The sequence below is a fragment of the Diadema antillarum genome, unplaced genomic scaffold (assembly GCF_040938485.1).
Source record: "Diadema antillarum isolate AM-2024a unplaced genomic scaffold, OU_Dant_1.0 scf00000010, whole genome shotgun sequence".
NCBI lineage: Eukaryota > Metazoa > Echinodermata > Echinoidea > Diadematoida > Diadematidae > Diadema > Diadema antillarum.
In genome coordinates this window covers 1,124,216-1,196,304 of record NW_027270899.1, presented here as the reverse complement: position 1 = coordinate 1,196,304, position 72,089 = coordinate 1,124,216, and the positions used below count along the sequence as shown (strand labels likewise).

The following is a 72,089-nucleotide window of genomic DNA, read 5'->3' as shown; positions in this document are numbered from 1 at the left end:
TCACTACTATATCTTTCTATCCTCTCATCTAGTTTTTCCTTACAAGAGAGCCGCCATGTGTTTGTTAATGTGCGTCCGTATGTGTGCATGTATGTGTGTATTACTCTGTCTGTCTTTTTTTTCCTACCGCTTAGGGAAATTTGTTGTTGTTGTTGTTTTTTGCAATTATATATTTTTCTCAATGAGGGGACTGCATTCTAATACTACAAGCTCTGCTTTTTAGCAGTCCCCTCCATTTCCAGCAATATTTTGTATGCATTTACCACAGTGACGTAACTGTTATTTGTATCTCTGTTGATAATTTGCCTGTATCTCTTTTACAATGTTATTCTGTTCATCGCATTGTGGTACTGATTTCATGACGTCTGTGTATATGAGCTTTTCTTTGTATTTTTTATTATTTGTTTGTTGGAAGTGAAATAAATCAACTTGAACTTGAACTTGAAGAGCCTCCTCAACTCACGGTTCTTTTGCAGCAATGCATTGTATAAACAAAGACGTGCTAATTTTTCAAAGGATTTTTCTTGATGTCCTTGCTTTTATAGTCCGTCTTCCTCCAGTTGTAGATGATTTCATATTCTTCAAAATTCTGCTATGTCCTCTTCCTCCTCTTTCAGCATCACGTGCAGTCTCTTTTTCTTCGCCTTTTGGGCAGCTGCTTCCTGCTTTCTTCTCTTCTTTTTCTTCATCTCTTCTTCTTCTTCGAAAATGACAGCTAAAATTACTTTCCGTTCGTGTGCCGATGTTACTACGCTCAGAAAGACCTTGTTACGCTCATCCCGCTGCGTTTACGCCGTCATTACGCTCTCCCCGCTGCGTTTACGCTGTCACTACGCTCTCCCCGCTTGCCGTACGATTAAAAATATGTCAATTTTGATCGGGGAGATCGGGAAGAAATTTTGAACCGGTTCAAAATTTCTTCCCGATCTGAAAAACTGCCCGCTCCAACCCCGACCTCCACACGCTGCTGCTACGATGCTTCCGATCCCCGTACGCTTTTGCCGCTCTCTCCCGATCTGCTAGATCGGGACAGATCGGGGTCCAAATCGTGATAGTGGAACGGGGGCTTTAAGGCCGTGTCACACCATTCCGGGCAAGCTACGCGGGCTTGTGGCAAGGAGGTAGTTTCCAGCACGTAGAAGATTTTCAGCGGACGAACAAGAATGTTGCAATTTTCATTCATGCCTTGTCATACCGTACGGGGGAACTTCTGCGGCTTGACTTGCGGGGAAACAAATTTACTCCCCGGAGCTCTCCGCAGTTGGTCCGCACCTGACAGTATCTAGCGCGTAGTTGCCCGGAGGTGCTCACGTAAGTCCGATTTAACCGCAGCCAAGTTTTGAGCATGACCAAAACTTTTTCCGGGTGAGTCGCGGGAATGCCCGTAGAGGTCCACGCAGAACGCCAGTAGGAGACCCTTAGCGGCAGTACTTCCCAGGCAATTCCCACACAGGTACTTTGCAGTCCCGTATGCAGCCAAGATAATGAAATTCTGTGAGATTTCAGCCATTCCATCAGAGGAATTCCTTCACTGTGTTGTCAGCCCCCACGCGACTGGTACAAAGGTAACACAGTATACTAACGCGTCCAGCAAGTAAGACACATGCGCTGACTCGCACAAATCCTTTTCCGCCCTCAGGAATGTCCGGTATGCTAGAAAATCCTTACACGTAACAAGCCCGAATAGCTTGCCCGGAAAGGTGTGACATGCTAGGTACTGTCATGTGCGGATCATCTACGGGGACCTCCTGGTAGTCAAAATTGTTCTTTGCAAGTCGCACGCAAGGCTGGTGTGACACGGCCTTAAGGCCGTGTCACACCATAACGCGGGCTTGTGGCGAGGAGGTAGTTTCCAGCACGTAGAAGATTTTCAGCGGGCGAACAAGAATGTTTGCAATTTTCATTCATGCCTTGTCATACCGTACGGGTGAACTTCTGCGGCTTGACTTGCGGGGAAACAAATTTACTCCAAGGGGCTCTCCGCAGTTGGTCCGCACCTGGCAGTATCTAGCGCGTAGTTGCCCGGAGGTGCTCACGCAAGTCCAATTTAATCGCAGCCAAGTTTTGAGCATGACCAAAACTTTTTCCGGGTGAGTCGCGGGAATGCCCGTAGAGGTCCACGCAGAACGCCAGTAGGAGACTCTTAGCGGCAGTACTTCCCAGGCAATTCCCACGCAGGTACTTCGCAGTCCCGTATGCAGCCAAGATAATGAAATTCTGTGAGATTTCAGCCATTCCATTAGAGGAATTCCTTCACTAAGTTGTCAGCCCCCACGCGACTGGTACAAAGGTCACACAGTATACTCGCAAGTATAACGCGTCCAGCAAGTAAGAAACATGCGCTGACTCGCACAAATCCTTTCCCGCCCTCAGGAATGTCCGGTATGCTAGAAAATCCCTACACGTAACAAGCCCGAGTAGCTTGCCCGGAAAGGTGTGACAGGGCCTAAACACGGTTGCGGGTAAAAAAATATGCGTGCGCACCTCCGGGCGACTACTTTTGAGATACATGCTAGGTACTGTCATGTGCGGATATCTACGGGGACCTCCGGGTAGTCAAAATTGTTCTTTGCAAGTCGCACGCAAGGCTGGTGTGACACGGCCTTTAACTTCAATTTCGTCAATTGTCATTGTAATTCGTTTTTCGGCAAACATTTTCGAAGACATCAGCATTCAGAATCGTCAATTGCCATTCAAATTCGTCTCTCCCGCTGACGGATCGCAGAATGTGAAGATCAAATTCGTTTTTGTTCGCACAATTTCATGAATTTTTCATTCAAATTAGTCAGATGTTGTCGATTCTTTATTTTGATGGTGAACCAACTTTAAGCTGACATATTTTGACTTTCTCTCGTAAATTGCATCGTTACACATTATTCCCTAACCATTTGCTTACACAATACACACAAAAAACATGACTGCCAACCAAACTTGATTGAAGGATAAACGACAGTCAAAAGTCATAACCAAGGACAGTAGGCTATGTCAGTGTCACATTTTGAACTTTACCTCGTAATTTACGGGTTTTCGCATCATAATGCATGAAGCAAACTTTAAATTTTGTACTACCCTGGAAAGCAGCAAACATAATTACATGTATGTTATCCATTCTTTGACATTAAACAGGTGTCAATTCTACACTTAAATTTTGTCTTTAACCAGGTTTGCCTAGAAATCGTTTGTCAGTGTTTTCGTTTGCGAGACGGTACGTCTGTTTTATATCAGTGTGTACTCGGATTGCTTGTGTGTGTGTGTCTGTATATGTGGTTCTGTGTGTGTGTGTGTGTGTGAGGGGGGGGGGGGGGGCGCAATATTGTGTATATGTTAACCCTAACTAGGCCGGGCTATTTAGGTAGATCATAGAGCCGGGGGGGAGGGGGGGGGGGGGGGGCTCCCAGGCCCCCTCTCCAGATCTCGGCCGTCGACCGTGCGATCGCGCCGAAAATTCGCACACACATTGCCTATGACGTAATCTAAAGTACCATGAAGTTAAATTTTAAAAAAATTATCATCAATGCTTGATTATGCTAATTTATGCATAATGATGCATGAAATCAGACAATTTGGTATAAATCACTAAATAAAGCTCAAAATGGGCACGTTTTTTTTTTTTGTAAATATTCTTTCTAGTGTCCTGAGCAAATATAAGAGAAAAAATTGTGCCATCTGAAAAAATTTCTAAAGTATTTTATTGTTTTTTGAATTTCTTATGTATTTCCTTGTTTTTCCGACTTTGTTTTTCATTGTTTTTTCGATGAAACTTGTCCGCGACATTGTTCCGAACAAGAAAATATGTTATTATTGATTTTAATCAATAAAACCCCAAAATAATCATGCTTTTATGAAATTTGCCTGTAAGCACAGTTTGCATTGAAATTGTACAACAGTGTACACGAATTCACGTTTTTGAGCAATTTTTGGTCTGACATGCACGTACATATTTATGCGCAACTTCGGAACCGTGCGCCCGGGCATCGCAAATTTGGTGTCAAAAGATGCGGGAGGCTCGAAAGAAAAAAGTCATGAAACGTCGCGGCGTTAGCTTTTCGCGTGATACATCACGCGAAACGTCGAGGGGGGGGGGGGGGGGGGGGCCCCAGCCTCGTTAGGGTTAACTCCTGAATGTAAAATGTGAACGGTTACAGAAAAAAAAATACATGAATGACTGGAAAATCACACCGGATAGAGATATGAGACGAATATGAATATTTAACGAAAATGATTGACAAAAGACGAAATCGATCCAGCTGTTTTGAGTGCTGCGAGTGAGACTGACGAATTTGAACTGTAAATGACGAAAATGTACGCCAAATGACTAAATTGAATGAACTTTATATTTGAAAATGAACGACGAAAGACGAATTTGAAAGCAAGATTGGCCTAGTATTCCCGACATTCTGCGACGAAACTGAAGTAAAAATTTGTGAAATTGAATGAAAAAAGTTTGAAAATGAATGGGAAAACCTATATATGCGTATGAAAGTTGTTGCTTCAGATGACGATCCGTCGAGGAATGAAAAAGTTCAGTGTTAGTCAAAGGTCCCATTTCAAAGTGCTTACAAGTTTGCATTATTTGTTCAAGTAGATGAGCTTCTTCAAAGAACATCAGTAACGAAAACACTGCCTAAATGCTGTATATGTTTGCCTTTGCGCGAATTCGAATTTCGTTCATCACGACGGTGCTGATGAGAATTTGAATGCGTTTCTCGTGCATGCACCCTTAATTTGAACACGCTTTTAACACATTCGTGTGAGAAAATCATGAAAAGAAGGATGATGAAATCAGATTGAATGCAGGTACAAGTTATAGTCTTTTGAATGTTGATCTCGATGATCATTCAACTTCACTCAAACTTGAATTATCGCATCATTAAATCGAATGCAAATCTGAAGAAATTGGGCGGGAAAACCTATGGTACACAAAGTTAAACTGCTGGTTTTTCTCTGAAAATGTTTATGGACAACGTCTACAGAGTGCACGTGAATTTTGGTTCACGCACTTTAACCCTGTTTCATACCATGTACTGTATACACACAGACAATGAAGACACAACACGGAGGTTCAGCAGTTTAATCTTCAGTCACGTTTTATTTCGTATAAATGTCAAGTCATTGATGATTTTGTAAAAGTGAATAGGATTATTTCAGAGGCATAACATGAACTTGATTGGGCACTATCACTGCGTAAGACAATACCCTGTTAAGATATTCCACACTCTAAAAAAAAATCCGGGTGAGAACTGACCCGGAACCGGGTCCGTTGGGGTCACACCCCGTTCCGGATCAAAAATGACTTGGAATTGGTCATTAAGACCCGGAATGGGGTCACCCTGACCCAATTCATGACTCTGAATGGGGTCATAACTGACCCCATTCCATGTCATTTCTGACCCGGAACGCGGTGTGAACCCAACGGACCCTTTCGGAGTCAGTTCTGACCCGGATGTTTTAAGAGTGCATGAAATCGATTGCCCGATAAAAACAGTCATGTATTATCGTCCGCACGTATACATACATGTATATTAACAAATGTCGCAGGGAAAAAAAAAAAACCGTTTGATGTATCAAGACAGTTTTTGAGCTCTGAAACGGCGGCTTATTCACACGTAAATACTTCACAGGGCGCAAGTTGCAACATCCACGGTCGTATACCCAAGCATAAATTGGCGAGAGCGAAAGACTCGATACTCACAGAAAGTGGCATGTAGATGAGAAAGTCCTCACTATTATTCATGAAATATTTTGTTTTACATTATTGCTATTATACTCCCCAAAAGATCAACTTACCAAGATCCTACAGTGTTTGGATGAATATGTTATAAAAGTTAAATTAACGAGTTGCTCTGTTAAAGGACATTGCCCCGTACCGTACATGTAACTTTCAGAACACTTTCACTCATGTACAGTTCTGTGACTGCTGTAATAAGGATTAAAGAAATGTTTAGAAGTCAAGGAAACAAACAAACAAACAAACAACACAAACTTACACAACTGCCCCGGGGGGCCTGCCGCTCAACCGAACCCCGAAATTCATGAACTTGATAAAGCACTCCCTGTGGTTCTCCTCGACGGTTTGTCATGGGACTGCAATGTTATTGTTCTACCATTTCAATGGACCTTTAAAAAATCATAGGCGGGGGGGGGGGGGGGGGAACTTGCTTCCCAGTGATTTCTTCTTGGGGACCGCCCCCCCCCCTTTTTTAATATTCTTATTTTACTATGTATTTTGTTAGCATTATGTAGATTTTGTTGCCCGTTTTAATTGAAAATTTTCCAAATTGTCCACCAAGTGTGTAGATCGTTAAATTTCGGTTCTACAAATGCATGTTCCGCCGTTTTTGTGTGTGTGTGTGTGTGTGTGTGTGTGTGTGCGAGCGCGTGTGTAAGTGTATGTGTCCCCCAAAACATCCTACCCATTCGGTTCACCTTTATAGGTGATAATCTCTCATTGAAGATCTTTATATACAATATATATATATACATATACTTGAACGTACCTCTGTAAGTACACTGTATGTACAGGGGAAACTCGATATAACGAGACGGTTGGGACCAAGTCGATTTCCTCGTTATAGCCGATAGCTCGTTGTATCAGTAGGCATGAAAAAAATCATAATAGGCCTATAACGACATTAATTAGCGCATGTGCATGGGACTACATTTCACGTTTCAATCAATGCTGATAACCTAGCAATGTGTGTGAAGAAATTACTCACCTTTATGTGTAAGAAGATGTCAGGGTTTTTTTTTTCGCAAGTGAAATGCAATACAAATTGTATACATGTATCAAGAATGTGTTTCTTAATGGATGTTCGAATTTGTAAATGTTTTGCGTGTAGTCGTGTCACGATCGTCTGTTGATTGGTACATATATGTGATTATGGCAAGCGTGTGTTGTGTGTGGAAAGCTCGAACACGTTCTGCATAATGCTGTGTGTGTATGTGACACATTCTGTATTCATGTACGTTATGCCTGCGTGAGTAGAGATGGGGGAATTCCCTAGTAGAAAGCCAATCACAGCATCAGATTGCCTCACACCTGCTACACGCCATGATGCATATTATGGGCCGTACGTACTCCTCGCACACTCTCTGCATGTACACTTTAATGTGATAATGTGCACACACAAACACACACACACACACACACACACACACACACACACACACACACACACATCGTACAACATGCTGTGCTAGGTGGAGTGCTCCAAAGAAAATACATGTGTTAAAGACAGTTTTCGCCCCGTCGCATCGAGCTTTACAACCTTCGAACATGATCGCACAGGCGAAGTAAAGCTTTACCAGAACAGATTTCGCATAGCATTGTTCGTTATATCGAGTTACCCCTAAATAATATATCTATATATGTATATATACATACAATGTATACTTCTTCTTCTTTCTTTCTTTTTTTTGAAGGGAGGGTGGTGATTCCTCGGCCCTCATGTCCACTTGAACCATTTGAAAAAAGTTGTATCCCGTGCCCTTGAGAATGACTCCCGCCAAGGTTGCAGAAAATCTGAACATGTCTTCTGCAATGGGAGGAATATTTTGTTCTGACAATAAGGCCACCTTCCGGTTGCCCCCTTAGATCTCAAATCGATCAACAACTGCCACAATCACAACCCATGACCCCTTTTTTCCACCATACAATGTACAAAGAAATATTTAAGGTGTCACCACTTTGGGCCTCCCCCACTTTCTTTACCCGGAAGTGCGTAAGTGGCACTACAATGAAATACATGTAGATAGAGACCTTTGAAGTATGAGAGCGGTAGAGCGTTGAAGACTTTTTTTTTCTTTTTTTTTCTTTTTTGCTTGTCAGCTGAAGAAACCCGGTAGTGGCACCAGAAGTTGCGCTGAAGACCTTTTTTTTTTTTTTCTTTTAGCTTGTTAGCTCATGAAACCCGGAAGTGCCCCCTCCCCCCACTTTTGAAAACGCTCCGCCGGCCCTGCAACCAACTTATTCTTTGCGTCTTAAAGTATTCAAAGACAATAACACTTCATCCATATCTCAACCTTAATAGATTAGGTACAATGCATTTCTTCTTTGGATCAATTTTTTTTTTTTTGTGCTTGAAGATCTTTAACATTAATACAGATTTGTGCGGGGTCCACCTGAACCATTTACGTAATTTTTAATCCCGTGCCCTTAAGAAATTCCTCGCGTCGAGGCTAGTGTAATCCTGATCATGTCTTTTGCGGGAGAGGATACATGTATAGGCCTACATGAATTTTGACGATACAGGAACCACCCCATCTTGCCCACCCCCTTTGTTCTCACCACTACCACTCTCATGACCAACTTACTCTTTGTATCTATAAGAGTCCACATTGTACAAGTTGTATAAGATTCATGTTGTTTCTGGATCTGAACAAGTTTGTGTCCCTGTCCCAATGAATGATTCTTGCTCAGTTATAGCTTGACCACGGGTTTAAAATAAGAAGGCGAAATGTGCCAAGATAACATGCAAAACTCACTTGAGCCTTGGGCTCGGGTGAGCTAAAACGAAGAGTACACATTGAAACCTGGCAGCTTGACATATACCTACGTGAAGTATGTCTCTACAGAAAACAGACCTCAAGAAAATATACATGCTCCAGCCTTCGAACTTACATCAACGCATGATGGTGAACGATCAGTTCACATTGTAAATACGCAAATAAATTAGGCGTATCTCAAGAGATAAGACAATTTAGTAACAGAAATGCTCTTCAGTTAAACCATCATCTGGTTGTCGTTTGTATCACCCTGTTGTTACAATAAGTGCATATTGACAAGTTGGTTATTGAAGTGGAAGACAAGATCGTGGGAAAGTTCTAATCATTTTAGGCATATCCGTCTTAATAGACTGCCTTTCTAACTCGATACTGTATGACTGGGGCTATAAAATGTAAAGAAATAAACCAAATTGTTTATTGAAAGTTGTAGTAAAGTAGTAGAAATATGCTTTGACAAAATGCTTGCTCACAATTAATGTTACTAAACTACTAATTTCTACACTGGTTCAGGGATTCAATGAAAAAGAAAAAAATCTGAATGAAAATGGTAAAATGCATTGTGACACAGCAGCAATATGGCAACTTCTGAGATGTTAATTCACAGGTCATCCTTGGATAGTCTACTTAACTTTGGCATTCCATGGGGACCTAAAATTTGCTATAGGCCTACTGGTCTTGGTCATACAAGCATATCATATTTCCGCAGACCTCGGGTAAAAACAAAGACAAAAGAAAAAGAAAGACTATGACAGGACTGTATTTAAAAAAAAAATAATTGTCAGGAATTTACTAATTTTTAGCTGGGAAGACACGAAAACACATGAAATTCCAACGGAGGTACATCAGAACCAAAGGAATTACAGTATCACATAAAGCAGCAACACAATCCTTGAAACAGGATTACAAAAATGTTATCCATGATTACCCCTAAATCCGATAGTGTTTATTCCACTGCATTAACATACAATAAAAGCTCTTAGGGCACAGTCTCCGTTTAAGAGCACTGAATTTAATACTTAACCAAGGGAACGAGAGACGAAATGCATGACATACCACAAGAAATGTCTATGGCTGACATAAAGATAATATGCACAGTTGAAGGGCTGCAATTGACTGGCAAGACTGAATTTATTAGCCCTGCACCCATGGACAATACTAAAATTTAAACAAAGGTATGGGAAAGAAACAATCATGTGCATTTAGTAGAGGAATTAGCTATTCCTGACTTCATGTGCCCCTACAATTGGAAAGCTTCTGTTTGAACATTCCTGACCAATTTCCCCAAAATCAATGAAAGAAAAAACAACACATACTAAAAAGAATGGCTGATTAGACTACAATATTCTTCACATTGTGAACGAACGACAGCATTGAGCACTGTCACGATGCACCTTCAGAAAGCACACATTTACTGTTATAAAACACCTACAAAAATTCTTGCTACATGTATTTCATTTCGTCAATTGATCATGTGACATGCGGTAAAAAGTACACAGAACAGGTCGAGAGATCTGTGAGTTGTTTTAAAATTGAGATCACTGATGATAGTCACTATAAATATTGAAATGATGCATATACACATACAGGGCTCGACCCTACCTTTACTCTTTGGTGGCTCTAAACAAAATCAAACGTAACGATCCATGCTGAATCTTTGTTGCCCGATCGGGCCACCCAACGGATAACCCTTTTGAATGTCGAGCCCTGATTTTTAATTGAATAGCTATAGCCATGCATCCAGAACATGCTTGTTCCAAATGTCATGCGTTGTCATGCGTAGTATCTTACTGTACGCACGATTGAACAAGAATTGTCGCTATAGCGACTGGTATGCCTCCGCCATATCGCATGGTTCTCCCAATAGGTCTACAGTACGTCTTGACAATGTGAGATGACCGTTTCACATAATTGCACAGAAATTGAAATGACATGTTTGTTACAAATGCGCCTAAAATTGGGTGTCTGTCCTTGAGCTGGGTTTCATTTGGATGGATGGCTAAATATTGTTTAAGAGAGCAAGTGTTCTGGAATTTGAGCATTTTCACTTGACCTTTGACCCTTGCTCAGACCCCATGGCCCCAAATTCTTCAAATATTCAGTAAGTGGTAACATCCACTTTCATGACAATACTTTGAGCTATCTTAAAAATGTGGGAGAATGTACTGCGATTTTAACATCTTTATTCGACCTTTGACACCACTATGGCCCAAATCTCTCCCTACAAAATCAGTGGTGTAATGCATGCATACATCTCCCGGTAATTTGATCAAGTTCATGCACTGAGTAATCTCCGAAGGAGAACAAGTGTAACTTCAGCATTAAATAGTAGAATTTTAGCACATGATTTTAACCTGACCGTTCACCCCCCAAAATTCCCAAGATAATCACTGTCAGGCAATATGCTTATGTACAATGTACCAAGTTTCATGAAGATACCTTCAACCATTTCCAAGATAAGGAGAAACAAAAAGAGAGTGAAATTTCAGCCTTTTCATTTGACCTTTGACCGTCATGGCCCAAATCCTTCCCGACAGAATCTTTATCTGGGAATACATGCATACACTAACAGGGTGTTCAGACGGGGGGGGGGGGGGGGGGGGGGGGTGGGGGAATATATATATGTATATATATATATATATATATATATATATATATATATACATATATATATATATATATATATATATATATATACGAGGGGCGACTGAAAAGTTTTGAGCCTAACATAGAAAAGATTAAGATATGAAGGCCAAATTTGGTCCATGAAATCTTCATTATATCTCAATCCTACCAACTAAATTTCTTGGTCATAACAATTTTTATCCTTATTTTACAGGTTCTTGAACTTTCTGTATCAGGTGATTCATAAAAAATGGACAAAATTGAGTAATGATCACAAAAGGTGTCTTGTTTCACCAGGACAATGCTCCAGCGCATTCATCAGCGGTTGCAATGGCAACCATTCATGACTGTGGGTTCCAACTAGTTCCCGTATTCACCAGATCTAGCCCATCGGACTTCCACCTCTTTCCGAACCTCAAGAAAGATTTGACTGGACAACGCTTCACCACTGATGAGGAGGTCATTGATGCTGTTGACTCCTACCTGGAGGACCAACCAAAGAACTTCTACTGCAGCGGCATAGAGGCACTACGTCACCGCTGGAGGAAGTGTGTGGACTCACAAGGGGACTATGTAGAAAAATAGAGCAATAAAGTACTTCTGCCTCTTACATGCATCTCTTGAAGGCTCAAAAACTTTTCAGTCGCCCCTCGTATATATACTAGAACGGTATAGCTATACGATGAAAATACGTCTGAACGCTAACTACCGAAACGACGTAGACCTATATGCAGTTAGAGTATCGTTTCGAACTAGAACTCGACAACGTAATCAGCATTCCATCATGTCCATTATGCGTTTGAACGTATGGCGACCATCACTATAGAACGGTATACTAGTAACTGGGCGGGGTTTAATGGGAGCGCGCACGAAAGGCGACTCCATAGCTGTCACTCATGACCGTAACAGCATGCACAGTGGGAAACTGCACATATACGACGTTTTCCAGAATGGTCGAGATTAGCGTCTGAACGGTCTGTATAGGTTATATACGGAAGCGTAAAAGTGCCAACCAGATGACGAGATAAGAAGACGAGAAGACAAGTTAAATACCGAGAAGCCGAGTTTCTGGAACTCGGCAAGTCGACTTGTTCGGGACAAGAAGTCAAAATGACAAGTTCTTGAAACTCGGCACAATGACTTGTTCAGAACAAGAAAACAAGATGTCGAGTTGTGAAACTCGGCAAGTCAACTTATCTTGGACAAGAAGACAAGATGTTGAGTTTTTGGAACTTGGAAAGTTGACTTGTTTGGGACAAGAAGACATGATGATGAGTTTTTGAAACTCGGAAAGTCGACTTGTTTGGGACAAGAAGTCAAGATGACAAGTTGTTAAAACTCGGCAAGTCGCTTTGTTTAGACCAAGAAAACAAGATGCCGAGTTGTTGAAACTCGGCAAGTCAACTTATTTCGGACAAGAAGGCAAGATGTTGTGTTTTTGAACTTGAAAAGCTGACTTTTTTGGCACAAGAAGACATGATAATGAGTTTTTGAAACTCGGAAAGTCGACTTGTTTGGGACAAGAAGTCAAGATGACAAGTTGTTTAAACTCGGACAGTCGCTTTGTATAGACCAAAAAAAAAAAAAAAACCCAAGATGCACTTACCGATATTCAACAACTGGCTATCATGTCTTTTTGTCCCAAACAAGTCGACTTGCCGAGTTTCATCAACTTGTCATCTTGACTTCTTGTCCCAAGCAAGTCGACATTCCGAGTTTCAACAACTCGTTATCATGTCTTCTTGTCCCAAACAAGTCGACTTCCCGAGTTTCAACAACTCGTTATCATGTCTTCTTGTCCCCAACAAGTCGACTTCCCGAGTTTCAACAACTCGTTATCATGTCTTATCGTCCCAAACAAGTCGACTTGCCGAGTTTCAACAACTCGTTATCATGTCTTTTTGTCCGAAACAAGTCGACTTCCCGAGTTTCAATAACTTGTCATCTTGACTTCTTGTCCCAAGCAAGTCGATATTTCGAGTTTCAACAACGCGTTATCATGTCTTCTTGTCCCAAACAAGTCGACTTTCCGAGCTCCAAGAACTCGTCATCTTGTATTTTTGTCCAAAGCAAGTCGACTTGCCGAGTTTCGGCAGCTCATTCTCTCGTCTTCTCGTCCAATACAAATCGACTCAACAACTCGGCTTCTTGTCTTCTTGACCTAAACAAGTCGACTTGCCGAGTTTCAACAACTCGTTATCATGTCTTTTTGTCCGAAACAAGTCGACTTCCCGAGTTTCAATAACTTGTCATCTTGACTTCTTGTCCCAAGCAAGTCGATATTTCGAGTTTCAACAACGCGTTATCATGTCTTCTTGTCCCAAACAAGTCGACTTTCCGAGCTCCAAGAACTCGTCATCTTGTATTTTTGTCCAAAGCAAGTCGACTTGCCGAGTTTCGGCAGCTCATCCTCTCGTCTTCTCGTCCAATACAAATCGACTCAACAACTCGGCTTCTTGTCTTCTTGACCTAAACAAGTCGACTTGCCGAGTTCCAATAACTCGGCTTCTCGGTATTTAGCCTGTCTTCTCGTCTTCTTATCTCGTCATGTGGTTGGCACTCTTAAGCTTCCGTAGTTATACGATGATTCTCTATACGTCGTCTCTTTATCAGGTTTTAGTATGAGCTGGCTTGCGTCTGAACAGGGGTCAGTTTCAAGAAAATACCTTCGGGCATTGCAGAGAAAGGAAAAATAGCGAAATTGTAAGAAATTGACCTTGATCAAGGGCACCCAAAAGTTGATAGGCACAATTTCGTCCACTCACACATACTATGCCAAGTTTCATTAGGATGCCTCAAATACAGTAAGTTACGCTGTCCACAAATGATTAGGGCTGACGTCCACTAGAGCCCCGACAAGAGGGTTGCAGAAGCAAATTCTGTCATTTCAGCATTCTTCCCGCTTCAAAGGCGGAAAAAAAAGTGTGCGAATCGGCCTGTCCTGGGACATTCCTCAGGAACCTCTGCGGGCTGACTGTAGACATTCCTATAGGGGTGTCCTAGGAATCACTCGGGAAGGGTGCGAAATGCCTCGGAATATGCCGATCGTTGCCGAACAGCACGGACACATCTACGATCACACCAGGAGTGGTAAAATCATGAACTAGGACAATCAAGATGACTTTCCGACAACATAATTTAGTTATGCGGACAAAAAATTATGAGAAAAAATTCAAGGCTATAAATTCGGCGCCGACTTTCGATTTTCCCCATGACAGCTGGCCGTCATGGAGGACACACCATCCGAAATTCACCTTGTCTTATTGCTTCAAATACAGCTAGCACTGGTCCTGGCTTTCAATGGACCAAACATCTTGGGTGATGACTCAAATTTTCTAAGTTTGTCGTATCTGGGAGACTAATCTTTTCTCTACCTATAAATGTTAAAATCGAAACAAAACTGTATAAGTGGAATTTCTGGACAATTTATATGCATGTTTACAATGTATACATTGTATATACATATACATATATACATTGCATATATCTTTTTTTGAAAGCAAGAGATTATTAAGCAGAGCAGTAAAGGTTATGAAGAGAGTTTCTTCAATTTGTCTCCCTCTATAAATACAATTTTTTAAGATCGCAACTGCTGATCTATAATTAAATATGTGTATCAGCAGTTGTAATCTTACAAATTTCATTTGCAGAGGGAGACAAATGGAAGAACTCACACCAAAATACTTTTTTGATATGCGCTTCTTTCACCGTGAAATACATGTTTTCTTCAATGCTTCTGCAACATTCCGGGTGTCTTCCGCTTTCATTCGCGAAGCTGGCCGCATCGCATGCTAGGATTCTTTCAGGATCGTTTGCGGGGGGGGGGGGGGGGGGGGGGGAGGGGGGAGTGTTACGGAGTGGCGGGATATCCTGACGATATCCTCACGACAAGTTGCCGAAGGTGTCAGAAAGTTCATTTCGCATCCAAATTTAAATCGAGACCAAAATTTGGACGCGGATTTTTTTTCTCTCTCCCGAAGGTGCAGATATGCCCGAACATGAACGGAGAGTGAATGGAAAATTCAAGAACATTCGGAGAGGTTGCCGAAAGAACGCAAAATTCGCTTTCCGCTTCTTGTCCGCGCCCTAGTAGAAGCCAGGTCTTAAGGCCGTGTCACACCTTTCTGGGCAAGCCTTGCGAGCGACTTGCGAAGAACAATTTTTACTACCCAGAGGTTAACGCAGATGACCCGCAGATGACAGTATCTAGCACGTATTTCACCCGTAGTCGCCCGAGGTGCGCACGCAAATCTTTTTACCCGCAACCATGTTTGGGCCGTGTCACACCTTCCCGGGTAAGCTACGCGGGCTTGTTGCGCGTGGGGATTTTCCAGCATACTGGACAATTTCTGAGGGCGTACAAGGATTTGTGCGAGTCAGTGCAAGTGTCTTACTAGCTGGAAGCGTTCTACTTAAGTTCTACTTGCGGGCATACTGTGTGACCTGTGTGCCAGGCGCGTGGGGCAACTCAGTGAAGGAATTCCTCTGAAGGAACGGCAAAAGTCCCACATAATGTCATTATCTTGGCCGCATACGGGGACTGCGAAGTACCTGCGTGGAAGTTGCCTGCGAGGTGCTGCCGCTAAGGGCCTCCTACTGGCGTTCTGCGTGGACCTCTGCGGGCAATCCCCGCGACTCACCTGGAAAAAGTTTTGGTCATCGGACTGGCGTGCGCACCTCCGGGCAACTACGGGCGAGATACACGCTAGGTACTGTCAGGTGCGGACCAACTGCGGAGAGCTCCGGGTAGCAAATTTGTTTCCCCGCAAGTCAACCCGCAAAACTTCCTCAGATACGGTCCAAGGCCTTGAGCATGCTAAAAACTTGTTCCGAACGAGTCGTGGGGGTTCGCTCGCAGAGGTACACGCAGAACACCAGTAGGAGACCATTACCGGCAGGCATCTCGCATGCCACTCCAACCCAGGTGCTTCGCAGTACCCGTAGGTTGCTCGTAACAGAAAACGGATCGGTTTCAAAGCTCTCACGCAAGTCACACGGAATACACGCAAGTAGAAGGTAAGTAGCACGCATCTACTAGCAGGTAAGACACAAGTGCGAAACTCGCAAACATTCTTGTCCGCCCGCGGAAAATTCTCCTGCGTGCTGGAAAATCCTTACTCGCAACAAGCCCGCGTAGCTTGCCCGGAAAGGTGTGACACGGCCTTTACGGATGGATGGACGGACGGACGGCCCGAAAACATAAAGAAAAAAAAATGCGGTAACTATGGAAACTACTCAAACATATTACAGTTATCTTATGCACACAGTTCCTACCGACACATTCTGTCCTGTGCCTCATTTGCATATCATGGTACGCTGTCACTGTTGAGTGTGCAATTTTGGGTGAGTAGTTTTGGATTAAGCACTCTGATGTCATCCGTAATTTAAAGTTACTTCTACGACAGACTTTTTAAATCAACTCAAGGTTTTGCATTGCATTCAAGCCCATACACTAAATACTATATCCTACTTATACTGTATAAGACACACACAGCTGTGTTTCCATGTGGCTGTGTTGCCACGCAGAAATATGCCATGACTGACATTCAGGCTGCCTTAGTCCTCCTGATATTTAGAATCGCGCGCTCAACCTTATTCTTAGGAGGATATCGAAAGATATCATTTAAGATCGGGTTTTCCACATTAAGGCAATATGACAAACACAGTTCATGATTTGTATTACTGTGGATTTACATGATATCTACAACACAAGATGAAGACATTAATATAGTGGGAGTGGAATTTGGCTGCTGCGGGAACATGACTTGAAGTTAGCCTAATCTTGATTTGGCTTTGAGTGGTAATACCATGAAAGTCTTCTCAACCTTCTGCAGCTTCAGTGTGAACTCTGACCAAGCCTGACCTAGACAGATGCACACTTTTACACCCCTAAGCCTGGCCATACCAAGACTGATAAGGTTGAGGGACGGCAAGACAGTGTGGCAATATCTTTTGTAAGGTGCTGGCAACACTTTACCAGTGGAGATCGGGGGCTTAAAGAGTAAAGCCTAGATTAGGGGGAATCCCTAGATACACTAGATATGGCACATGAAGAATGCAACATAGGAAAGAGCAAACACACTCTCTATATACATTTGACAGTAATATCACAACAGATGCACTGGAAAATTTATAGAATGCGTTAACTGATAAAAGCAGTCTAGTCATTTGATATGATCTAGAATAATAATTTTCAATAACTCATAGACAAAACATATGTGGCCCTGCATAACAAAAACAATCAAAAATAAACAATTTTAAAAGAAAAGACAGACATGGATTTTTAGTTTGATTTACATGTAGATTCCGAAAGAGCAGACTCTAGATTTAAAGTCATGTATGACTCAATACAAACGGACTTTACTGACCTATCTAACTAATGGACAGAAAGAACATACTCTGGAAAAGTGTTTACTGAGGAAAAAAGGTTTAGAGTTTAGGGTGTATTCAAGTGCTTAACCTCACCAAGCTGTGCTCTGTGTAATAAATGGGACTCAAAAATAAAAGGAAAGATGCAAAACTCCACAACCACAATAAAGGGATTACACGACATATCAGGTTCGGCTGAAATTTTGCATATTCTCTAAACACATTTCATTCATGACTAATACTAAATTTCAAAGCAGAAACATCATCTTTTCAAAAGTTCTGAGACTTGCAAGTGAAGAGTGTAAAATGTTTTCAAGAATTAAGGGGTCCCTAAAACAAACACACACTATTCTACCCCCACACCCCCCCCCCCCCCTCAAAAAAATGTTCCAGAAAAATTACAACACCCCCCTCCCCACAAAAACACAATTAGCCATTAGTTTTTATAATCCAAAATGTTAGAATTTAGTAGAATAATTGCTCTTTCAGAAAATACAGAAAACTATAGGTTGACACAATTCATCCGTTTTTAGTTTTCACACGAAATCGGGGCATGCAACTTTCTGGTTCAAATGCAATACAATGCAATTTGGTTTCGTGATGCACAGTCACATACACTGTTGTGTTTCTGTGATTACCCTGCTATGACCTAATATCACATATAAATTGTCTCCAAAGTAACAATGATACTTTGTGAGACCTGGATAAATAATTTTCATGCATGCCTAGGGGCACAGAATGTGAGTAATTTCTGCATAGGCATATGTAAACACAGCATAAAAAATCCCCTGCAAGAATATTCCATAATATTAAAGTGAGACTCAATACAAATATAAGCTGATTCCCTGAAGTTGCAAGACTGAAGTAACTTCAACTGCAGGGCACATATCTTGCTCAGGTATATCATGTGTGTCAAAATCTGGGCTGGGAGCTGTAAGCCAATAGCCAAAAGACTGCCGTGCTCTAAGACTGAGTGGAAAACAACAAATGTTGGCATAACACTGATTGAAGCATGCAGGTGAAAACATGTTCATATGATATTCAATGGGATTAGTGAAAACTGATTTCTGGCTACGCCAGATAGGTAGCAGATGCTACAGTCATATTTTCAATGTTTATCTTATCATTAGTAGCTATATAAAACATGCATGTATTACAGCAGACTGATGAAATATTTTAGCCTCTGTTTCATACTGGATTTACATTTTTTTTTTTCAATGTTTATTTAATTTTCTATGCACATCAGGCTAAAAGCTCTTTGTTTTGCAATGTACAATTGCATGACAGTTGATTTTTTTTTTCCTCAGGATCACCCAGGTGCAATACAGTTTGTAGCAGTATCACAGCAGAGGAGAAAGGATGTATTTTTTGCACCTACAAAACTTAGTCACTAAAATCCTTCCTCATTTACAAACCACACCACAAAGACATAAAAACAACAGAACAAAACAAAAATAAAACAGAAAAAGCAACAACTCAAAGGTAAACGATGGGCAGGTCATAACTGAACATTACCTGAACTGAACTTGAAAGGGGTGGCAATACAATGGTAATAATAATAGTAATAATAATACTAATGATAATAATAATAATAATAATAATAATGATAACAATAATGATAATAATAAAGTTCTACCTAGACTAGACCAACACTGACGCAGTATATTGCAGTGCTTCTAAAACAAATGTGGGAAGATTAAGCAGCAGAGGTAAGTGTCAGCAACTGGTTTTGTGTATCATCTCCTCCATTTCCATTGTAAGCTGAGTACATGTAGGAACACTGCAGGCACTTTATGAATCTCTGAAGGGAGATGTGATATAAAAATACAACCTTACTCTTATTATCTTCAGCTTGTTCATAAATTCTCACTTGTACATTATAAAACTATAATGCTGATATGGTACAATATGAGATTGAATTCTTAAATTACTACCGTAAAACGGGGTGAAAAGGGACGGCGAGGTGAATAGGGACAAAACCGAGAAAAGTTTTTTGAATGTGCATGTTTCAAATTTGCTTGAACTTTTTTTCTCATTTTTATCACAGGATGGAAGGACCATCCAACAGTGTCCAGAAAGTGGTCCTCCTGATGTGAAAAATTTTTTAAAGGGTAATGGAGGGCCAAATAAAAAGTTTTAAAAAAATCACAAAAAAATCAGGGCAGTCAAAACTTTTCTGCTCCTGTGGCCATTGATTAATGAAATTCGCTAAAAAGGTTCATGAATCTAGCCTATTAGGTCCTACAACACACCTTTAAATTTGAAATAATTATTTCAACAGGAATTTGTGACAGTACACTTTTTCTTCTCTTGGGCAAAAAATCAGTTAGACTGGGGTGAATAGGGACACCATGGTGTTGTTTGACTGGCCCTTTAAATTTTCTGTATGATTAACTATTATATTGTCATAAATTGCTCTGAAATGTTTGTTATGTCCAACTATTTCCAAAAGTGTGAATTTTTATTCTAAATCTCTTGACAAGAGAGCAATAAGATCTTTGGATATGTGGCTTCACTTTTGTATACATAGATGAGAGTGAACTTTGCTGTCTTAACCCTAACTTGGGGAGGAAGGGTCGGGGAACCCCGGCCCCACCCACCCTCTTGGGAATTTTTTTCACTGCCTAAGACAGGCTAGGACTTTTCCACTTGTATTTCATGACCCTTTTCTCTCTCTTCTGCATGTTTTAATGCCAATAACACATCTTTTTGGGTCAGACCCATACTATAGGTGCCAGCTAATAATTGCTGTAAGAACTCCCAAAATATCCCCGACATCATAAGAGTCAAGTTACACTGAATTTAAAGTGTATGAATAAGATTGTACATCATGATTTGCCACTTGAAGAAGTAGTGGGTTAATATTTGAGTGCAATTCAATGGATTAGTAAAGTTTTGACTCACTTTTCAATCTTAACATTTGACCTGATGGGTCACATTTTTTTATATCAGCTCATTTTGGGGGGCTTTTGAAATTTTTGTTAAAGATTGATTTAACAATGGAATAGATTGCTCTTAAATGTGTGTATATTATTTTTAAACTCTGTAGTTGTTCCTTTAATCCAATTCATTGGATGGATTTTAAAAAAATGCCTCCAAACAGCTTTTTTTGGATCAAAATTAGTGTTGTCCCTGTTGACCCCAAATTTGGGGTCAACAGGGACAGCATCATTTTATCAAAAAACATACTTTTCCCCCAAATATTCATTTTCTTTCACAATACCAAATTAAAGGTATTTTAGGTGGACATAAAATCCCCACATAAGATTGAGTCTCTGGGCTGCATGAAAAAAAATACAATCATTAGAACTTTAAATTTGTCCCTATTCACCCCGTTTTACGGTACATATACCATATCATTCAGTCTTACAAAAACTTTTCACAATGTGGAACTACTGAGCTAAGCATCAGTTTGCTTTACTTCCTTTCACACATTCTAAGGGACACCCACAGATCAATGAGACAGATGGCAATATTCTCCACTAGTAAAAAGAAAAAAAGAGCAAAACCTCCCATCCCCTCCCCCCCCCTCCAAAAAAAACCCCACAACAAACAAACACCTTCCTTCAAAACAGCATGATTAATGACATTCAATAGATATATCCCCACTTCTAAAAACTACAAGCTACAGGCTATACAATGAAATACAATGTACTAGTATTCACTAGAAAGCATAAGCCTCAACTGCATTTACACTCACTGGCATCAGATTATCAAATTTCTTGGAAGGTACAAGCCCTAATTGGCGAAGCACTGCAGGGGCTCTGAACAGAAAATGTTACAGCTGAAGCTTGCAATTGAGGCTACTTTCCCAGTCCCAATTTTCACTGAAGTAGTGTATAATCTACACCAGAAATGAAGTCTACATCTGGCTGGAACAAGAAATGGAAAATTTTGTTTTTCTCTCATTAAAAGAAAGGACAGTTTGAGAAAGTAGGCCGATACCCTGACTGACATACATTAAGCAAATCAAGAGTGAGACTTGGTGCAGAATACACAGGAATCCTGTTGTGACATAGAATATAGTCAGGTCCTCCCTTTTAAAGTGTAATGAATGGATCCTCATGGTATCCACATCCTCTGTAACTACTGTGTCAATAAAACAGTGAAGGTAAGTCATGAATACACCATCAGTATAGGGGTGTCATATTACTACTATACACTGTGGTTTAGGAAAACATGGAGCATGCACTCAGGTCTCTGATGGTAAAAACAATTTAAAGGGACTGTACAGTTCTGGTTGAGGTGAGGATTTAGCTTTTAATGTTTTGCGAGATATTCAGAAACCACTCTATGAGATGTCAAAGAGCATGCAATTCTAAAGGGTATCAAAAGTTTATTTGATGAAAATCAGTTTTGAAATGGCTGAGATATCCAAAAACAAGGTGAAACAAAGAGATCCTAATAAAAGGTGTGGCCTGTGGCCATTTATTATTATCACTTTTTTGGATATCTCAGCCATTTGAAAACCAATTTTCCTCAAATAAACAATGAATCCTTCTTAAAATTACATGCTCTTTCATATTTCATAAGGAGGTTTCTCATTATCTCACTTAGGAATGTTATAAACCTGAATCCCCACCTCAACCAGTACTGTACAGTTGCTTTAACTTGTGTACATGGAAAAGCATACTTCCTTCAAAATTGCCAATGCACAAGATTGCAAGAGACATACCAAGAAGGTAGACAGAAAAATTTTGACATGGATTAATTGTTACTGAACTCAGCTCTATTACACGTAATAATCCATGCAACATCATTAAATGAAACCAAAGTCACCCATGTCTTCAATGTGCATTGCTAGAGGAAACCATTTACACAAGCATAAATGAGACATGAATGAACATATACATGTTCATGTACACAAGCACATATACATGTACACCACTACAAGCCTTAACACATGCTAAGTACATGTTTATTAAATGCTCGTAACCCTAATAGGTAGGTGACCTGCAGCTTTGCTTTGACCTTTGACATGACCTGTGAGTTTTCCATTACGTTTCACTGAGTTACAAAGCTGCACTGTAACATGAAAACTAAAGTTTTCATCTCTTTAGGGGAGGGGACTGAAAAAATCATGTAATGCCACAGGTAAAGGGAAAGTCTCACCTGAAAAATTATTTGTGCGAGTTGAAGCAGGAAAAGTTAAAATGAGAGGTACAGGACAGTGCACTTTAAAGGACAAGTTCACCTTCATAAACATAAGGATTGAGAAAATGCAACAATATTAGTAGAACACATCAGTGAAAGTTCGAGGAAAATTGCACAATCGATGCAAAAGTTATGAATTTTTAAATGTTTGTGTTGGAACCGCTGGATGAGGAGACTACTACAGCTTGTGAGTCATATGCGTACAACAGTATAAAGAAAATGTAAAAGAAAATTCAACATATTTTCACTTTTTTGGCATAATAAAAGTGCACTTGACTTGCCTCTTTCTAAAGGCAGGGGGAATAATATTACCCATAACATTTGTCGGTAACGAGTCAGGGGAATGTGTACTTTTTTCAAAAGATGGAATTTTGTGAAATTCTCTTTATATTTTCCTTATATTGTTGTACGCATGTGACATCTAAGTTATTCATACACTGCAGTAGTCTTCTCATCCAGCGGGTACTGCACAAAAACTTCAAAAATTCATAACTTTTGAACGGATTGTCTGATTTTCCTCAAACTTTCAATGATGTGTTCTACTAATATTGCTACATTCTTTCAATCCTTATGTTTATGAAGGTGAACTTGTCCTTTAAGCAAACTATGATCAAAGCTAAGAAAGTTACTTAAAATATGACGTAATATCTGAGCTGACCTTTCATTTGTCCTCTACATGAAATTCCATGAAATCTCTCTTTTGTTCATTAATGATGACTGAACATACATTTTTCATGCAAAGGTAGTAAAGAAAAATATTTACAATGATGGCATGACAATGCATGTATGAGTGGATATTTACTTGATAGGAAAATGAAAATGTCTTCTTTTATAGTACATAGCAACTGAGGTGTAAGAATGAAGGTGACATCACAGATTTGCCAAATTATGTTTGATTGATCAGAACTTCAAAAAATCATAACTTTTTCAGTTTTCATCAGAATTTGATCAAACTTTCAATATTCTGTTCCTCTTACTTTCCTGCTATTCACTCAAAATGATTTTCAGGGTATTTTTCCCCTTTAACACATGAAAAATATCAGTACCCACATATTCTCATCTGTAATTCTCAGTATCACCAATACCTAGGTGGCATGCACAGATCAGTGTTTTAGATATATTATGGGATAGCCCAGGAGACAAACTTGCCCTGGGTTTGGCTGCATATGCACTCAGGTCATGTTCCATCTTTATCCAAGGGTATTTTTTGTTAAAGATTTCGTTGCTTTCCATCATGTGACCAGCACTCTGAAGCCTTGCAGTAGTGAACCATGACTCTAGTGACTGCAAATCAGTAAAATTTTGAAATTTTAAACTATTTTTTAGTTAAATCCTACAGTTGTAAGTGAAGAAAAAAGCAGCAACGAAAGTAAAGCAAACGAAAATTGTATTGAATTGCGTGGGAACTCAGACACACGCAAGACAACCAGAAGCGACAATGACAACGAGGAATCCCACAGTGCATCTGCGACAGGGCATTTTAGCATGCATAGAAGTTTTCTGCGCATTGGCGATACCGACAATTAATGCTGTGTTTACATTATGTTCCTGGCAGCCATGGCAGTCATGTTTCAGGCCACCATGGACAAACAGGATGGACTTGAGACAACACAGGGGGATGGGATGGGCAAACGTGACAGGCTGTGATTGCCGTGGATGCCGCGTTAGATTTTAAACTGTCAAAAAATTTTCCACGGTAATCCTGGTGCTAATGAGAAACCTTGTAAGCCGTAATAAAATGGGGTAAATGCAACAAAACATGGCAGCACCTAAGCTGCAACAAATCTTGGAGGCAGTCCATACTGGGATGCGACAGGAAATATCATGTAGTCTAGCCTAACCACATACCATAAGAATGACATCTGATAGCTACATGTTCATCGAAGCGAGGACTGGAACGAACAAGACTACAATACAGAGGGGAAAAATAGAAGAATATCTTGTCAATCCACAGTGCATCACGTTTTGGGCAAACAGGGCTGCCGTAGCTGCCGGGAACATGTGTAAACATAGCATAAGAGAGGACTTCTGATCATAATCATTTGATCCAATAATAAAATTACATTCCCCTGTATTCAGGAACTCTGTACATAGACGGTATACTATAGTAATACATTGTCTTGATGAAACATTTGCACTCATAACTACAAAATTAAATTCTGAGAATATAGTGCAAATTGTATGACAATCCATCACCATCTGTCATGTATAGTTATCCTAAACATGACACGCATCTCACTATCAAGTCATTGTAAAGGTGTATTTGGATTTTATGTATCTTCAACATTGAGCATACTGTACAATAGCACTGCTGTCTGTTGCCACAAGGTTTTGATGGCATTAAATGGGTGCATTTGGGTATATCATCTTGTTAAGTTTCCTGTACTTTAGCTTGCAATAAGCTTGTACTGGAAGTTCATTTTCAGTAAGCATGGCATCATACTCAAGGACTGGTCAAAATTATTGTCATCTCACATTAACACTATATACTATGCCATTGCTAATTGATCAAACTTTCCTTATTGTCATTAATCATTTCTTGTCAAAGTGATAAGATGTTTTAAAAAAAATGATATACATTGTTTAAGTAAACAAAATATAATCACTATGATGGCAGAAATTTACAGGGCAAAACATTAAAGAAATACGCATTAAATGTAAATGCTGTGTACAGTAGCAAGTACTCACAGTGTACCATGTCATTCAGTGAGAATCTACACATACAGTTTCAAGTGATACTGATAATCAAGTTCCTGTGTGATTGTCCATTAAACATTAGGCCATCTCTGGAAATTCAAGGTCCTTATGTTTCTTTTGCTTAACATTTCCTGTCAAGTGATGGAATGCAGAAATTGAATTTAAAAAAATGAATATATCATCTTCTAAGCATGCACATACTTGAGCAAGTGTATGTCAGATTGACACATTTCACAAATTTGGATATACAGTAACGTGGCATTCATGGAGATTGGATAACATTAACAAGCAAGACAAAATCCAGAAAAAAATGCCACAAGATCTATGTAGTTCAAGGCACATAACAAAGAACCTGGGGCACTTTACAATTGTAGGAGATATTGACAGGAATGTTTACATGTACTTTCGAGACTTGTTATCAAAGTGATATCAAAATCAAAAGCAAAAAACAAACAAAACAAAACTAACACAAAAACAAACAAAAACCACATTCAGCAAGTCTTTGAAAATTGCATTAGTACGCTGTATAAGAATTGTGCAAGCCATCCACTCCTAAGACTTCATATTCTTTTTTGTGTGCTCACTGATGGCCATGAAAACTTTCTGCCATTCAAATGGTCACAACTGTAAGCATATTTGCTCAAATCTCTAAACTTTCATTTCAGGGCAGTATTGAAACCTCTCTTTCAGGTGCACATTTCTCTAATGCTTTCTGTTTTTCTATTGTTTTCTTCAGAAGGGAAGTCTACCATGCACTGGGGCAATCAAATTTGACTATTAAATGCAGAGAGGAATCACTGCCCAAACTTCTGGGCTTCTTATCCAATTACTCCATGACATAATATCCTTTGCAGAACATTCCTTTTTTAAGAGGTTGATACCTAAAACATTAGTAATTCTTCCGCATAGATGGTCTTACTAATCCTGTCATTGTACAGCTTTGGAATGCAAAATAACCAATGAACTCAACACTGACATATATACACTATGAAAACAAAGGCGCCAAACACTGGAAGTTTCTTTCTCTACTATACAGCTGTGGTCAAATTGCGGGGGTCCTTGATATGGCCTTTTAAATACTTCATCATGCTGAATGTTCGGATCCGCCTGCGCCCTACCAGCATAGAAGGGGAAAAAGACAAGTCAGATTCACTTTTCCAAGAACAACAAGAATTGAAGTAGAAATGGAAAATGATAGCTTTAACACAACTGCATTAACTTCAACTCAGCTACAGGTGGCTACAGGTATACATGTACTGGGATTTTGCATAGCAAAGATCTGCTAGAGGCCTGCTCTTACAAGGGTGGGGGCATGTCATTCTGGATATCATAATCCGATCTGAATTAAAAGGATGACAAATAATTTTGCTCAATAATTACTCTCCATGTGTTCCTTTCTCAACACGTCACACATGATTAATCTAGGGGGAGCTAAATTTAATCATTTAAAGGTACAACTTAACTAATGACAATTTGGACATTTGGAAGTGAGGTTATGTGACAGGCACCAGGCATCTCTTCACACATGTGTAGTTGTTTTCATGAGAAGGTTACAAAGACTTCTGCTTAACATTCCCCTACATGAATGTTATGTATTCTCAAAGAGGCTCACGTTGATCATAAATCTACTGACAAGTCTCAACAAATGTTATGCTATTAAACAACCTCCACAAGAGAAACTGTTAATTCCTCACTCAAAAGTCCTCTTTTTGATTATTATTACCATTATTTGTGTGTGTGTGCGTGTATGTGTGTGTGTGTGTGTGTGTGTACAAAGCAAGAGATGACTTTTAGGTTAGAGAACTGTCAGTCACATGACCCCAGATAGTTTCTTGATGGCTTACAGAAACTCATGGAGTATAATCGTTAGACATATCTAAATAAAAATCTACATACTTCAAAATATATATATATTTTTTTTATTTCCATGCTTGGAAACAAATTTTGAAATTGTTTGTGACTAAATGTAAGGCAATGTATCATATTTTTGCACTTACCAAATACTCTGAAGAGCTCATCATCGCATATATGAAACTGCTTATTTCTTGGATCCTGCAATGCAACAATGAAAATGATACTTCAAGGCAATCTTTTTCAATTGATGTCGAAAATAATTTCTTTTGCCGAAACATTAGCATGTACACTTCTCTCAATATGACACACTGTCATCTCTTAATTTCCATGAATTGATTGTACTGTTAGATGGTGGTGACATGTTTATTTTTGAGTAGTCCAGTTTATTCTGCAGCAAAAGGTTGTAAACTGTTACATTTAGTCTTATTTTTCATTTTCTCATTCTCATGAATAGTTCTGTTCTGTTTGACGTATGACCTAGTGAGTTATCTTAATGTTATTTGTTGTGATTGTTACTTTGCATGTATGTGTTTACAGGGCCCCCTGGAAAACAGTATTTGATTACTGACGGGGCCACCCTATATAAATAAAACAAAATGATAATAATAATAAAGGTATAATGACCCTCAAGCATTCTCAATGTCTGATAAGTGGTAGACAAGTGTGCACATTATGTTGGATTTTGTTTTCTTTTTGGGTTTTTTTTTTTTTAAAGTGAATGAGGTATTGTAAAGTACTATGGCATTCAAATCTTGATGACTGCTCTTTCAGAGCATGTAAAAATGGAACTTCAGTGTACATGTGCTCCCCCAACTTAATGTAGTACATTGATGTTTAACGACATACAACATATTGTAATCACGATATCAAAGTACCATTCTGTGGCTGGTTGAAAACTGGTGAGGGAAAATAAAAAAAATAACGCTTCGAAATCCAGTTCCCTGTTGACTATTCTAACTCGAACTAGAACTATCACTCAATGTCATTAAAACCCCCACCTAAAACTGAGGGAGTTCAAGCAGCAATAATTTTGTATGCTTTTCATTGAAAAAAAAAAATGTTGTTACCATGGCAATGCATTGTTCAACATGAATAAAGACGTGTTTTGCTCATTTAAAAATTAGTCACATGTGTAATATCTCAAGTGCTAAAAATCTGAGTGAGTTAGATAAATAAACTGGTAATTTCTATGATTTTCATTTAAAATGTTACCATGGCAACACAATGTTCGACATTAACAAAAGATGAATTTTGCACAACCCCATTTCCTAGCGGTCACACGTGCCAAATTTCAATCCAAATGCTTAAAAGTTGAGGGAGTTAACTGAAAGCACAATATTTTCTTATGATTTTCATCTAAAATATGCTGTTACCATGGCAACACATTGTTTGACAAAGACCAAAGATAAAATTTGAACATCTGCATACCATAGAGGTAACATGTGCAAAATTTCAAGCTTAATGCTAAAAAGACTGAAAGAGTTAAGCTGAATCCACAGTATTTTTGTATGATATTCATTGAAAATACGCTGTTACCATGACAACACATGCTTCGACAATAATGAAAGACAAAATTTGCACATTTGCATACTATAGTAGTCACATGTGCCCCATTTCAAGCCAAATAATAAAAAACTGAGGGAGTTAGCTGAATCCACAATGTTTGTTTGATTTTCAATCAAAGTTTGTATGTGGAAACACAATGTTCAAGAATGACAAAAGCTGAAGTTTGCACATCTACATGCTAAAGCAGTCACAAATGTTCAAAGACTGAGGGAGTTAGCTGACTCCACAGTATTTCTATATGATTTTCATTCAAAATATGCTGTTACTGTGGCAACACATTGTTCAACAATGAGGAAAGAAAAAGTTTGCACATCTACATACTGTGGCAATCACATGTGCCAAATTTCAAGCCAAATGCTCAAAGACTGACAGAGTTAGCTGAATCCACAATCATCTGGTAAGCTTTTAATTGAAAAAATGCTGTTACCATGGCAACGCATTGTTCAACATCAACAAAAATTGTGTTATGCACATCTACATACTGTGGCAGTCACATGTGCCAAAATTCAAGTCAAATACTCACAAACTAAGGGAGTAGGGTCAATCCATATTGTTTTTATGATTTCTTAACACTCGGGGAAAAAGGTGTCTTGCACAACTATACAGTGTACATTGACTGCATGTATCAAATTTCGGCCAAATTGCCCTAAAACTGAGTAGTTCAATCCACAACATGTAATTTAAAAAAAAATTTGCCGTTGCCATGGCAATGCATTACGGATACTGACGAAAAAGGTGTCTTGCACATCTACCTACGATTGCAGTCACATATATATGCCAAATTTTAAACCAATTGTCCAAAAAGTGATCTTCGAGAGTAGTTCAAGCCTCGAGATTTTGCATGATTGTTATCAAAATTTGTTGTTACCATGGTAACATATTACTCCATACAGACAAAAAAAGGTGTTGTTGCGAACAAGGATTGTCGCCCCCGGCTCGGGGCGACAATCTTTGACGGAGTTGGCGTCAAAGATTGTCGCCCGTCAAAGATTGTCGTCTGGCGATAATCTGTGACGCTTGTGCAGTTCCCAATTTTTGACCTCGATGGCGACAATCTATGATGGCAAAAAAATTGTTGCGACAAAGATTGTCGCCCCGTCAAAGATTGTCGCCCCCGGCTCGGGGTGGTTGCTCCGGTGTTATGCTTTGGTGGGATGGGTATGACTGGTAAGTTATGCGTATGTGTGGCTGTGTGTGTGTGTGTGTGTGTTGGGGGCTGAATGGTATGTGCAGTGTATGATTTGTAGGTGTGTACAAAAGTGACTTGTGTATGCGTTTGCGTATAGCTGTGCGCGCGCGCGCGTGTGTGTGTGTGTGTGTGTGTGTGTGTGTTTGGAGTATAATGATACAATAATGTAGAAACTGTGCATGTGTGGTGGTTGTATAGTGGTAGTGGTTTGTTTGTCTGTGTGTATACGTGTGCCTGTATGCATATGTGTGTCTGTTTGTGTTTGTGTTTTGATGTTTGTGCAAACGAACTTTTTTGAGCAGCAGGTACTACTGTGGCAATGAAAATGCCTTCAACGTGTATGAGCACGTACTTATAGAGTTCACAGAAGCGTTGATTTCAAAATAGTATGGGTGTGTCAATTTCAGCGGTGAGGCGGGCTAGGAGAGAGAGACCGAGAGGAAAGGCATACGAGGGAGGTACCCTCCCTAAATGTTATCTGTCTTTGTTCATTTTTTCACTGTAGTCATATTCTTTCATCAGTCTTAACTACAACTTCCATATCACTATTCTTTGTCATAATTATGCACACCGCCAATACATACATATTGTAAACAAACACAAACAAACACTCAAGAAATCCTCATAATGCAAATAAACCACCTCAACACTTTTTTTTTTCATTGATAGTAATTGATTTCATTCAAATCATTCATAAATCAACCCATTCTGGGTGTAACATGAACAAAAACGTTACAAATGCAATTCAAAACACAAACAAATCCGTATGTCAATTTATACTACAAATAATCTCACTTCAACATAGATAACTCGATTACAAATCAACCCGACTAACAATTTCTTCACGAGAAAGTTTTGACATCTTCCATCATATACACTAACACATACACACACGCACACACACACACACACACGCACACACACGCACACACACACACGCGCGCACAAATGGACACTAAATTATCATGTGCGCGCGCACATACACACTTCCTTGAAACCTCACCATGACTTTTTACATGGCATGTTTGTATGGATGAAGCCATGTAGGTTATGTGTTAATATTTCAATGACTATGTCAAGAACGATATTACCCAGCAAAATGTGCTTCGAGGGCGGGCAACAATCTTTGCCGCCAGCCCTCATCAAAGATTGTCGCCAGACGACAATCTTTGACGGGGCAACAATCTTTGACGCCAACTCCATCACAGATTGTTGCAACAGGTGTCTTGCACATCTACCTATGATAGCGGTCACACATGCCAAAAATTAGAGAGTAGTTCAAGCCACAAGATTTTGCACCTACCCACCGACCGCCCAAGTGCCAGGCCACTTGACCTCAGAGTGATTTGTCTATACCCCCATACACACTATGTGTGGGTGGGAGTATACAAATGAACACAATGAGAATATCTAATTTTGAACTGAAAATAGAAAATAGAATTACGGATTTTGTCTGAAATCCTGTTTTAAGTGGTTCAAAATGACATGTCAAAAACTGAATCCTCTTCCTACACATTTCAAAAAATAGGAAATGGAAAATCGGACATTGGTTCAATATTTGTTTTTCCATATTCGTCATTGGTTTAATATTTGTTTTTCCATATTGGTTTTGAAATGAGTAACGGGATATTGAAGACCACCTCCGACAGTCACCTCATTTCGATCTAGAATAATTTGCAGGTACTGTTTAGCGTCTTAATGGAGACTACCTTGGCTACGCACTGTCATCAACATGCACTGGGCCTTCATACGCCTCAGCCAAATAAGAGCAGGCCGCTCCTTGCATGAAAATTAAATAACAAAGTGCTTTTATTTACTTTTTGAGACATTGTTCCTATGTAAAGCTATGGTCACAAAGGTCGTACAAGCGATGCGTTCAGGATGAATTCAGGAGTTTGTAGAGATTCCTAGACAGGGCATAGATTCTTACAGCCTTCTTACAAAGTTCGTAATAATGCCGTTTAATTCGCATGAACTTCAAGACCTTCTTGAGAAACAAAATGATTTCTGGTTTTAATATACAATGGCCTTAGAGTTTCTTATGTTTTTCGCAAGAATGCCTCGAGTTCTCTTTACATCATACAGCCCACTTATGTTTTTTTGTTGTTGCAATATAGTTGTACATGGAGCTCAGGGCATTCTCAAGTCATTCGTAAGAAGATGTAACAAATTGTTGTATATTTTGTACAGTTGCAAAAAAAGCACTGCCGTGTACTGTCCAAAATTCTATGACTGTTAAAAGCTTGATACTGCCAATATGACATTGGTATCAAGGAGACTACAACTGCAGCTGCAGCTGTATCTGCAAATAGGGGAGGAGGAGGAAGAAGATCGAGCCGTTGTAGCAGCTGCTTTAGTTCAGAAGAGACAGGAGAAGCTAGAGGCAATGCTAGTGGGTGTGACCATGGATACAGAGGAGGCTACTCTACGGACAGAACGAGACCCTGTTCGCTAAGCTTAACTTTGCGCATTTGGCTTGATACTCCCTAAAACTCAACAATTGCACAAATTGTGTACGTACTCCTCATGAGCAGCTTACAAACATCTTATGAATGCTATGAGTTGTTTATATGTACACTGTACAAATCTTTGTTCGTATAGGCTTTCTTTCGAACACTGTATAAGAGCTCTCTGTAAACAACTTTACAGTGCTTGAGGTGTTCTTACGATCGTCTTAAAGGGGTCCTGAAATCCAAATGCATGTTGATTTGTGTTGATTTATGATACCCTCAACATCACTTTTGCGGTGCAACGAATATCTAGAAACATTCCATATATTTTTAACGATTTTTTTTCTTCTATTTTTCTTCAGATTACTTGGGAACGCCCACAAAAATCCTTCAAAACCAATATTCCTCAGATGACCTCATCTGTCAATCATTGCTAAAGTACTGAAATGTTTACCAAAAGACATTGGAATGCACCTTCCCCTCGACTCACCATAACTTGCATGTTTCTGTGATATTAATGTGACTAACAAGACTGTTGCTATTTCACTCTTTTCCTATTCTTTATCCTTCTATTTTTCCTTATCTTGTTTGATGTTGCCTCCCTATTCATCTTTATCCTTCATAGGTTGCACCCTATGATCCTCGGGATTATCATTGGCCTTTCTCTGCCTTTTGTCTGTTCACCATCTTGATTTAACCCCTCCCTTATCTCTTGACTTCTAAACCACCCCTTTTGTTTTCTTTGTTCTGTGTAAAGGAACGTAAAGGACTACACACAACAAGCACAGTCAGGGGAAGGCTAGGGAGCCTTCCCCTGACTGTGCTTGTTGTGTGTAGTCCTATATGTGATTGCTCTCCCTACTTGTTTTGTCATTTTGCCTCTAATGAAGATTCTGCTAGGATCGAAAGCTCAGTCCCTCCCCCCCATTTTTTTTCGCTACAAAATAAAAACCCAGCAAAAACAGTGTATACAGTATTAGTTAAAAAACAAGGAAAAGTAGAAATTACGCGGTGCGTAATACATGTCCCCGCCGGAAGTAGCATTTTGTAGCAAAATGTACAATACAGGTCACAAATCAAGGTCAAAGGTCAAAGAAGTCAAAGGTCAAAATTCTGTGTAAAAGTTTTGAAGCCCTCACCTAGTGCCATCACATAAAGCAAACGGAATCGAAATCGGGTTAGAAATGGCGAAGGAGTAGCATTTTGTAGCAAAATGTACAATACAGGTCAAAAATCAAGGTCAAAGGTCAAAGAAGTCAAAGGTCAAAATTCTGTGTAGAACTTTTGAAGCCCTTACCTAGTGCCATCACATAAAGCAAACGGAATCGAAATCGGGTTAGAAATGGTGAAGGAGTAGCATTTTGTAGCCAATGTACAATACAGGTCAAAAATCAAGGTCAAAGGTCAAAGAAGTCAAGGGTCAAAATTCTGTGTAGAAGTTTTGAAGCCCTCACCTAGTGCCATCACATAAAGCAAACGGAATCAAAATCGGGTTAGAAATGGCGAAGGAGTAGCATTTTGTAGCAAAATGTACAATAAAGGTAAAAAAATCAAGGTCAAAGGTCAAAGAAGTCAAAGGTCAAAATTCTGTGTAGAAGTTTTGAAGCCCTTAACTAGTGCCATCACATAAAGCAAACAGAATCGAAATCGGGTTAGAAATGGCGAAGGAGTAGCATTTTGTAGCAAAATATACAATATAGGTCAAAGGTCAAGGTCAAAGGTCACAACTGAAATTCTGTGTAGAAGTTTCAAAGCTCCCACATAGTGCTTTCATGTAAAGCAAACAGAATCAAAATTGGCTCATAAATGACAGAGAAGTAGCAAATTGAAGATTTTGATCACACACGGACGCACGGACACACAGACACACGGACGGACACACGGACGGACACACACACGGACACACACACGTACGGAGCCCGTTTCATAGTCCCCTGCTCGAACTCGTTCGGCGGGGACAAAAAATAATATCATCATGTGTCATCACTCTGGTGTTATTATTCTCAGACGCAGAGGGGTGCATAATGCAACAATAAACCAAAATAACCAATTAATACGGGCGGCACTCCTTGGGGGTGCCAAAAACGAAAAAACGAAAACAAAACAACAACGAAGAAGATGAAAAAAAAGAGAGAAAGAAAAAAGCAAAAACTCGCCCGGACCGGGGAGGAGGAGGGAGAATGGGGGGTGGGGGCAGAAAACCAAATCAAACAAGATAAAAATAAAACATGATGATGACGCGGACAAAATGACAATGTTTATTGTGTTCACACAATAATTCCATGTTTTGTAAGCTAAAATACAAATATTTTCGGCTCGCTCGCCAAAATTTATATAAAAAAAGAAGATAAGAACAAAACGTGATGATGACGCGGACAAAATGACAATGTATATTGTGTTTACACATGCCATTAGCAGGCAAAATGTTACATGCAGCAGCTGTGCAATTTCTTTTGTTCTGTCGCTGATTGGATCAAAAGAGGGCGCCAACGGTTTCAAACATCGGGGGGGGGGGGGGGGCAAAAACCCCAAATCAAACAAGATAAGAACAAAACGTAATAATGACGCGGAAATATACAAATTTCGGCTCACTAGCGCGTACTAATTTTAATAGAGTATTTTTTCAAGTCCTCAGTTTGTTGGTACAAATCGTTATCTATAAGGCCGTCACTATATCTTGATAAGAATGGTAAGATTTAATAAGCAAAAAATGACAAGAATTCCATGTTTTGTAAGCTGAAATACAACAATTTTCAGCTCGCTCACCAAAATTTATCCAAAAAAAAAGATAAGAACAAAATGTGATGACGCGGAAATATACAAATTTCTGCTCACTCGCACGTACTAATTTAGAGTATTTTTTCATGTCCTCAGTTTGTTGGTATAAATCGTTATCTATAAGGCCGTCACTATATCTTGAATGGAATTGTAAGATTTAATAAGCAAAATATGACAAGAATTCTATGTTTTGTAAGCTGAAATACAAAAATTTTCGGCTCGCTCGCCAAAATTTATTTTTAAACTAGAAATGTCGCTACGGCGACTGGTGTATGCCTCCGCCATAATGCATGGTTCTCCTAATACAGTGTAGGTCTATAGTACAATGTCTTGACAATGTGTGATGACAGTTTCACACAACTGGCAAAATATTAAAATGACAGGTTTGCCACAAATGTGCTGAATGTTCACTTTCCTCGAACTAGGTTCAATTGGATGAATGATTAAAACGTCAGAGTGCAGGTATTTGGTGGAACTGATGATTTTTACTTGACTTTTGACCCTTTTATAAGTTTATGCATTGAGTAATTTTCAAGATATTGAGAAAAAGTATAATTTCAGTATCAAATGGTAAAATAATATTATCTAAACCTGGCCTTTGACCTTTGACCTCACAGTTCCAAAGAGAATCACTGTTCGGTAGAACATGCATAAATATGTAAGTTTCATGATAATACTTTGAGTTACTTTTGAGATATGGAGGAAGAAGTGCAATTTAGCACTTTCACTTGACCTTTGACCTTTTGACCTTTGACCTTTTGGCAAGAAACTTTCCACAGAATATATATTGGGTTATACATGCATACATCAAGTTAAAAAAAAATCCTTCAGGCATTGCATAAATATAAGGAAAGTAGTGATATTTTGAGGAGTTGACCTTGACCTTTGACCCCCCTGACCTTTGACCCATGACCCCCAACTTCCCTAGATAATCACTGCCCATCGGTACATGCATATATACTAAGTTCCATGAAGATACCTTGAACCATTTGCGAGATATATGGAGAAAAACATGAAATTTCAACCTTTTTTTCACAAAATAACCTGTGACCTTTGACCCCGTGACCCTAAAATCCAAACAAAGTATCATCCCCCCAGGATATACCCTCATACCAAGTTTGATGCAAAACCACCTCACGGTTCTTGAGATATCGACAAAAACAAAACGGGACGGACGTACAGACGTACGGACGGACGACCCGAAAACATAATGCCTCCGGCCACTTCGTTGGCGGAGGCATAAAAAAGATAAGAACAAAACCTGATGATGACGCGGAAATATACAAATTTCGGCTCACTCGCACGTACTAATTTAGAGTATTTTTTCAAGTCCTCAGTTTGTTGGTATAAATCGTTATCTATAAGGCCATCACTATATCTTGAATTTGGAATTGTAAGATTTAATGAGCAAAAAATGACAAGAATTCCATGTTTTGTAAGCTGAAATACAAAAATTTTTGGCTCGCTTGCCAAAATCTATAAAAAAGAAGGTGATAAGAACAAAACCTGATGATGACGCGGAAATATACAAATTTCGGCTCACTCGCGCGTACTAATTTAGAGTATTTTTTCAAGTCCTCAGTTTGTTGGTATAAATCGTTATCTATAAGGCCGTCACTATATCTTGATAAGAATTGTAAGATTTAATAAGCAAAATATGACAAGAATTCTATGTTTTGTCAGCTGAAATACAAAAATTTTCGGCTCGCTCGCCAAAATTTATTTTTAAACTAGAAATGTCGCTACGGCGACTGGTGTATGCCTCCACCATAATGCATGGTTCTCCTAATACAGTGTAGGTCTATAGTACAATGTCTTGACAATGTGTGATGACAGTTTCACACAACTGGCAAAATATTAAAATGACAGGTTTGCCACAAATGTGCTGAATGTTCACTTTCCTCGAACTAGGTTCAATTGGATGAATGATTAAAACGTCAGAGTGCAGGTATTTGGCCGTCACTATATCTTGATAAGAATTGTAAGATTTAATAAGCAAAAAATGACAAGAATTCCATGTTTTGTTTTAAAGCTGAAATACAAAAATTTTCGGCTCGCCAAAATTTATCAAAATTTATTACATTTAAATCACCCTCAAAAGACCCCTTTTAAGTGCTTGAAAAAGCATATCATGTGGACTTTTTTTAAAGTCCCTACCGGGATGGGGTTGGGGTTGAACGTTTTTTCAGAAATTGGGGCGCAATTTTCGTGCTTGCCCCGGGCACCGTTTTCCCTAGATACGCCACTGCCCAACAGTAATGGGCAGATTACCTCTTGTGCAAGTGTGAATGAAGTTACATAATACTTTGCAATCCTCCAGTATAGTAATACCAGTGTGGTGAAAATGTGGCTGAGTGCCTCTAATATGGGCAGCTCACAAGTTAAACTTTTGGACACAGTGCAAAAATCCCACAGATTCTGCCCCCTGTGCCTTCCCTATGGAGACATTGTACACAATATTTAGGTATAACCTATACATGTACTTTCATGACACAATCTGTACAATTACAGGAGATAACATCGCTCAGAGGAGGGGAAAAGGCCAGAAAGTTTAGGGAAAAAGTCAAGAAATGTTTAAAGCATTCAAGCAGGGTTATATAACATTCCAATGTATTCTATGAAATGACGGGTTAAGAAGGCAAAACTATTCACGTGGCTGGCTCAAAAAGGTGTAAATACAAAGTATGGCGAGCTCACTGCATAATTTTTCAGTTGGGATGGGAAGCAAGTGCGGTCAAGAGCACACCCTCTCTGAAGAAACCAGATGGGATGGGGGGGGGGGGGGAGTAAGTGAGGTCCAGAGCACTCTATCTAAAGAAATAAGTAAGAGATAATGGGGGGGGGGGCATTAGTTTTTATAAAGTCTGTGGTAACAGAGCTCTGCAGAAAGAAAAGAGACGGCTGTATCTGCAGAAACAAAAATATAGCTGTGCTGCACTGAACCATAATTCGGCTTGTCGTTTACACACCAGCCTCTTTTTTGCCACTGCTAGTCTTGGGCACTGGACCCTGCTCAATGGGTTGATGTGTGGTTGAATGATAGAATGATATGCCTGGTTTTAATGCACCTTGTAAGTTGTAATATACAGATATGGAGAGTGAGAAAGGCTGAGAGAGGGCTGTGGTACTTCTGATGCATTATTCCCTGGAAGTACACATTATACACATATTCACATAGGGACAAGAAAAAGGCTCTCACACTGCTACGGGCTTTGCTACACCTCTTTCCGACGTGGGATGACATACTCACCATGAGATTTCTTTCCTTGATAATTCCCCACATCCTCTTCACAACCTCGTGTCGAGACATCTAGGACAGATTGAGGGACAGAAAACAGATGAAATCAGATAAGTAATAAGAAAGATCTTAAGTTCATGAGGGCTCCATGTAGAGAAAATGTCTTCAAGACACAGCATGTCCTTGGTTAGAATTGAAAGGGGACTTCTGCTACCACTGCTGTGTCTCTTCAACTGAAGGTCACGCCCTCTTTACAGTCCCATCTCTCCTATCCGCTCATCCGGATAAGGGATTTGGCCGGATATAGGAGACTCAAATGTTTAATACACGCAGCTGCCTACCAAATGGTTGCTACATGTAGCCTAATGCAGGTAGCATACACTGAAACACTATGTACTGTGCCGTGCCCTGATTTAATGAAAAGTTTTCTGTCCATGTTCTTGCAGTGATTTGGGGGTAGTGACTGTCTCAATGCATGTTATTTAGATGAAAATTGGATGTGAATGTATGTTGATTATGTTGGAAATGATGTGTAATCTATGTGAGTTTGTGTAGGAATTTTGTTTGAGTTTGACATCCCCCTTTTGCCTGTAATTATTCGTTTGAAAGAAAACACAAAAAAACAAAACAAAACACGCCGAGATGGCATCCGGATAAAGGGAGGCGGATAGGAGAGGTCGGACTGTAAATGATATTTAAGAACTGCATACTGTATACGCCATTATTTTTGCGAGCTTTGGGCTGATCGCGAAATTAAAGACACACGAAAATATTACCCCGTCATACCTTGTGTACAAATTGATGACAAGCGCTGGTCGGACCACCAGCGCGCGGCTGTTACACCGGCCAGTACGCACACATACTGGCACATACTATGTATTACTAGTACGCTATGGTGTGACAGATTCTGGAAGTGCAGTACGATGATAAACATGCATTAAAATGTGCAATCTCCGTGCTACGTTACCCTACGCAGGATACACCAATGAACACCGGCTTGACGTGGTTTGGTGCGTGAGGCCTAACAGCTCAGTTAGAGATGCATGTAACATTTTCGCTAGCGCTAGCGTAGCTCTGAAACTTTGTAGTCTAGGCCTGCATCTATTTGTTGCAACATTTGGTAGGTGCTTGTGAATGCCATGTGTGACTGTCTCACTGCAAGTTCCCGTAATTATTGTTTTATCTTATAAATCTACTACTGTCTTTTTTATTGTCATGTTTGGGAAGTCACAATGAAGATGGAAACACGTTACAAGTACGTTGGCAAGTGTTTGAACGTGTTTCTCGGGCTTGGCAGTACTAAAATCAATCGAGAATTTAACAACACGCGAAAATGCCACTGATACCGTGATTCGCGAAAATATCTGTACGCGAATATATTGGCGTATACAGTATATTGTATACACCATGGGACAGAAAAAGCTACAATCCAAGACACTGGTGCTAAACCTTTGATTTCAATACACTAAATACCTCCAGAGTTTCTGCTGTCAACACTACAGCCTTTGTCAGAGGACTGACCCATTTTCATCTTGATAGTGGGTAATAGACTTTTGGAAGTTTATAACCCCCTCCAATGCCACAGGAAGCAAAGACAAGCACATGTATGTGGAACAGTCATATCTATAAGAAAGCTCTATTATTTCAAGCATCATGATTGGTCAAAATGCATCACATGACATTTAACTTTTTTGTGCAGATAGCACAGGAGTGCAGGAGGTTCTCAATGAAATGTCATATTTCACACTCAAGCTCGCTCCAGCGTACAGAGCAGGAGGAAACCAATTTTGAAAAAAAAACAAAAACAAAATTTTTGTTTATTTTGATTTTCATGTGTCAATAGTCTCTAAAACAAATGTAGAACTCGACTTTTATTCAATATTTTAATTTCAATAAATGCACAGTACTGCTTGCAATAAGGGATGAGAGAGCCATCAGTGGTCATCAGGTGGAAGCTCAACAGTCTGGTGGATATGATGCCTGTCTAGCAATCAGGTCATTTGTTCTAGTACAATGTACTTTTAACATGACAACTGTTAAAACACAGACTAATCAGTGTTTATTTACATCAATGAAAGGCAACTTGTCTATCAGTAGCAAAACACTTGACCCTGTTGTGCTTGGTGTAAACACAGTGAATGCTTGTTATCTTTAGGTGGTAGGCACAGAAGCTGCACCAATGCAAATATACCTTGCATGGTACTGCAATCACACTAGTGCATGCTGGGCAATGCATTATTTCTATGGGACACCCTTTTTTTAGACTGTGTAAAACCTTTCTCATGCCAGACTGAGAATCATCATGTCTGATAATGATTGAAAGTTTGGCCCATTTTCTGTCAAAACTTTAAGTACAGATTTGTAATGTGTATACATAAAATCATGTGCAGATTCTGGTTGACAACTTCCCACAATTACAATTGTGCTTACTTACCCTATCTGTTCCCAAAATACTGGCAAGCTCTGGGGAAAGGATCATATCAGCAATATACCCTGCAAAATAGAAAGATTAGTAAAAATAATTATTGTCGCTGTAGGTAAAGATGTCTTAATTGAGGAGTCTGCATACTCATCTGAAACTACTGTAAAAGGAGGAATGTTGGCGTGCATTCTAATTTCGCGAACTTTGTGAGCGCCGAGATTCACAAAATTAAAATGCACGCGAAAGTTCTTGTTTACACTGTGTGCATTGAATGCCAGTGGCGATTCGCGAAAATTTCATGCCGCGAATATATCATGTTTTACAGTATGAGATCATCATTGATATGAGCATTAAGTAAACATGCAGGTCAATTGAATCTCTGTGAACAGGTATCTAACAAACTGCCTAAAATGTAAAACATGGGTGTGCTGTGAACAAAGCTGAACAAAATTAGAAAAAAATGACAGAGGAGTTATAATGACTTCGGGTTGCCAGAGGCTCTACCAAAAGAAGTCAGTTGTCAGATATTATGGTTCTTGGTTGACTGTCCGCTGCAATACAGTGCACTCCCGTTATAACGAACATGGTTATAACAAAATTCTGTCAACAACGAAATAAAAATTCAAGCCGCAACATTATCCTCTCTATGTTTTACATTGTTTATTTGTTCGATTATAAAGAAATTTTGATATAAAGAAAGAAAACTGCCGGTCCTGACGACTTTGTTATTGTCAGGAAAGGTCAACTACAATTGAGCAAGATTCTCACAATTGAGGGATTACACGTAAAAGCCAAGTGCAATTATATACAATTGAGATGCACATACAATGCTTGGAATCCAGCTGAGCAAACTTCGCACCAGGTTCGGACGATCTGAAACTGCAGTAAATCATTCATTGTTCCCCACGAGCTTTGCACAGATACCCACTCCCTTGTCCTACTAAGGTGCAAACAAGCAAACCATGTATGGCCGCACATATAACATTCATGACTGCTTGTCTTTTATTAATAGTGGATACTTCTACATTTTGAAGAGGTCAGTACGTCTTTCTGCTATTGAGTAAACGTTTGGAGTAATTCTGCAGGTGTCAAAAATCAATGAGTGGTTGCATGAAGAAGGTGTGTATTCCACTTGAAAATGGCACTTTTTTGAAGTTGATATGAAGCTGTGTGGAGATATAATTTCACTTCAGAATTTCTTGTAATACAGAAAATTCATGAGGTTGTAAAACTTCACACACTCCATTAAAGTCCACATGTGACATGTTGCCTTGTTCCCTACAGGATAAATCAGGGACACTGAAGTACAAAATTTGCCTGAATATTGGGAGTTTGACATCTGCTATGAAATGAAAGCTTGATGTGTTTCAACAACTTCATGCCAAAATTTTCACGACTTCAAACATTTTGAAAAAATATAATTTCTGTTGCTTTTTAAGCATGTTAATATGTAGGTTTGAATTGATCTTCAATGTTCATATGTGTCCTCTCCTGCCCTGTTGATTTTATCTGTACTACACTGAGATTTTTTTCTCACAAAAGTGTACAATTGGTGACTGCCTTTCTCACTTTTTCTATAATACGTTTGATGAAACAAAGTGGGACGACTTAAATATCACTGCAAAGCCAGAAAAAATAGATAATTCTCAAGGGCCATAATCTTGAAATCAATGTGTGGTGACTTTATCAAGTTTTCATGGAAAAAGGTAACTTTCGGTTATTTATATTGCTTTTTGAATTGTTGACAAATGTTAGTCTTTTGAAACAGAAAACAAATAAATCCATGATCCATGTAAGTATTGTTTAGTGTCATATTTTCCTAGCAGTATCATTCTATATAGTTCCAAGACATGCTCTCTTTTATGATTGTACTAACTGTGGGCTTGAATCAAATGACTGAAACAAGATAGCTTAAATGCCCCCCAACATCCAATTACATGTGACTTCTGCTGATGTGAATAAGTCTACAAATCACAAATTATGGACTAATTAAATAAAATAACCAACATACATTTTTATCTTCAATTTTGTCTACATCACACTCAGTCTGCCCCTACAAAAACAAAATAACTTTCTTGCCTTCATAATATCATCAACACTAAAGTCAGCTGAAATAAGCATCACAATGTTCATTGTCATGCCACTTTAAATACCATTGATATGTTAATTGATTCTAATCTTTGACTTTCCTTCTGCTTGCCTTGTGGCATAAATGCATACTATCTCCAGTGGTAGTGTACATATACATTTTCATAGACTGTCATGTTATCTTTCACAAAGGTAGAGCAGTTAAATTCAAATCGTGAAAAAGAAAAAAAAATATGTTAAGACCTATATTTATGCCAACACATGATTAACATGTTAAGAATTTTATCTTTGTTTCACAGAAATGCAGTTTCAGTGATTTCAGTGATAAAGAAAATACTGTGTTTCAATGTCATTGAACATTTGCCAACTTGTGAGTGTGGCTTAAAGAGTTTGTTGAATGTAAGCAAAACTTTAAATCTTGTGAGGGAATAATCTAATCTGGGCCCCGTTGCAAGAAAGTTGCAATCAATTGCAAATAATTGCTAATTTTGAAACAACCATTCTGATTGGCTCAGGGTCTGCCCTATTAAGAAGACATGCATGCAACAATGATTTTGATTGGCCAGTGACAATCAGTTGCAAGTTGCGTTTAAACGCAAAGTTTCTAGCAACGGGGCCCTGGTCTACATTTTCATTGCCCTCATGAATTTTCAACAAAATTTCAGAAAGTAGATGAACCTGTTTTGGCCTTGTCCTTGTTAGCACCGTTTTCCCTCTTAGAGGCAGCCTTAGAAGTAGTTTTGGTTTTCACTGGAACTCCTTTCCTGGCTGAGGTCTTTCTTGTCCTCCGACTCTCTTCCTGATGAAGTTTCCATGCCAGCATCTCATCATTTAATGTCTGTTGCAAACAGATTTAACTTGAAAATAACATTGGAATCAAATATGTCCTGGAAAGAGATATGCTTTCATAAATTCCCACTGCTGATACAGAAAAGTTATACTCAAATATCAAGTAAATTTGGAATACAAAATTGGTTGTAATGAGAGACCACATGCTACTTGGTGTCTGCCACCATCCTGCATTTACTTCCATATCACACTCCAGTATATTCAGTATTATATCCCTCACAAATTACTTCTTGTCCTCTGATTGGTGGAGAGCACTGAAAACGACAAAACATATTTCTACCATACAAATCCTTGTCCTGTTCGCATCTTACTATTCTCCCTAGGGAAATAGTACAAAAACTATATCACGCTGCCATGGAGATACTTGCTAAGCGCACGCACACCACTCTTGTCACAAGCACGTAACCTGCATGAGGCATCAAGTCACAGTACGGTTTTCCACTAAACGCATGACGTCTACGCTTCGAGAGATAAAGGGCATCGCGCAGTCGATGCATACACTTTCACGTTGTAATTTTGTGCGTGAAAAAAAAAAGACTTTAGATCAGTAAACCACTCACTTTACTTTGCTGTTACTCTTAAATTTCATTGGGAGGGATATAAAGCAAATATACCAGGCCATTTTTTGAGGTTCTGGTTAAACCATGTGCCTTCCGTGACTTCAGTAGTGCTATATTCTTCAGGGTTGCGCCCCTCAGAAAATAGCACTACTGAAGTCACCTCATGCACATAGTTTCAACCAGAACCTCTCAGGCCTTGTATATTTGTATATCATACTGATACCAAAAGCTGTATGCAGCAAGAAATCAACTGCACTGAAGTGAATCTTGTGTTCCTAGTTAAAGACGATATCTTTTCTAAAACTTGATATATCTGAATTTCTTTTTATTTACTGCAGATACTGTTTCTTTTCCACTTGCAATCATAAGCACTGTTTGATTGAGAAAAAAATGAAGTACAATGTAGACATAAGAGTGATATGAACATATACTGCACAGAGCAGAATGAATTTGCATACATATAACTCTAGCCTAAATCCTAATCCCCACATCAAATTAAACTTAAAACCCTAACACAATCCTATAAATCCTAAGTCCTTAGAGAAAATAAAACCGGAGCAACTGTTGCAGGAGCAAATGTTGTAGGAGCAAATGTTGTGTCACCACATTAGTTACCCATGATGGGTTTGTGAAAGGCACGATGGAAAAAAAACCTGGTGGTCATTGGCATTCAAAGTTGAATGAAAAACATTTTGTCTGCAGGTAGAGCAGGGCTCGACATTAGCAGTGGCCCAGGACCACTACAAATTGATGTCAGGTTACCAAATTTCCTAAAAGGCTTTTGGTGGCCTGATCGGGGATCTAAAGTTGAAAATGAATTTTGATATTTCCTTAATTTCTGGCCACTACATTTTTTTTTTTTTTCAGGCCACCAACATTTCTGATTCAAAGATTTTAGTGGTCTGAAAGGGCCACCACAGAAAAAAGTAAGTGGGTTAAAAAAAAAAAAGGAAAAAAAAATCCTTACTGGGAAAATCTTGTTGCATTTGTGTTTGCAAGGTTTGCCCACAATATAGGTTGCACACCCTGTATGCATTCATTTGTTTCCAAGATGTAGTGGTTCCATGGCTGAGCTAATTTTTCTGAAAACGTTAAATTTATTACATTGTATATCAAAATATAAGAACAAAGGGAGCAGTGCACTAACCTGTTCTTCCTCTGAATCCTCCACACTTGCCTGGCTTTTTGGTGCTTCTTTCTTCTGTAATAGATTTAAAAAAAAACAGCTCAATTTCACTCAATTAAAGACACATTTGACACTGCAAAATTTCCATGTTCAAATGCTTTTAAGTTCGTGAAATGATGACATTGTGGGCAACACTTCAGGCATTAGAAGTTTAAACACAGCTATGCTTTCATTGTGCACTTAGTGTGCCACACTTTAAATCTACTATACATTGTAACACATTCCAGAACATTAGTGCTATCACTTTAACATGCCATACATCAATAAAGATAATGAAATTATAGTGAAGTCATAATCTGAACATCAATGCATTTTTGCTTGTCTTGACTTTTTCATTCAGGATTCTCCATTAAAAAGACAATATGACACAGAGAATATATGGCTCATCTTTCCACAAAGCTTTCAGCAGATACATGTATCATTCATCACACATACCCCACATGATTGAAGATAAATGCAATTTTCAGTTCATATCTGATAATGGGCAAGTCCAAGATAACACGCGCGTTACGTATGGGACATTCAGAGACTTTTATGACCTGAAAAATAGTGTTAATGGCTTTTGATCATATTAAACTTTATCATGGTGATTGATATCTAGGAGAAGTATAATCATGCAAAAAATGGAGAAAAATGACCTTCACAATTATATTCTAGAAGAGAAAATATGTGCCGTTACGTATGGGACCAGAAAAATTTTGTTTTTTTAAACATTTTTTTCAACCTCAAAACTCTCTGAAAGTATTTCATTCTACAACTTGTAACTCACTGTGATGAAAGTCACAACACTCAAGATTATCACAGGTAAGTTTCGTGTCATTAGGCAAAAAGCTCTAATTACAGGTTCTAATTAAAGACAGACATAACGTGTTACGTATGGGACAGTTACGTATGGGACAGTTTGTCCCCCATTCATTTAGTGTGTGAAGAACCATGTTTATGGGTATTTTGCATAATTATTGAAGTAAAATCAGTTGAAACTACTCAAATACTGATCCAGATTGTCAAGGAAACAATATTCCCCAAATATTCACCATCCTAATCATATTCAATCATATTTTTACCTTTTTTATGACCAACCTGAGTATGCATGCCCTTTGTCCCCCATTCGTTTAGTGTGTGGAGAGACATGTTTATGGGTATTTTGCAAAGTAATTTTGCAAAATACCCATAAACAAATTTTTGCATAATTATTGAAATTGAATCAGTTGAAACTACTCAAATACTGATCCAGATTGACAAGGGAACAATATTCCCCAAATATTTGCCATCATAATCATATCTAATCATATTCTATATTTTTATGACCGACCTGAGTATGTATGCCCTATTTTTATCAGGATAGTTACTACTGAAAAATTGAATAGTTTAAAGTGTTTACTTCCATTGATGAAGGGCAGTTTGCCATTTCGTTTCAATAAAACACAATTTGACACAAGAAATATTAATTTTATAAATAAGCAATACCTGCTGCGTGGAACCCAAGTGATCGAGTACACATTTGTAGATATGATGTCTGTCTAGCAGTCAGGTCATTGATTCGAGTCACACCTCAGTATGTATACCCATGAATTTTGTCGTGGCTATTATTGAAACCTGAATAAGGACAATTTGTGTATCACTTGCAATTAAAAAAAACATCATTTTACTTTATATTTTTTTTAAATATTTATATTACAACCATTTCAAATTGGATCTCCATCACTAAACTTTGAATTCCTCTAGTCTTAGGATTGTATGCTCTTTAGTAATTCATATAATTGGTTTCCAATCATCTCATTTAATGTTGAAAGCTGAATCCCCATTTCTGCAAAAAACTATACCATCCCTTTAATGCTGATTTTTCATTCTGTATTTTGCCATTTTCCCCTCCCCCTTTCTGAAAATTGTTCAGTCAAGTACATGTATTGTTTAAAGTGTCTATAACTCAAAAAGTAGCCACAATGTTGGGATGCTTTCTTCAGGATGATTGACCATTTGTGTACTGAGAGACCTTCCCAGCTAGCTACATGCATTCACATGCATTATGTATGAGGATGTCCCATACGTAACGCATTTGTCCCATACGTAACATTATTTCAATGCCTAATAAAAAATATTCCTTTTACTGTTTTTTCTTTTTTCTATGGTATTTAATTTCTCTAAACAATAAATTAGAACTTTCCAAAAGGGCATTATTATAACCTCAGCAATTTCAGAAAAAACCTAAAAAAATGACCTCAATTTGTTACGTATGGGACATCTCATGATAGGACACGAGCTAATTTGCATAATCATTTGCATAATCCCTAAATTTTCATCCCAAGTTAAACTATTTGATGAACTTCTTATGTCCACATATTAATCAAATATCATTTGCTTTCCTTTGAATTAATATGAATTTTTATAAATGTCCCATACGTAACGCTGTGTTTCACATTTATGCAAATGAAGCCCTTGAAATTTGCATAAATTTACGTAATATAATTTTTTTCCTCCATGGAAATCAAAACTTAAACTCATAAGCTTCAAAATGATACCAAACATGTCAATATTGAGCAAAGATGAAATTTTGCCTTCTGAGGGGACCTTATCTTGGACTTGCCCTAATAACTGAATGCAACATCATTGCGAGTTCCATGTTTCCCCATCTACAATACCTGATACTCTCATAAATACCCCTTCTGTGAACACACATTTAAATACAACTATTTAAGTAACTTGCTATTTAAATATGTGCAGTACTTTGCTTACTTACTTTTCATTTCTATAATGCTGAAACACTTTGGTAGCAAACAATTAGAAAAGTTCTGTCAATGTACTCTACCATAGATAGAAAAAGTACCATTTCTGTTTCAATTTTATGGCCATATCTATGGTGCACATCCTGTTTTTGTTTTTTGTTTTTAAACAAACAAACAATAGCTTTTGAAGCATTCATGTGGTGGCCATGAATTTGAAAAGTTCTTGTTTGGGCATGACAGAAATTATCCAAATGTTGAATAACAAGAACTAACTAATAGCCTAGAATGTAGACTTGACCTTGGCTAGTTTTGGCTCCTTCTTCTTTGGGGACTTCTCCTTCTTTGCTTTGGTTGTCTTGGTGACAGGGTCTAAGGTTTGTTTCTTTTTCTTTTTCTTCCTTTTCACAGGAGGCCCTAGGTCTTCCACCTGATGAACAAGGACAGCATGATGTCTGATTATAAATGACACAGGATGTCTATAAACACAACTTTCACCTGTTATGATAGTGTGAAGGTGTTAGAAATTGATAAGGCATCTGATGAGACCAAAGGAAATCCAAGTGTCCACTGTGTCTAATTCATTCACAATGAGAAAACTTTCATTGATATGTATACAAGAATATGACATTCCATATTTTCAAAAGTGTATTACAACACAGCTTTCTAGAAGGAAGACCATCAAAATAAGGGGTGTGATCTGAATAGCAGGAGCAAAGTAAATCCACACACACAGACACATACACTAACAAGAGACCCGTGGGTCTCGCGCTCACCTGAATATTGCAAGTTCACCTTTCATGCAGTCACTAATCTTAAATTACACACAGCTCTACTAAATTTGACCAGGCATTCTCAAGTAGAAGGTGAAAATGTACAATCAGCGCCCAAACTTGGACCCCCCCCCCCCCCCACTTATAGTATCAATTTTAGCTCTATCACTTCTGGTTCTAGAGAAGAAGATTTTTAACGATTCCTTAATTTGGGGGGTTGGGGTCCCCCTGGGTGGGGCATGGTACCCATTTTAGCAAACTGAGATCCTTACCCACTAGGGATGCTACCTGCCAAGTTTGGTGAATATCGGTCATGGGGTTTTCAAGAAGAAGATGAAAATGTACAATTCAGGCCCCAACTTGGACCTCCCCACCCCTCCCCCTGCCCCCAAGGGGGCACCCCTGGAACTGCTATGAACAAACTTGAAACTATAGTCATTAATGTACTAACTCATAGTATTAACTTAGCTCTATCACTTCAGATTCTAGAGAAGATTTTTAAAGATTCCTTAATTTTGGGAGGTTTTTGGATACAGTGCCCATTTGAACAAATTGAGATTCTATCCCCCTAGGGATGCTACCTGCCAAGTTTGGTGAAAATCCGTCATGGGGTTCTCAAGAAGAAAATGAAAATGTACAATTTAGGCCCCATTAGGACCCCTCCCCACCCCCCTCCCCTGGGTCAAAAACGGGGCACCCCTGATTCCGCCATGAACAAACTTGTTACTACAGTTATCAATGTACTAACTCCTAGTGTTAACTTAGCTCAATCACTTCTGCTTCTAGAGAAGAAGACTTTGAAAGATTCCTTGAGTTTGGGGGTTTTGGGCCCCCTGGGGCCCCCCTTGGTGGGCACAGTGCTCATTTTAACAAATTGAGATCCTATCCCCCTAGGGATGCTACCTGCCAAGTTTGGTGAAAATCCATCACGAGGTTTTCAAGGAGAAGATGAAAATGTACAATTTAGGCCCCCATTTGGACCTCCCCCCCCCCCCCAAGGGGGGCACCCCTGGATCTGCCATGAAGAAACTTGGAACTAAAGTCATTAAAGGCCGTGTCACACCATAACGCGGGCTTGTGGCGAGGAGGTAGTTTCCAGCACATAGAAGATTTTCAGCGGGCGAACAAGAATGTTTGCAATTTTCATTCATGCCTTGTCATACCGTACGGGTGAACTTCTGCGGCTTGACTTGCGGGGAAACAAATTTACTCCAAGGGGCTCTCCGCAGTTGGTCCGCACCTGACAGTATCTAGCGCGTAGTTGCCCGGAGGTGCTCACGCAAGTCCAATTTAATCGCAGCCAAGTTTTGAGCATGACCAAAACTTTTTCCGGGTGAGTCGCGGGAATGCCCGTAGAGGTCCACGCAGAACGCCAGTAGGAGACCCTTAGCGGCAGTACTTCCCAGGCAATTCCCACGCAGGTACTTCGCAGTCCCGTATGCAGCCAAGATAATGAAATTCTGTGAGATTTCAGCCATTCCATTAGAGGAATTCCTTCACTAAGTTGTCAGCCCCCACGCGACTGGTACAAAGGTCACACAGTATACTCGCAAGTATAACGCGTCCAGCAAGTAAGACACATGCGCTGACTCGCACAAATCCTTTTCCGCCCTCAGGAATGTCCGGTATGCTAGAAAATCCCTACACGTAACAAGTCCGAGTAGCTTGCCCGGAAAGGTGTGACAGGGCCTAAACACGGTTGCGGGTAAAAAAATATGCGTGCGCACCTCCTGGCGACTACTTTCGAGATACATGCTAGGTACTGTCATGTGCGGATATCTACGGGGACCTCCGGGTAGTCAAAATTGTTCTTTGCAAGTCGCACACAAGGCTGGTGTGACACGGCCTTTATGTACTAACTCATACAATTGTAGTATTAACTTAGCTCTACCACTTCTGGTTCTAGAGAAGAAGATTGTTAAAGATTCCTTCTTGGGTGGGGCATGGTGCCCACTTTAACAAATTGAGATCCTAACCCCCTGGGGATGCTACCTGCCAAGTTCGGTGAAAATCGGTCTTGGGGTTTTCAAGAAGAAGATGAAAATGTAAAAAGTTTACGCACGACGGACGCTGGATGAAGAACGATCGCAATAGCTCACTTGAGCCAAAGGCTCAGGTCAGCTAATAAGACACAGGCTGTATCTCTATCAACAGTCCGATCCTGGTGTCTCAAGTTATCCTTCTTAATCTATGAGGTTTGCACTGGAAAGTAATTATTCAGTTTTTCCCAAGCTCCTGAGCTTTGCAAGATGCACTCTCTTATACTCTAGCACATGATAAGTAGCATTAAGCTAGCATGAAAATATTTGAGTAGGACTGTGCAGAAAACAACAATCTAGTAAATCCACCAACTAGGCATGATTATTATCATGTTTTTGCTAGGCCACTTTAGGACATTAGACATGTAGAAATTAAGGAGGAAAATAATACTTATGCAGATAATTTATGAGCGAATGCAATGTGTATTTTTTTTTTCCTTTTGGATTATGTCTACAGGACTATTATGTACATGTATCTCCACTGGTTCCATGTCATTTGCTCCTGCGAGCAAATATACGCCTAGCGGCTCGTACGCAGAGGCGGCACCTATCGAACGATACCTCACGTTCACTGCACTTACATTGACGCATGCCGTGAAGTTCGCTATTTCTATAATATGTGATTCATGTGCCTCTGGTCAAATTTTAACCAAACATCCGACACGATTACACACAATACAAATTACTTTTAGTATCACAAAACTCTCCTGAATATACCGTGGTATTGCAGCAAGATGTGACTGCATCTTGTTGGTGTTTTATACATAACATTTATTTATTTATTTATTTCGAATCTTTTGTCAGGGTAGCCCATTCACCAATAAATAGTGGTCTTCCATGGAGCCCTGAATAATATTGATGAACATATGTACATTAAATAGCAAAACGTATACAGAAGTTAACATATATATGTATATATATACATATATATATATATATATATATATATAGATATATATATAGATAGATACACACTCTACATTGCAAAGTAACATAAAAAATACAGTTTATATTGATTATGCCACATCAAGAGTTCACCAGAATGCCGATATGATAATTAAAACGCTATCATACAGGAATGATTAGCTAGCCCAGAATAAATTTGGTGTGTTACTTACAAATAACAAGTTTGCTTAAACAATCTCTAAAATGAATATATGGAAGAAGCTGATCTAATTGAATAATCCAGCCTGTTCCGTTCAAGTAAAGAAGATATGATTGGGCTGCAATTGTGACAATCATAGCGAAATCTTGGTACACGTAGACTTCCACTGTCTATTAGCCTTGTGTGATGTTCATGTATATCACTAGGCTTAACTAAGCGTACCTGAAAGTAATCAAATTGTGGTAACACTAGACTGTTAAAGAGTAATTTCAACTCTTTCAATTTTGTTTGTTTTGTTTTACCTCATCTGATGACGAAAGCATCTTGGCAGCCTCCTCCTCTTCATGAATCACAGGGCTGGGGTGGGACTGTACTTCCCTTGTTGTCTCCTTTTCTTCTTCTTTGGCATGAGCTGTGTGGCTCTTTGCAATGAGAGCCATAAGAATCTGATCAATTTCCTTTTTTCTGCAAAGTTAAAGGAAAGCAATAGTCAGAATCTAGGTTTATGACATGGAAAACCAAATGTCCTGATGGAGGATTCTTGAGACAACAAACTCATATAGATTCATAGGAATGTCTGATGTATCAAAACTGGTTTAAATTTGCATTAGAAGACTAATGCTATTCAAAATAAAACATGAAAAACTATTAAGGAGCACTGTTCACTACATTGCCATTGGACAATAATCTTAGTCAGTCTCTTTGTTTCTTTAAGGTGTGTGAACATAGTTCCTTACTGTTCTCTGGGTTACTTGTCATGTTGGCAAATTATGAAGCCTCAGTTGTATTCTCTTTCTTTTCTAATGAACACCATCTAGATTAATATTAACGATTTCATACAATTTTTATTATAACAGTAAAATTAGTTACAGCAGTATTATCTCTAGGAATGGTATTTTAATCCTTGACTTAACAGAGTCTTTCAAACCGGAGTTATCACAACAATGTTTGGGCAATCTTTTTTTTTTTTTTTTAACCTTGCCTGTTAAAATGTCCCCTGCAAAATGTTGCTTGGACTTTGTGGCAGTACCTTTTGAAAAATTAGCCAGGGGTAATTACATTGACATCATCCCAACAACCCTTCTGTTAAAACACTCTTGCTGTAACATCCCTTTGATACACTCAACACACATGCCCAATAGTCCAAATAGAATGACACACCTCTTGCTGATCACGTGCATGGCTTCTAATCACACCCCTTCGCGCATGAACGGATAGGTTGTTATGAAAACCAACCTGGAGAAGGTTTTCGGTGTGTGTCTATTAAAATGGTACCCCTAGCTCTCTCCTGCGGTTTTATTGCTCAAGGCAAGGAATTTTTTTCTCCGGACATCGTCCTAACATTGTCGAGGTAAGGCCTGTTAAAACAGGACTATAGTGTCTAGCAGATGTCAATCATATCATTGTAACTCATTGTGCAAATGAAATCAATTACCACTGTGATGGTCAATATTTCATACCACACAAACATCCTTTTTTGTATATATTGTGCAAAAGCAAACAACAGCTAATTCAAATGGCCCTATCTATTAGAGTTCCAAATTAGGCTAATCAAATGGTTTGCTCCTGCTCAGAAAAAAAAAATGCATCTTGACTATTTACATAAACATACGCTATATGTGTACTCGTCCATAATGCAAACAAGGCAAGTGCCGTAATGTGTCTCGCCCACAAACGTACAACACCTTTTTTTACATTTTGTTCACAAATGGACCTACATGTATGGATCAAAAGTTACGAGTCATAATTAAATGCACAGTACATTGGGCCCTAAAAGTTCATCGACCCCTGCCTGTGACCTTTGACCTTGTGGTGACCATCAACTCCCCAAGGTACATCTACCATCCAAGTTTGGTCACTAATAGACTTACGGATCAAAAGTTATGACCCATAATCAAAACGTGCCCAAAAAGCTTAACATTAGGCCCTAAAAGTTCATTGACCCCTGTCTGTGACCTTTGACCTTGTAGTGACCATCAACTCCCCGAGGGACATCTACCACCCAAGTTAAGTCACAAACGGACTTATGGATCAAAAGTTATGACCCATAATCGAAACGTGCCCTAAAAACTTAACATTGGGCCCGAAAAGTTCATTGACCCCGGTCTGTGACCTTTGACCTTGTGGTGACCATTAACTCCCCAAGGTACATCTACCATCCAAGTTTGGTTACAAATAGACTTGCGGATCAAAAGTTATGGTCCATAATCAAAATGCGCCCTAAAAGGTTAACATTGGGCCCTAAAAATTCATTGACCCCTGCCTGTGACCTTTGACCCTGTGGTGAGCATCAACTCCCCAAGGGTCATCTTCCACCCAAGTTTAGTCACAAATGGACTTATGGATCAAAAGTTATGACCATAATCGAAACGCGCCCTAAAAACTTAACATTGGGCCCTAAAAGTTCATTGACCCCTGCCTGTGACCTTTGACCTCGTGATGACCATCAACTCCCCAAGGTTCATCTACCATCCAAGTTTGGTCACAAATACACTTACGGATCAGAAGTTGGCCCATAATCGAAACGCGCCCTAAAAACTTAACATTGGGCCCTAAAAGTTCATTGACCCTGTCTGTGACCTTTAACCTTGAGGTGAACCTTCATACTTAGTAAAAGGTAAAACTTTGTATGACCACTCTTCCCTCCAAGTTTGATTCAAATTGAAGTCCAGAGTACAGAGTTATTCAAGTTTTTATAGCGTTACGGACAGACGACGGACGGACAGACGCTGCAGGCGATCCCTTAGTCTCCCCTCATAGTCCATGGGCCAGGCCAGATATTGGTACCACCTGAGGTGGTAAAACCTTTTTGGTGTCATTTTGTTTGTCGGGCATAGATATGCTTATCAAGCTATGATAGCATTTCCAAATGAGCAGCTTAGTCATAATAAATGAATTTTTAACCAATTTGGTCTCGTTGTTATATCCCTATACTTCTGAATTGAAACTAACCGCTATACAAAGAAGAGCACTGTCTTCTGTATGTCCACAGGTGTTCTGTTGTGAATGCGGTGCGCTTAGTCTTTATTCAATGCAGCGAAGGGAATATCCAAAGGTCATGATGTCCACATCGCTTAGTCTTTATTCAAGACGGCGAAGGGAATATCCAAAGCTTATGATACAGTGTATATCCTTTTATCTAAAAACAACAACAACAACAAAAGCAATTCCTCGTGAACTTTACCGTGTTTTTCAATTATTTATCATTTTCCGGTGAAAAACGCTTCGGTGAAAACGCAAACACCACATCAATGTCGCTTTATTTCCATCCAACAATGGAAGATAATGCAAAAGCAATGTACCGGTACACTACAATACATTATAATGAATGATATTGTTAGAGTGGTTTTTGTTTAAAACTGATGTATTTGTTGAGAGGGTAGTATAAAAACAGTATAGATAATCCCTTTTGTAGGAACTTTAGATATGGTAGCGGTACATTGGTCTAGATAAAGACTAAGCACACTGCGTGACAGCTGTGGACATCATAACCCTTTGGATATTCCCTTCGCTGCCTTGAATAAAGACTAAGCGCATCGCGTTTACAACAGAACACTTGTGGACATACGGAAGACAGTGCTCTTCTTTGTATAGCTGTTAGTTTCGATTCAGAAGTATTGGGATAAAAAAAGAGACCAAAATGGTTAAAAATTCATTTATTATGACTAAGCTACTCATTTGGAGATGCTATCATAGCTTGATAAGCATATCTATGCCCGACAAACAAAATGACACCAAAAAGGTTTTGCCACCTCAGATGGTACCAATAACCCATTTTTCGGCTCTTGGCCCATGGACTATCACCTCTGGTGGGCTTGACAAAAACTGGATACATTAGGACAAATCCATTGACTTGTCAAAGGATAATGCTAAAGTCGCATATAATACAATTTGTGGACATGTGTCTGAAGGAACTCTTTTTTTTTTTAAGATGCAACATACATACTTCATTAATTGATGGGAACATTTCCCAATTTTCCTCACTTCCTCTTCACCAGTCCCTTCCCCTTTAAACTTTACATAATGCAGGCTTTCAAGTGGGATAATGTAAAAAAGTAGGAATAAAGTAGGAACAGAATCAATGAAAAAGTAGGAAAAAGTAGGACATGAGAGGGAAAAAGTACGGAATTACAGAAAAAAAGTAGGAATAAATCAGGACATGTGCAGGCTTTTTGGAATAGTTTTTGTCAATACTCACCAGAACTCTTGATGGTACATATAAATCTTAAATTGTACTCACAACCCTGCTGCCTCAGCCTCACTTTTGCTCCTGGAAGAGCCTGAAAAATACAACAAAGGCAGACATTTTTTAGAACAATGTCAGGAAACACACACAGATGCATGCTTGACAGTACAGGCAATACAAATCAGTGGCAGATCCAGAGGGGGCACATCGAGCGCACCCCTTCTCTTTATTTTTGGTTAAAACAAAAGAAAGAAAAAGAAAAAGGTGGGGGAGGGGTGCATGCACCCCCTTTAATTTTGCAAAGGTGCGCCTCCCCTTTATGGAATTCCTGGATCAGCCCCTACGAATCTTGATCACTTAATACAATACTTGCATAGAAAAGACATCATTCTGTGATTGGCATATACACCTACAAATTGTATCATATATCATCCCACAAAACATGACATAAACATTCCATGCTGTGTAAGTTATACACTAATGCCAGAGGTACATTGTACACTTCCATCTAAAAGATGACATCTTTTATTTACACTCATTTGAATGTTTTGAAGTTGAGAAGATATGTGTTTCATTTCAAAATGTGAAAAAGATTGGAAATAAAGATATATTTGACAAAAGCTATTTAAAAAAGATGACATTTTATCTACACTCACTTGAAGTTGTGAAGATATGTGTTCCATTTTAAAGTATGAAGAAGACTGGAAATAAGGATGTTTGACAAAGCTATTCAGGTGATGCTCAAGACAAGTGTGAAGAAGACTGGAAATAAGGGTGTTTGACAAAGCTATTCAAGTGATGCTCAAGACAAGGCTAGTATACTCTCAAGTTCCAGCTGAATGACTATGAGATAAGTAATAAACTAACTTTCCGATAGACCTTCAATTTCAAATACATGTAAGCACTCAACATGTGTTCAAACATTTCAAAATAACAGGATTATACCAATGAAGTGCTCTCAGAGAGTATACTCTCTGAGAGCACGTGTTATATTACATTTGTACTTTATCACTTGTACAGGCAAAGACATGCATGAAGAATGGGTTGTCTCATGACAGTGAGGCCTTACAAAGTGAAATTATACTACCAATGCATTATCATCTTTATCTTGCAAATCCTGGCCCACTACAAATCTACATACTCAAATCCTGTGAGTTTACGGCACAGTATCCATCACTGAATTTCCAGTGATATAGATTATCTTGGTATAATCACATGATATACATGGAAATATAAGGCAAGCTCAATTTGAAACACTTCAACCAATACAACATAGAACATCTAAAGAGAGAGAGAAAAAAACAACAAATACTTTACATTTCAGTTAACAATCAGGGAAATGTAGTATTGTCACATGTAGAGTAACAGAAGACTAATATAACCAAATGACTCCACTTTACAAGATTTGAGGAGTATATATCGTCGGTTGAGAATGATAAGGGCGTTAAGTGACCACAAAACCCATAGTGTTCGAGAAGACTTAAAGCCCTTCTCATTCTCAACAGACGATATGTACTTCTGCCTTTTTGTTTCTTATTGTCTGTAGTCTTACTGACTTTATAGGCAGTGCAAAATGACTATTTTTTGATAATTTTCTGTAGATAACATATACATCAGTTTTCATTTCTTTGGTGTTCTGTAGATGCTAGATTCCATGTATTCTTGAATCAACTTGCATTTGTATTAACTAATTTAGAAAGACTTGTAGAAAATTATCATTCTGTACATTCCAATGATTTTTTACTGTTTGCAATTTTTGCCAAATTCACTGGAGACAGTTCATAAATTACATTCAACTTGACCCTTTTAGTGGAATACACATACAGCTTTTTGATCTTTTCAGGAAGTTTCTCTATTTTGCAATTATTCCAGGCACTTTAAAGACAGCCAATCCCTTTTACATGCACATTTTTGAAAAATTGGTGAGAACACTTAGGTATTGAAGAAAACATTATTTGGAAACCTCCTGTAAATTTTTAACTCAAGAGGGTCTTTATTTGTTTAGTAAAGTGACCATTAAGATTTGAATATTTTTTTCGTACCACGAAAAAATTACAAATCTAAACTAATAGTCTAGTTTTACAGACCTGTGTGATGCACTTAGTTGTACATGTAGTTCATGTAAGTGGTGTGTTGTTATTTGCCATTGATAACAAAGTAAGAGAAGCTAGTGAATTCTTCTTTTCTGACAGCTTTAACATGCATATCTGTTGTTCGAAGTATAAGTATCATATTACAACCACAGGAGGATTAATGTATGCAGCTGTGTCTAGTACACAGAATATGTTACGGTGAGCGTTTGGTGCTTTATTTGAATTTTAACGGCTAACAACCTTCAAATATCACTGAAATGTTATAGATTTACAATAGGGCAATTCCGTGAAGTTGGAGCACAAAGTGTGACATTTTAGCATAACTCAATACTAATTATGCTTTACATATTGTTTATAGGCTTTTTTTACATTTGTATTGAGACCATACATTTTCCTGGAAATTTTGTGCCATTCAGACTCAATTTTGATTCGAAGTTATTAAAACGATATGTAACGGTGTCCTGTAGCATCATGACGTGTCCATGTAGCATCGTGATAGTTAAAATCTGGTCCTAAAAGACAAATTAATGCAATTAGCTGGACCAAAAGTTGAATTAATATGCATAATTACTAGATTAGTCAGATAGCTAAATATCTTAACTCCCTTTCCACAGTTTCACTTTTACAAGAAAATTACACAATGTGTCACTATGCTACGCGGTGTCCACCAAATGTCACAACAAGAGACCCGCGGGTCACGCGCTCACCTGAGTATCGCAAGTTCACCTTCCATGCATTCTTGCAGACTCTTACCTGAGAACATTGGAAACTTATGGTGGGGATAGCTTTGAGAATGGGGGCATGGTGTCCATTTACACATTCCATCACACTGGTAAAAATACCTGCCAAGTACGCTGTACTTTATAGAACGTTGGATTATGCAGCTTGGGAAAAAAGACTTAAAGCCCTATCACTTTCGATTAGAACTAGAGAAAAATATTATTTTGTTTATTCATTAATTTAGGAGGTTTGGACCCCCTGGGGACCCCAAGGAAAGCATGGTGCCCATACAAACACTTTGAGATCTTATCCCTATGTGAATGCTACTTGACAAGTTTGGTGAAAATCCATTATGCTGTTTTCAGCAAGAAGATGAAAATTTAGGCCTGCATTTGGACCCCCCCCCCCCCCATCCCATCCCGCTTCCTTGGGTCCCAAGGGGGTGGGGGGGGGGGGAGGGCATCCCTGATTCTCCCATGAACAAACTTGAAACAACAGTCATCAATATACTGACTCATGGTATTAACTTAGCTCAATCACTTCCAGTTCTAGAGAAAATCTGTAAAGATTCCTTACAGGAGGGGGGGGGGGGTGGGTCCCCTGGGGCCCCCCAGGTGGGGCATGGTGCCCATTTGATGGAATTGAGATTCTATCCGCCTAGGGATGCTACCTGCCAACTTTGGTGAAAATTCATTGTGGCATTTCAAGAAATAGATGAAAATGTACAATTCGGGCCCCATTAGGACCCCTCCCCACCCCCTCCCCTGGGTCCCATGGTGGGCACCCCTGATTCCGCCATGAACAAACTTGAAACTACAGTCATCAATGTACTAATTCATAGTATTAACTTAGCTCTATCACTTCTGGTTCTAGAGAAGAAGATTTTTTTAAGATTCCTTAATTTTTTTTTTTTTTTTTTTTTTTTTTGGGGGGGGGGGGGTTTGGGTCCCTCTGGGGGCCCCCCAGGTGGGGTATGGTGCCCACTTGAACAAATTGAGATCCTATCCCCCTACCTAGGGATGCTACCGGCCAAGTTTGGTGAAAATCGGTCAAGGGGTTCTCAAGAAGAAGATGAAAATGTAAAAGTTTACGCACGACGGACGACGCACGACGGACGCTGGACGAAGAGCGATCGCAATAGCTCACTTGAGCCTTCGGCTCAGGAGAGCTAAAAAAGGACACCGCATAGCATCGTGATACATTTTGTAATTTTCTTTTAAAATTTAAACTGTGTACAGGAAATTTTAGATATTTAGCTATCTCATTCATATCTTGTAAATATGCACATCGCATCAAATTTTGGTCAAGCTAATTGCCATAATTTGTCTCTTAGGACCAAATTTTAAAATATCACGATGCTACATGGACACTTCACGATGCTACAGGACACTGTTACATATTGTTTAATAACTTCATCAAAATTGAGTCTGAATAGCACAAAATTTCCAGGAAAATGTGTGGCCTCAATGCAAATGTGAAGCCTACAAACAATAAATGTATAGCATAATCAATATTGAGTTATGCTGAAATGTATTTTTAAATATCACGATGCTACATGGACACTGCCCCAACTTCATGGAATTACCCAATGGTCTTGTCATTCTGGTGGAATATATCATGTTCTGTGCTATTTGGGAAGGAATGCAAAAGGGAAGGGCTATCTTTAAAGCTCATTCAATTACTCTTGAAATCAAACTTCTTCATATATTTTTGAGAATACTATATCCTTCAGCCTTTGAAATTTTACATGGTTGAGATTCTGCTTTTCATTTTCCAGATATTTTGCTGGTTCAGTATTTCAGCTTGTCAATTTTATAAACTACTCTCTGCAAAATCTTGGGAATAAACAGTGACTGTCATTATCACTTAAGTTCTAGCTAGCTTCCCTGATTTCTCAGCAAATTCCAATCAACAAACTTTTTTTTTTTTTTTTTTAAAGAGCAAACACACTCTAGATGATCTGTATACTTGTCATGCAGTTCCTATGTTTTCTTAAATACAGTGTATTTGCCTCAAATGCCCTTTCAATTTTGATACTCTCCATTGTTCTTTTGGTTTTTCACCTTAAACTTACAGTTTTGTATGTTGATCACAATTAGCATACATGTCCATCCATTCACTTTTTTTCTTTTTTTAAGAAGTTTCTCTGTCTCACAGTTTTCCAACTCTTTCAAATGGTTCAATATTTTGGGCATGTCACTGCAAATGATCCATTAGATTTTAACCACTTTCATTTAGGAATTTCTGTTCTACCATTTTCCCACATCTTGTTCAAACTAGCTAGGTAATAAAAAGATGTTCAGCTTTATCAACTAAAATTTGCAAGATCTGGGGAATAAAAAGACAGTATGGCTTCTAATTTTTCAGCAAGTTGTTTCCTCCAAACTTCACTAACTGTTCTTGGCGGTTCAACTTTACACTTTCACACACTTGCTCTTACTTGTGGAATATGCATTCACTATCCTTCCCGAATGTTTGGGTTTTTTCAGGTACGCTTTAGATGGCTTTTATTTATACTATATTCTTGATAATTCTGTAGGTGTCTTCAGGAAGTGGACTTCAACGTCTCATGGTTTCAACTTCAATCAATCTTAAAACAATATTGAAATATTGTTTTTGTGTTTGTTTTCCATCAAGTTCCTCCATTTCCTACTTTCTTCTAAGTTCTTTGAGGTAATGTATGTCTTACCTATGATACAATTCAAACTCTTAAGATCGTCCATAAAGAGGTTCCTGCTCTCCTATTAACCTTTATCTTTCAAGATGGCTAAGTAATTACTGTTGTTCTCACTCCTTGTTAAAGATTTGTGGGATCTGTTAATCAAAAATTTCTTCTTGTTCATCTGATTTTTCTGCAACTAACTTTTAGCTGCTTAACTACGGATGAATTAAGGAAGATTTCTATTAGTTGTACATGTATCTACCACCTGCCCATGATTCAAATGGATATCACAAGTCATATGTCTCATGTCAAACCTCATAAGTCTTCAAAGTTTTAACTTTTGACAAATTTGGCAACTTACATGTTCTTTTCTTGCACTCCTGCCAAAAGATCAAACTATTGTAACCTGAGTGCTTTTGATTTAGCCTCAGTAATATGCAAGTTTCATGCAAATGGGTTCCTACCAATCCACGCTTTCTTGGGCATTACTCATCCTCACATTAGCCAGATCTAGTTTCTGTGGTGAATAACTAACTTTCATATTAAATTTGTCATATTGCAATCATTGTTATTTATTATCAAAACATATATTATTGAAGAATTTCAGGCAAAGGGGATCTGAAGGTGTTCCTGTTTCTGAGCATTTGCATGCCAGAACATGCATGAGACACGATATGCTTGAACTCTTCATATACTAAAACTGGCTGTAGGTGGCATTTTTTCCCCTCAGTTGTATTCTTTGGAAGTCACATGTCAAATTTTACTTTTAATTGTATGGCAAGCTTACCTGGTATTTTCGAGCGATGATGAGAGCTGGTTGAGCACTATTCCAAGTCCTTGCCTAGGCCGCAATATCAGTGGGATCAATCACATCTGCACAGGAGCATAAGCTGAGGCTGGCAGCAGTCTTGTGGTTGATTGCTCTGTGTTATCCCTCTTTTATGCTGAAGAGGCTCTCCCCACCAGGAAGAATCTGCAACTAGAGTCTACTCATCATTTCTGACTATCAACTATTCAAGTAGCCTTGCACATTTTTTTTTTTTTTTTTTGCGGGGTTTAAAAAAAAAGTAGGAAAAAGTAGGATTTTAAGCAAAAAAGTAGGAAAAGTAGGATCACTTGATGGATAATGACAAAGGGATAGAGGAAAGGGAAAAATCACTGTGTATGTACTCTACCTACCATGCACTGGAATTACAAGTTCTATCACTGAAAGCTTGTTGATCAGCCCTTGGACAAATAACACACAGTAGTCATTATATCTGTTTGGTTTACCTATCTGTGAGCTCCAATTGGAATGTATCTTGTAACTTCATTCTCACTTTCTTGGAAGACAAGGTAGCAAGATTAGCTCCCTGAAGGATACCTGCAGACATAAGAGGAAGTAGAACAAATGATTTTAAAAACTAAATCACATGTGGTATTTGAGAGTGTAATGACAATGCAGTAATTCTCAAGTCAATTGAAAGGCATGGATTTTGTGTCTTGAAATAAAACGTAACAGCAACTTTCTAAGTTCTTCATCAGATTTACTGACATGAACAGCCAAAGAATGAGTTACAAACATGTATACAAACATAAATAAAAGATTCACAAGTGTAACTAATGCCTTTGTTTGAACTCCATTCGTCTGAGATGTGCATGTGGTTGTGAGATATGGTGTTCTCATTAATAAAGAAAATAACAGAAAGAAAATAAAAACAAAAGTGTGCAGTGTACAAAATACACTTTCTCAAATCTCGTTTCCTTTCAAGGTATGTCTGTGCGTGTGTGTGTGTGTGTGTGTGTGTGAGTGAATCTAATCTATTCACAACTGTGACGAAATGTGACCGTGCATCACAAAACTAACAAAAAGTCGCACTCGTTGATTTTACGCCAGGACTCAATAAAGGTGAAATGGGTCAGCTGAGTCAATCTTGAGTTTTTCATATTTTCTGAAAGAGCTATCCTTCTTCTACATTATTCTTTAGTTCGGGATCATAACATGAATGGGAAAGTGTGTTTTCAGCAGTTTTTCTACAACCCTTTTTGGGGAGAATAGAGTGATGAGGTATGTCTTAGAGTCCCCTTTTCATTTCTTGAAATCCTTTACCCACCCATCACTTTCAAGTCTAATAACTTTTAAAATGATAACTCTACTGCTTTGAAAATTGGCATTAATCATGGACAGAATGTGTTGATAGAACACGCTCAATTTCAGCTTAATCTGATAATCCCTTCATTGTTGTTGCTCCCATGGTTTACATCCTGTGTTTTGTCCCTTGGTAAATATTCATTAAGTGCTTGAATAGACCATGTACTTCAGAGCCTTTTTTTCTCAGTTCACACTTTTAATGGGTGTGTGCGTTCTTTCAAGTATTAAGATAGGTTAGGGGAGTCTGTTTGAATTTAGTTATACATCATTTTAAAGCTTAGAGTCTGCTCTTTAAGAATGTCCCCTTAACTAAAAATTAATGTCTGGCGACTTTTTGTTGGTTTTGTCATGCAGGGTCACAAATAGAAATCATGTCTGAAATTAAACAGGCATTAACAATGCATTTTCAAGAACTGGGTGGTGGAGGCATCATTTGAACAAAAGAAGATCCTATCACCCAAGGGATGCTACCTGCCAACTTGAATGAAAATTTGTCACAGGGTTTTCAAGAAACAATTGTGAAAATTGGGATCCAATTTGGTCCCCCCAGCCCCAAGAAGGGGGGGGGGGCACCTAACATCCTCTACTTACAGTAACCAATATATTTACTCATAGCACTAACTTACCCCTACCATGTCTACAACTGTAGTTCTAAAGAAGATCTTTAAAGATTCACCCATTTGAAGGCTTTAGGTCCCCCTGCCATTCCCTCTACTGTTGAAAAATGTGTCGTGCACAACTTTAAACCAAGCTCAACAAATGTGCCAAATTTCAGTTGAATCGCTTGAAAACTGGTGAAGTTGATTTGATCTGCAACATTTGCATCAATCAGACCAACAACTCGCCAGATCGCCTGACCAACCACATGCCTATTCCTATAAGAGAGATCTGAAGGGTTAACACAGAGACCCTTATATTTTATACAGGTTTACAAGCTTTGAAAAAAAAAAATAGTTTCAAATTCTTTAATGTACATGTGATTGATTTTTGTTGTTGTTGGAGTTATTCATCTATGAATAACATTACTTTACATTTTCACAGCAACAGAATCTAATTTTTGCCAGTCTTTTGTACATCGTATGTATCAATGGAAAATGGAAGGAGAAAAGATGCTACGCTGCGTAAATCAGCCCCGCTGTTGTATCAATTTTCGCGAATTTCGCAAAGCACTTGACTCTTGGATCGCGAATTTAACAACACGCGAAAATGTCGCCATGCGCTAGTGTAACAGCACACTTACAATAACGTAGGTTTCCATTTGATTCACGAACTCAACATCTTGTGAAAATGTCAGAGACCTCCTCAAATATCTGTACGCTAAATAACAGCTTATACAATATTTTTCCTAAACCTCCTGAGAATTATTGGGGGGGGGGGGCATGGCGAGGGGGAGGGCAAGGCAAAATGATGTTTGCAGGGAAGGGGAACAGGATTCCAACCCACCCTAGGAACACGAGTGCTACTACTATTACAAGAATTACAAGTAGAAATCTAGATCTCAGTCCGGGAAACCCGCTCACGAGCACTGCCCCGCCTCACGAGGCCTCCCGGGGAGAGCCTCAAGAAGCTCCCCAATCACTTTTTATTCATCTCACATCCGACCTATAAATTGTCGCAACTTTGCACGGTGATATTTTGTTACACACACATGTCCACTATCCATGATGAAAAGAAGAAAAAATTCTGTTTTTTTTTTCTTCAAAAATCGAGTTTTAATCAACCGATGCAGAGCGACCCATCAAACCACAGGCGCCAGCGTGTTCGCACAATGTAAGACTGCCGCACCTACGGTTGTAGCGGCCTGATCCGACTAAATATTTTCGGTGCTTTTTTCTGTGGCTCTCACCTCTCCACGCACGAATCAGCCTTGTGAAGCTGAAGTCCGACATCTTTTTACAAAAATTTGTAAAGAGAAAAATAAAATCAGTACTAATCTGATCTTGTGCATATATTCCAAATTACTATTCCACGCTGATAGAGTAGGTGGGTACTCCAGTTTGTTAGCAAACTAAATCACTTTGTATGTATGACAGGTTCACTTTCTTCGTTAATTCCGCCGTCCGCTAAACTTTGGGCGCTTTTTTTTGGAATCCCGCGACGCGACGTCACATCATATCACGCATCCCCATTGGCACATACAGACAGCGCGCAAGCTGTGAGATTTTCAATGCACAAGATCAGGTTAGTACTGATTTTATTTTTCTCGTTACAAATTTTTGTAAAAAGATGTCAGATTTCAGCTTCACGAGGCTGATTCGTGCGCGGAGAGGTGAGAGCCGCAGAAGAAAGCACCAAAAATATTTAGTCGGATCAGGCCGCTAGGTGCGGCAGTCTTGCATTGTGCAAACACGCTGGCACCCGTGTTTTGATGGGTCGCTCTGCATTGGTTGATTAATACTTGATTTTTGAAGAAAAAAAAACCAACAGAATTTTTTCTTCTTTTCATCATGGATAGTGGACATGTGTGTGTAACAAAAAACCACCGTGCAAAGTTGTGACAATTTACACATCAGATATGAGATGAATAAAAAGTGAATGGGGAGTTTCTTGAGGCTCCCCGGGAGGCCTCATGAGGCCTTTCGGGGGGCCTCGTGAGGCGAGGCAGTGCTCGTACAGGGGAGCAGGCCTCGTGAGCGGGTTTCCCGGACTGATCTAGATTATTTCTAACTAGATCAAAGATGGTCTACCCGTCTATTAGTATACACAGCACAGCCCTGACACTGTACAGAAAGTCGCTGCTGCGCTGCGGACGTCCCGCCGCCATGCTTTGCCTTCACATGGCACGGCGTCTGGTCGCTGTGGTTGGGCCAACGTACACAGATTGTTTCAATACGTCTTATGGGCAATTCCGCAGTTAGAGGGACATGACCATAAAATTTCAATTTGGTTTTTTCCTTGATTTTTGTGTTTGACTTCAGAAAGAACACATTGATAATTCAGGAAAAACTATTTTTCAGGGTATCTTGATAGTTTTAGGTATTGAATTCACCAATTTTGAACAAGTAATCTTTCGGATTGAATTTCATCAGCAAAATCTCCATAATAGCAAAGAAGATAGCTAGTCAAGTTAAATGCCATTTTCTAGCCACAAATATTGAATTCACAGAGGCAATGCAGTGCTTTCATGGATAGATTAAGTAAAATCAACTTACATGTCTTCGAAATGCAAACATGTGTGCATTTCCCCAACCATTGGACAGTCATGTAACGTTACTAACCAAAAAGTGAAATTATTTACCTCCAGAGAGTATAAAGTGTCTATGAATGATAATATTTCAATTTTTCCTGCTGTGTCCAATGACTAACTGAATTATAAAAATAAGTATTACTAATCATTATAGAAGTTAGAAATAACAGCAGTCAAAATGTGTAACGTTACTAACCACGTAACGTTACTAACCACAGCCTGTGTGTATTGTAACGTTACTAACCATGAAATAAGTGAATAAGACTCCAATGGACAGGTCCTGGTCTGGCAAAATTTTGCCTGATGATAGAGTCAGATGTCAACTACGAGATTACGTGGTCATACAGTAAAAAGATATTGGCTTCTTTTTTTAGTAAATTAATTATGCAAATTTACATATGAAATCATATTTTCACCTATAACTCCATAAAAAAGACTGAAGGATTGCTAAATTTTTGTGTAAGAGTTCCTCAAGACACATCAAACAATTTTCTTGCAAAGAAAATAGCAAAATCAAAATCAGTTTCTTTTGTTTTTTATTGTTTTGTTAATTTCTTATGTATTTTAATGTTTTTTTAACCTTTTGTTTTCTATTGGGTTTTTTTTTTGCCAAAATGTGTTGCAGGCACTTTTCAAAGCTTATCTACATTACAATTGATTGATTTCACTGGTCAAAGGTTGAAACAATCTAATTAATATCAAATTAACGAAAAAACACAATTTGCATTGGATTTGCACATGATATTATGAATTTGAGCTGTTTTCAGGTCGACATGCATTTATGCAAAACATTACATAACTGCAGAACGGTGTACCTGGACGTCGCAAATTTGGTCTCAAAATATGCGGGAGACTTCAATGAAAAAATTCATGAGACGATGCGGCAAAATCTTTGCGCGTTGCGGAATCGTGGCGGGAAATGTTGGGGGGGGGGGGTCTACAGCATTTGCATCACTACAGAAGGCTCACAAGGTGCACATTGAGCAATTATTTTTTTTTAACCACTTCCCATGGGAAGGGGCAATTGACGGAATCTGTAGGCCAGCAGAGCATTTTGTGTGGAAAGTAGTGTTAAAAATAATTGAGGCCATCGCTTCAAATTTTCTGTCCCAGTTTGAAATTATCATACAATGGTTTGTCGGGATTAATTACGCTTCAGGTACAGCGAACAGACTTTTGTTTTCAGAACAGTGCAGAGATTAGACATTCAAACTGGTCTAAAAGAAAAAAAAATACATGTCTCTAGACTTGAATAAACATGAATTCAACTAATACACTGTATTATTTGAGTTAATGTTGTATGACTTAAACTACTTTCACAATAATATAAAACATTGCAATATGCTGGATTCCTATTGTGCAATGACTACGCACACCACAATTGGCCATACACTGTACATACTACATACCAGTACATTAGTTTTTGCTCTTTGATTTCTTTCCCCTTTATTAAAGGTACTCTTGATTTCAAGGAACACATTAACTGTTTTGCTCAATAAAACAGGCTGCTTTTGTGAATTACTGTGAGTCATGATAAACAGTGATTGGCGAAGTTATGAAACTGTGGATATCACTTGACCTAGCCTTTAAAAGTGGTACTTTTTTTTAATTTGTAATTTATGCAAACTTTTTTTCTAGTCTTTTTTTAACATGTACAAGTACAATGGTACTATACTGCACGAGTTTGATGATTGAAATAAGAGTTTCATGTCTTATCTGATGTTTTTTAGCTTTAACTTTGCATTCTCATGGGGAAACATGTAATGATTTGAGTTAACACACAATTCTGTAATCACTGGACAAACCGTAACGTTACTAACCGTAACGTTACTAACCATGATTTTTGTACTTAATTTTCAAACAAAGTTATCATGAGAAGGGATATTTGGGGTAGACATTGCCCTAAAAGCTAGAAATGAAAAATAAGTGTTGATATATTTCAAGCTATACCAGTTTTAGCAAACTTTTTGTTCAAAGTTGCTCATCAATTTTTTATGTCCTTTTTTTGTAACGTTACTAACCGGCATTAAAAGCAGACCTTTCTTCTAAAATAATTCATGAAATGATTTCATTCTTTGCTCTGTTCTAGGTCTACACTAGAATGATCTCTGGTGACATTAATGAGACTTCACATCCACAGATAGAGAAATGAGTCTAATCTAAATCATGAGAATGTCCTTAAAATGTAACGTTACTAACCGCGGAATTGCCCTTATACTCAGCATAGGCAAGGTCTTAATTAATGGTAGCCCGACCAGACGCTGTGCACTTACACTTGTGTACAGCGACAGGGCTGCGTATAGTTAAATTAATGGAAGCACTGGAAAATAATTTCTCATAGCGTACAATAAAGTGTAGCCTTGCTGACCTAGACTTCCTACACATCAAAACAAACAACAACGGTGAATCGCAGATCTCTTCTGTAGGCATGATGTACTAGGTTGCCCACTAGATTGTTGGGAAAAGTCCAGTAGACATCTAACGTTAGGTCTAACGTAACTACACACAGCCGCTGTCGCTTTGCGACAGCGGCTGCACGTCTACCCTATTCGTATACATTGTCATTTTCAGCGGTGGGTGTACGTTTCCTTCATGAATATCTTTATTAATTGTAGAAAACTAAAATATAAGGAATCCCCATAGTCTCTGATATTCATTCAATAATCGTTATGCAATCTTTTTTTAAATTACATCAAAAACCCACTGAAATCCGTGATTTAAATCAGGTCTGTAAGCGTCCGTATTGCTTCACTCCTCATCTTCTGCGTGTTATTTGAATGGCAATCACTCTCGTATATACAACGTAGTGAGTCGGAAAAGTTCATGACCTTGTCGGAGCGGAAGTGACCCATGAAAAAGTCAAGTCACGAGAGCAGCACGCGCGGAAATACATGTACGTAGCAGACAACAAGCTTTACGTAACTCACAAATCGCACGGGCGTACGTAAAATACTACCACGGTACTTCCGGTTGAGCATTCGTGCAAAAATACATCAGCAAAATACAATGTAGGTGGGTGGTAGAAATCATCTTATCGGTAAAATCAAACAAAATAAGAGACATTTTAATGTGATTCTGCCGTCAAAAGCGACGGTCGTATACAACGTAAAACACTAGTAGATGTCAGACTGCTGTGCTTCGCACAGCGGTCTGGTCAGGCTAGGTCTAACGTTAACGTTAAAGTGAAAACAAACTTCTGGTAAGGGCTTGAGAACCCGTCTGGCACCATTTCATATTTGCTTGCAATATATCGAAAGAGTCTACAAAGAAACTTAACTGGCTGACGCGGTTTGCCGGAATGATGAGTCGTTTTGGAGTATTTTGAGAAAATAATACAAGTCGGAAAAATGACTTTTATTCCAGAAGGCTTCAGAGTCACTCGGTCTCGGGGAAACTCGACCTTATTTCAGACAATTTACACGCAGTATGTGATCGCCATATTCTACTGTATAATACCAAACGAGGCCTACCTGAACTGAACAGACAGGAAAGTGCGTGCTAATCCTGTACAAAACAAATGGACAGCGCGCGGTCCTCAAGCCTATACGCACATCACCTCAGTATTGCTGAGACGCACGGTCTTTGAAGCTTTTGTTGTTGTTTATCAAGCGTCTTTGATTGTTTTTAGAGGTGCTTGATAGGCGCACACTAATTTTGCATGCGCGCCAAAGAGGTTTTTGATGCGCACATTGTAACAACTCAGAACATGATAACTGCGAGTAGCCAGAACGCGAAGCGCTACAAAACAATGTAACTGTGAGTGTTACTAGTGTTAGTTTATACAGGCCGTTCCCATAGTACAACACTGTACAATCCAGAGGGCCGTTGTAACAACTCAGACCATGATTACTGCGAGTAGCTAGAACGCGAAGCGCTACAATGTAACTGTTAGTTTATACAGGCCGCTCCCATAGTACAATCCAGAGGGCTGGGACAACCAATACAACTCAGCCCGCCGTCAAAGCGAGGCCGAGTTATCCCCGCGTCCGAGTTTAGCCTGACCCCATTCGGGTAAGTTCTGACACTGAACCTTTTTGGTTAATATTTCGCATTTTCGTCGTTACCCATCGAATATCTTGTTATTATAGCGTTATTCCGCACATTTCCTAGGCATACGTTCACATTTGGGAGCGAAATTTGACAACTTTTGCAGGCGTACCAGAACTAGAACTGACATGTTTTGGCTTTAAACTATTTTAACGTTACAGTTGCAAGTTGACATGACGTCTGTCTGACTAGATCTAGACAGAAAGATCCGTCTGTCCGGAGGACTCTTTTATATTTTGCCATTAACGCTGTTCTCCGTATACGAAGGGGATCCGTGAAGCCAGACGCAGTCTCCGCGGAACATTCCCTGACGGACGGGTACAGACCGATCTTTCGGTCAACTGTCTGACCCGACATGCACAACAATGCAATAACCTGCCAGAACGGCAAGACATTGTAAATTAATGTAAGCTTCATGCAATTACCGCTAGACAGCGACGAACATCTTGGTTACGTTACTGGATACGGCATACTTACGAGCAATTTCATGCCTCAACTCTTTCTTTGAAGGACGGGTCATGTTTGGTCGACGCTTGGTTGGATAGCTTCGATGACGGGCACATCCACCACACTGGCTAGCTCACTGATGTAGAAATCAAGGGATGGGACCGTGCCGTATATTATGGTGCAGTAGCACCACAGATATATAGTTCTGTGAGTAGCACCCTCCGCTCCGCGCGTAAACATGGTTCTTGTGTACTGCCGTGTTATGTTGTGATCATGAGCCTTGGCCTTGCTTGCGATGCGACTTGCCCGAGCTTCGACGCGATACCCCCCCCCCCCCCCCCCCCCCCCCGGGCCCCCTCCATCCCCGGGGTACTAGTATTCGATTCCATCGACCATTATCGATTACAAACTTTGAACAGTCCTTCATTGAATGGAATACAATTATTGTATTA

General features: G+C 39.0%; 1 protein-coding gene across 1 annotated transcript; it reads right to left on the bottom strand.

The window, feature by feature from the left end:
- Positions 1 to 23,232: 23,232 nt before the first annotated feature.
- On the bottom strand, positions 23,233 to 71,795 carry LOC139719991 (uncharacterized). Its single transcript, XM_071631370.1, has 10 exons — positions 71,668 to 71,795; positions 63,098 to 63,188; positions 52,467 to 52,629; positions 48,549 to 48,677; positions 45,489 to 45,542; positions 43,611 to 43,770; positions 40,857 to 40,915; positions 38,435 to 38,494; positions 27,345 to 27,399; positions 23,233 to 26,461 (listed from the first exon to the last, which is right to left on the bottom strand). The coding sequence occupies exons 1-10, from the start codon at positions 71,708 to 71,710 to the stop codon at positions 26,376 to 26,378; spliced, it is 900 nt and encodes a 299-aa protein (XP_071487471.1). The 5' UTR covers positions 71,711 to 71,795; the 3' UTR covers positions 23,233 to 26,375.
- Between the last annotated feature and the right edge of the window lie 294 nt (positions 71,796 to 72,089).

Bases quoted from the DNA above. Each gene is read 5' to 3' on its own strand.
- LOC139719991 (XM_071631370.1), bottom strand. From the start codon at position 71,710: ATGACCCGTCCTTCAAAGAAAGAGTTGAGGCATGAAATTGCTC. The intron at 38,495-40,856 runs GTAAGTAAGCAC...AATCTGTCCTAG, and splicing joins GTATTTTGGGAACAGATAGG to ATGTCTCGACACGAGGTTGT. The intron at 26,462-27,344 runs GTAAGTGCAAAA...CTATGCTGGTAG, and splicing joins TGAGCTCTTCAGAGTATTTG to GGCGCAGGCGGATCCGAACA.